Genomic DNA, 61453 nt, shown 5'->3' on the forward strand with positions numbered 1-61453 from the left:
GTATAACTGTGTACTTATCATATCTCAGCTTTGGGATGAGATAGGCTGAAAATAATCACACCCCTGTGTAAGCCAGGGCCTCTTTAATCAACAACGTGAGTTTGGAAGAAATCTGAGTCGGTCAAAAATTTCGTCTGAAAAACACAAAGGGGTACCCCTTAGTATTTTTTTGGGTGAAAAATGTGACCTCTTCAGATCTTCTTCAAACCCACACAGTGTGTAAGGCAGGTCCTGTTAAAGACAGTGGTGTGGTTATTTTCGCTCTACCACTTGCCCAACTGAGATATGGGGACCTCTTCTAGTTCATAAAATGTGTAACTGTATAATTATCATATCTCAGCTTTGGGATGAGATAGGCTGACATAAATCAAACCCCTGTGTATGCCAGGTCCTCCTTAATCAACAACGTGAATTTGGAAGAAATCTGAGTCGGTCAAGAATTTCATCTGAAAAAACACAAAGGGGTACCCCTTAGTATTTTTTTGGGTGAAAAATGTGACCCACTCAGATCTTCTTCAAACCCACACAGTGTGTAAGGCAGGTCCTGTTAAAGACAGTGGTGTGGTTATTTTCGCTCTACCACTTGCCCAACTGAGATATGGGGACCTCTTCTAGTTCATAAAATGTATAACTGTGTAATTATCATATCTCAGCTTTGGGATGAGATAGGCTGACATAAATCAAACCCCTGTGTATGCCAGGGCCTCCTTAATCAACAACGTGATTTTGGAAGAAATCTGAGTCGGTCAAGAATTTCATCTGAAAAAACACAAAGGGGTACCCCTTAGTAATTTTTTGGGTGAAACATGTGACCCACTCAGATCTTCATCAAACTCACACAGTGTGTCTTGGAGGTCCTGACAAAAACAGTGGCATGGTTATTTTTGCTCCACCACTTTCCAAAGCTGAGATATGGGTACCCCATCTAGTCCATAAAATGTATAATTGTATAATTATGATATCTCAGGTTTGGGATGAGATAGGCTGAAAATAATCACACCCCTGTGTAAGCCAGGGCCTCCTTAATCAACAACATGAATTTGGAAGAAATCTGAGTCGGTCAAAAATTTTGTCTGACAAAACACAATGGGGCTACCCCTTAGTATTTTTTTGGGTGAAAAATGTGACCCACTCAGATCTTCTTCAAACCCACACAGTGTGTAAGGCAGGTCCTGTTAAAGACAGTGGTGTGGTTATTTTCGCTCTACCACTTGCCCAACTGAGATATGGGGACCTCTTCTAGTTCATAAAATGTATAACTGTATAATTATCATATCTCAGCCTTGGGATGAGATAGGCTGAAAACAATCACACCCCTGTGTAAGCCAGGGCCTCCGTAATCATCAACGTGAATTTGGAAGAAATCTGAGTCGGTCAAAAATTTCGTCTGAAAAACACAAAGGGGTACCCCTTAGTATTTTTTTGGGTGAAAAATGTGATCCACTCAGATCTTCATCAAACTCACACAATGTGCCTTGGAGGTCCTGACAAAAACAGTGGTGTGGTTATTTTCGCTCCACCACTTTCCAAAGCTGAGATATGGGTACCCCATCTAGTCCATAAAATGTATAACTGTATAATTATGATATCTCAGGTTTGGGATGAGATAGGCTGAAAATAATCACACCCCTGTATAAGCCAGGGCCTCCTTAATCAACAACGTGAGTTTGGAAGAAATCTGAGTCGGTCAAAAATTTCGTCTGAAAAACACAAAGGGGTACCCCTTAGTATTTTTTTGGGTGAAAAATGTGACCTCTTCAGATCTTCTTCAAACCCACACAGTGTGTAAGGCAGGTCCTGTTAAAGACAGTGGTGTGGTTATTTTCACTCTACCACTTGCCTAATTGAGATATGGGGACCTCTTCTAGTTCATAAAATGTGTAACTGTATAATTATCATATCTCAGCTTTGGGATGAGATAGGCTGACATAAATCAAACCCCTGTGTATGCCAGGTCCTCCTTAATCAACAACGTGAATTTGGAAGAAATCTGAGTCGGTCAAGAATTTCATCTGAAAAAACACAAAGGGGTACCCCTTAGTATTTTTTTGGGTGAAACATGTGACCCACTCAGATGTTCATCAAACTCACACAGTGTGTCTTGGAGGTCCTGACAAAAACAGTGGCATGGTTATTTTTGCTCCACCACTTTCCAAAGCTGAGATATGGGGACCTCTTCTAGTCCATAAAATGTATAACTGTACAATTATCATATCTCAGCCTTGGGATGAGATAGGCTGAAAACAATCACACTCCTGTGTAAGCCAGGGCCTCCGTAATCATCAACGTGAATTTGGAAGAAATCTGAGTCGGTCAAAAATTTCGTCTGAAAAACACAAAGGGGTACCCCTTAGTATTTTTTTGGGTGAAAAATGTGACCCACTCAGATCTTCATCAAACTCACACAATGTGCCTTGGAGGTCCTGACAAAAACAGTGGTGTGGTTATTTTCGCTCCACCACTTTCCAAAGCTGAGATATGGGTACCCCATCTAGTCCATAAAATGTATAACTGTGTAATTATCATATCTCAGCTTTGGGATGAGATAGGCTGACATAAATCAAACCCCTGTGTATGCCAGGGCCTCCTTAATCAACAACGTGAATTTGGAAGAAATCTGAGTCGGTCAAGAATTTCATCTGAAAAAACACAAAGGGGTACCCATTAGTATTTTTTTGGGTGAAACATGTGACCCACTCAGATCTTCATCAAACTCACACAGTGTGTCTTGGAGGTCCTGACAAAAACAGTGGCATGGTTATTTTTGCTCCACCACTTTCCAAAGCTGAGATATGGGTACTCCATCTAGTCCATAAAATGTATAACTGTATAATTATGATATCTCAGGTTTGGGATGAGATAGGCTGAAAACAATCACACTCCTGTGTAAGCCAGGGCCTCCGTAATCAACAACGTGAATTTGGAAGAAATCTGAGTCGGTCAAGAATTTCATCTGAAAAAACACAAAGGGGTACCCATTAGTATTTTTTTGGGTGAAACATGTGACCCACTCAGATCTTCATCAAACTCACACAGTGTGTCTTGGAGGTCCTGACAAAAACAGTGGCATGGTTATTTTTGCTCCACCACTTTCCAAAGCTGAGATATGCGGACCTCTTCTAGTCCATAAAATGTATAACTGTGTACTTATCATATCTCAGCTTTGGGATGAGATAGGCTGAAAATAATCACACCCCTGTGTAAGCCAGGGCCTCTTTAATCAACAACGTGAGTTTGGAAGAAATCTGAGTCGGTCAAAAATTTCGTCTGAAAAACACAAAGGGGTACCCCTTAGTATTTTTTTGGGTGAAAAATGTGACCTCTTCAGATCTTCTTCAAACCCACACAGTGTGTAAGGCAGGTCCTGTTAAAGACAGTGGTGTGGTTATTTTCACTCTACCACTTGCCCAACTGAGATATGGGGACCTCTTCTAGTTCATAAAATGTGTAACTGTATAATTATCATATCTCAGCTTTGGGATGAGATAGGCTGACATAAATCAAACCCCTGTGTATGCCAGGTCCTCCTTAATCAACAACGTGAATTTGGAAGAAATCTGAGTCGGTCAAGAATTTCATCTGAAATAACACAAAGGGGTACCCCTTAGTATTTTTTTGGGTGAAAAATGTGACCCACTCAGATCTTCTTCAAACCCACACAGTGTGTAAGGCAGGTCCTGTTAAAGACAGTGGTGTGGTTATTTTCGCTCTACCACTTGCCGAACTGAGATATGGGGACCTCTTCTAGTTCATAAAATGTATAACTGTGTAATTATCATATCTCAGCTTTGGGATGAGATAGGCTGACATAAATCAAACCCCTGTGTATGCCAGGGCCTCCTTAATCAACAACGTGATTTTGGAAGAAATCTGAGTCGGTCAAGAATTTCATCTGAAAAAACACAAAGGGGTACCCCTTAGTAATTTTTTGGGTGAAACATGTGACCCACTCAGATCTTCATCAAACTCACACAGTGTGTCTTGGAGGTCCTGACAAAAACAGTGGCATGGTTATTTTTGCTCCACCACTTTCCAAAGCTGAGATATGGGTACCCCATCTAGTCCATAAAATGTATAACTGTATAATTATGATATCTCAGGTTTGGGATGAGATAGGCTGAAAATAATCACACCCCTGTGTAAGCCAGGGCCTCCTTAATCAACAACATGAATTTGGAAGAAATCTGAGTCGGTCAAAAATTTTGTCTGACAAAACACAATGGGGCTACCCCTTAGTATTTTTTTGGGTGAAAAATGTGATCCACTCAGATCTTCATCAAACTCACACAATGTGCCTTGGAGGTCCTGACAAAAACAGTGGTGTGGTTATTTTCGCTCCACCACTTTCCAAAGCTGAGATATGGGTACCCCATCTAGTCCATAAAATGTATAACTGTATAATTATGATATCTCAGGTTTGGGATGAGATAGGCTGAAAATAATCACACCCCTGTATAAGCCAGGGCCTCCTTAATCAACAAAGTGAGTTTGGAAGAAATCTGAGTCGGTCAAAAATTTCGTCTGAAAAACACAAAGGGGTACCCCTTAGTATTTTTTTGGGTGAAAAATGTGACCTCTTCAGATCTTCTTCAAACCCACACAGTGTGTAAGGCAGGTCCTGTTAAAGACAGTGGTGTGGTTATTTTCACTCTACCACTTGCCTAATTGAGATATGGGGACCTCTTCTAGTTCATAAAATGTGTAACTGTATAATTATCATATCTCAGCTTTGGGATGAGATAGGCTGACATAAATCAAACCCCTGTGTATGCCAGGTCCTCCTTAATCAACAACGTGAATTTGGAAGAAATCTGAGTCGGTCAAGAATTTCATCTGAAAAAACACAAAGGGGTACCCCTTAGTATTTTTTTGGGTGAAACATGTGACCCACTCAGATGTTCATCAAACTCACACAGTGTGTCTTGGAGGTCCTGACAAAAACAGTGGCATGGTTATTTTTGCTCCACCACTTTCCAAAGCTGAGATATGGGGACCTCTTCTAGTCCATAAAATGTATAACTGTACAATTATCATATCTCAGCCTTGGGATGAGATAGGCTGAAAACAATCACACTCCTGTGTAAGCCAGGGCCTCCGTAATCATCAACGTGAATTTGGAAGAAATCTGAGTCGGTCAAAAATTTCGTCTGAAAAACACAAAGGGGTACCCCTTAGTATTTTTTTGGGTGAAAAATGTGACCCACTCAGATCTTCATCAAACTCACACAATGTGCCTTGGAGGTCCTGACAAAAACAATGGTGTGGTTATTTTCGCTCCACCACTTTCCAAAGCTGAGATATGGGTACCCCATCTAGTCCATAAAATGTATAACTGTGTAATTATCATATCTCAGCTTTGGGATGAGATAGGCTGACATAAATCAAACCCCTGTGTATGCCAGGGCCTCCTTAATCAACAACGTGAATTTGGAAGAAATCTGAGTCGGTCAAGAATTTCATCTGAAAAAACACAAAGGGGTACCCATTAGTATTTTTTTGGGTGAAACATGTGACCCACTCAGATCTTCATCAAACTCACACAGTGTGTCTTGGAGGTCCTGACAAAAACAGTGGCATGGTTATTTTTGCTCCACCACTTTCCAAAGCTGAGATATGGGTACTCCATCTAGTCCATAAAATGTATAACTGTATAATTATGATATCTCAGGTTTGGGATGAGATAGGCTGAAAACAATCACACTCCTGTGTAAGCCAGGGCCTCCGTAATCAACAACGTGAATTTGGAAGAAATCTGAGTCGGTCAAGAATTTCATCTGAAAAAACACAAAGGGGTACCCATTAGTATTTTTTTGGGTGAAACATGTGACCCACTCAGATCTTCATCAAACTCACACAGTGTGTCTTGGAGGTCCTGACAAAAACAGTGGCATGGTTATTTTTGCTCCACCACTTTCCAAAGCTGAGATATGCGGACCTCTTCTAGTCCATAAAATGTATAACTGTGTACTTATCATATCTCAGCTTTGGGATGAGATAGGCTGAAAATAATCACACCCCTGTGTAAGCCAGGGCCTCTTTAATCAACAACGTGAGTTTGGAAGAAATCTGAGTCGGTCAAAAATTTCGTCTGAAAAACACAAAGGGGTACCCCTTAGTATTTTTTTGGGTGAAAAATGTGACCTCTTCAGATCTTCTTCAAACCCACACAGTGTGTAAGGCAGGTCCTGTTAAAGACAGTGGTGTGGTTATTTTCACTCTACCACTTTCCCAACTGAGATATGGGGACCTCTTCTAGTTCATAAAATGTGTAACTGTATAATTATCATATCTCAGCTTTGGGATGAGATAGGCTGACATAAATCAAACCCCTGTGTATGCCAGGTCCTCCTTAATCAACAACGTGAATTTGGAAGAAATCTGAGTCGGTCAAGAATTTCATCTGAAATAACACAAAGGGGTACCCCTTAGTATTTTTTTGGGTGAAAAATGTGACCCACTCAGATCTTCTTCAAACCCACACAGTGTGTAAGGCAGGTCCTGTTAAAGACAGTGGTGTGGTTATTTTCGCTCTACCACTTGCCCAACTGAGATATGGGGACCTCTTCTAGTTCATAAAATGTATAACTGTGTAATTATCATATCTCAGCTTTGGGATGAGATAGGCTGACATAAATCAAACCCCTGTGTATGCCAGGGCCTCCTTAATCAACAACGTGATTTTGGAAGAAATCTGAGTCGGTCAAGAATTTCATCTGAAAAAACACAAAGGGGTACCCCTTAGTAATTTTTTGGGTGAAACATGTGACCCACTCAGATCTTCATCAAACTCACACAGTGTGTCTTGGAGGTCCTGACAAAAACAGTGGCATGGTTATTTTTGCTCCACCACTTTCCAAAGCTGAGATATGGGTACCCCATCTAGTCCATAAAATGTATAACTGTATAATTATGATATCTCAGGTTTGGGATGAGATAGGCTGAAAATAATCACACCCCTGTGTAAGCCAGGGCCTCCTTAATCAACAACATGAATTTGGAAGAAATCTGAGTCGGTCAAAAATTTTGTCTGACAAAACACAATGGGGCTACCCCTTAGTATTTTTTTGGGTGAAAAATGTGACCCACTCAGATCTTCTTCAAACCCACACAGTGTGTAAGGCAGGTCCTGTTAAAGACAGTGGTGTGGTTATTTTCGCTCTACCACTTGCCCAACTGAGATATGGGGACCTCTTCTAGTTCATAAAATGTATAACTGTATAATTATCATATCTCAGCCTTGGGATGAGATAGGCTGAAAACAATCACACCCCTGTGTAAGCCAGGGCCTCCGTAATCATCAACGTGAATTTGGAAGAAATCTGAGTCGGTCAAAAATTTCGTCTGAAAAACACAAAGGGGTACCCCTTAGTATTTTTTTGGGTGAAAAATGTGACCCACTCAGATCTTCATCAAACTCACACAATGTGCCTTGGAGGTCCTGACAAAAACAGTGGTGTGGTTATTTTCGCTCCACCACTTTCCAAAGCTGAGATATGGGTACCCCATCTAGTCCATAAAATGTATAACTGTATAATTATGATATCTCAGGTTTGGGATGAGATAGGCTGAAAATAATCACACCCCTGTGTAAGCCAGGGCCTCCTTAATCAACAACATGAATTTAGAAGAAATCTGAGTCGGTCAAAAATTTTGTCTGACAAAACACAATGGGGCTACCCCTTAGTATTTTTTTGGGTGAAAAATGTGACCCACTCAGATCTTCTTCAAACCCACACAGTGTGTAAGGCAGGTCCTGCTAAAGACAGTGGTGTGGTTATTTTCGCTCTACCACTTGCCCAACTGAGATATGGGGACCTCTTCTAGTTCATAAAATGTATAACTGTGTAATTATCATATCTCAGCTTTGGGATGAGATAGGCTGACATAAATCAAACCCCTGTGTATGCCAGGGCCTCCTTAATCAACAACGTGAATTTGGAAGAAATCTGAGTCGGTCAAGAATTTCATCTGAAAAAACACAAAGGGGTACCCATTAGTATTTTTTTGGGTGAAACATGTGACCCACTCAGATCTTCATCAAACTCACACAGTGTGTCTTGGAGGTCCTGACAAAAACAGTGGCATGGTTATTTTTGCTCCACCCCTTTCCAAAGCTGAGATATGCGGACCTCTTCTAGTCCATAAAATGTATAACTGTGTAATTATCATATCTCAGCTTTGGGATGAGATAGGCTGAAAATAATCACACCCCTGTATAAGCCAGGGCCTCCTTAATCAACAACGTGAGTTTGGAAGAAATCTGAGTCGGTCAAAAATTTCGTCTGAAAAACACAAAGGGGTACCCCTTAGTATTTTTTTGGGTGAAAAATGTGACCTCTTCAGATCTTCTTCAAACCCACACAGTGTGTAAGGCAGGTCCTGTTAAAGACAGTGGTGTGGTTATTTTCGCTCTACCACTTGCCTAATTGAGATATGGGGACCTCTTCTAGTTCATAAAATGTGTAACTGTATAATTATCATATCTCAGCTTTGGGATGAGATAGGCTGACATAAATCAAACCCCTGTGTATGCCAGGTCCTCCTTAATCAACAACGTGAATTTGGAAGAAATCTGAGTCGGTCAAGAATTTCATCTGAAAAAACACAAAGGGGTACCCCTTAGTATTTTTTTGGGTGAAAAATGTGACCCACTCAGATCTTCATCAAACTCACACAATGTGCCTTGGAGGTCCTGACAAAAACAGTGGTGTGGTTATTTTCGCTCCACCACTTTCCAAAGCTGAGATATGGGTACCCCATCTAGTCCATAAAATGTATAACTGTGTAATTATCATATCTCAGCTTTGGGATGAGATAGGCTGACATAAATCAAACCCCTGTGTATGCCAGGGCCTCCTTAATCAACAACGTGAATTTGGAAGAAATCTGAGTCGGTCAAGAATTTCATCTGAAAAAACACAAAGGGGTACCCATTAGTATTTTTTTGGGTGAAACATGTGACCCACTCAGATCTTCATCAAACTCACACAGTGTGTCTTGGAGGTCCTGACAAAAACAGTGGCATGGTTATTTTTGCTCCACCACTTTCCAAAGCTGAGATATGGGTACTCCATCTAGTCCATAAAATGTATAACTGTATAATTATGATATCTCAGGTTTGGGATGAGATAGGCTGAAAACAATCACACCCCTGTGTAAGCCAGGGCCTCCTTAATCAACAACATGAATTTGGAAGAAATCTGAGTCGGTCAAGAATTTCATCTGAAAAAACACAAAGGGGTACCCCTTAGTATTTTTTTGGGTGAAACATGTGACCCACTCCGATCTTCATCAAACTCACACAGTGTGTCTTGGAGGTCCTGACAAAAACAGTGGCATGGTTATTTTTGCTCCACCACTTTCCAAAGCTGAGATATGGGGACCTCTTCTAGTCCATAAAATGTATAACTGTACAATTATCATATCTCAGCCTTGGGATGAGATAGGCTGAAAACAATCACACTCCTGTGTAAGCCAGGGCCTCCGTAATCATCAACGTGAATTTGGAAGAAATCTGAGTCGGTCAAAAATTTCGTCTGAAAAACACAAAGGGGTACCCCTTAGTATTTTTTTGGGTGAAAAATGTGACCCACTCAGATCTTCATCAAACTCACACAATGTGCCTTGGAGGTCCTGACAAAAACAGTGGTGTGGTTATTTTCGCTCCACCACTTTCCAAAGCTGAGATATAGGTACCCCATCTAGTCCATAAAATGTATAACTGTATAATTATGATATCTCAGGTTTGGGATGAGATAGGCTGAAAATAATCACACCCCTGTGTAAGCCAGGGCCTCCTTAATCAACAACATGAATTTGGAAGAAATCTGAGTCGGTCAAAAATTTTGTCTGACAAAACACAATGGGGCTACCCCTTAGTATTTTTTTGGGTGAAAAATGTGACCCACTCAGATCTTCTTCAAACCCACACAGTGTGTAAGGCAGGTCCTGCTAAAGACAGTGGTGTGGTTATTTTCGCTCTACCACTTGCCCAACTGAGATATGGGGACCTCTTCTAGTTCATAAAATGTATAACTGTGTAATTATCATATCTCAGCTTTGGGATGAGATAGGCTGACATAAATCAAACCCCTGTGTATGCCAGGGCCTCCTTAATCAACAACGTGAATTTGGAAGAAATCTGAGTCGGTCAAGAATTTCATCTGAAAAAACACAAAGGGGTACCCATTAGTATTTTTTTGGGTGAAACATGTGACCCACTCAGATCTTCATCAAACTCACACAGTGTGTCTTGGAGGTCCTGACAAAAACAGTGGCATGGTTATTTTTGCTCCACCCCTTTCCAAAGCTGAGATATGCGGACCTCTTCTAGTCCATAAAATGTATAACTGTGTAATTATCATATCTCAGCTTTGGGATGAGATAGGCTGAAAATAATCACACCCCTGTATAAGCCAGGGCCTCCTTAATCAACAACGTGAGTTTGGAAGAAATCTGAGTCGGTCAAAAATTTCGTCTGAAAAACACAAAGGGGTACCCCTTAGTATTTTTTTGGGTGAAAAATGTGACCTCTTCAGATCTTCTTCAAACCCACACAGTGTGTAAGGCAGGTCCTGTTAAAGACAGTGGTGTGGTTATTTTCGCTCTACCACTTGCCTAATTGAGATATGGGGACCTCTTCTAGTTCATAAAATGTGTAACTGTATAATTATCATATCTCAGCTTTGGGATGAGATAGGCTGACATAAATCAAACCCCTGTGTATGCCAGGTCCTCCTTAATCAACAACGTGAATTTGGAAGAAATCTGAGTCGGTCAAGAATTTCATCTGAAAAAACACAAAGGGGTACCCCTTAGTATTTTTTTGGGTGAAAAATGTGACCCACTCAGATCTTCATCAAACTCACACAATGTGCCTTGGAGGTTCTGACAAAAACAGTGGTGTGGTTATTTTCGCTCCACCACTTTCCAAAGCTGAGATATGGGTACCCCATCTAGTCCATAAAATGTATAACTGTGTAATTATCATATCTCAGCTTTGGGATGAGATAGGCTGACATAAATCAAACCCCTGTGTATGCCAGGGCCTCCTTAATCAACAACGTGAATTTGGAAGAAATCTGAGTCGGTCAAGAATTTCATCTGAAAAAACACAAAGGGGTACCCATTAGTATTTTTTTGGGTGAAACATGTGACCCACTCAGATCTTCATCAAACTCACACAGTGTGTCTTGGAGGTCCTGACAAAAACAGTGGCATGGTTATTTTTGCTCCACCACTTTCCAAAGCTGAGATATGGGTACTCCATCTAGTCCATAAAATGTATAACTGTATAATTATGATATCTCAGGTTTGGGATGAGATAGGCTGAAAACAATCACACCCCTGTGTAAGCCAGGGCCTCCTTAATCAACAACATGAATTTGGAAGAAATCTGAGTCGGTCAAGAATTTCATCTGAAAAAACACAAAGGGGTACCCCTTAGTATTTTTTTGGGTGAAACATGTGACCCACTCAGATCTTCATCAAACTCACACAGTGTGTCTTGGAGGTCCTGACAAAAACAGTGGCATGGTTATTTTTGCTCCACCACTTTCCAAAGCTGAGATATGGGGACCTCTTCTAGTCCATAAAATGTATAACTGTACAATTATCATATCTCAGCCTTGGGATGAGATAGGCTGAAAACAATCACACTCCTGTGTAAGCCAGGGCCTCCGTAATCATCAACGTGAATTTGGAAGAAATCTGAGTCGGTCAAAAATTTCGTCTGAAAAACACAAAGGGGTACCCCTTAGTATTTTTTTGGGTGAAAAATGTGACCCACTCAGATCTTCATCAAACTCACACAATGTGCCTTGGAGGTCCTGACAAAAACAGTGGTGTGGTTATTTTCGCTCCACCACTTTCCAAAGCTGAGATATGGGTACCCCATCTAGTCCATAAAATGTATAACTGTATAATTATGATATCTCAGGTTTGGGATGAGATAGGCTGAAAATAATCACACCCCTGTGTAAGCCAGGGCCTCCTTAATCAACAACATGAATTTGGAAGAAATCTGAGTCGGTCAAAAATTTCGTCTGAAAAACACAAAGGGGTACCCCTTAGTATTTTTTTGGGTGAAAAATGTGACCCACTCAGATCTTCATCAAACTCACACAATGTGCCTTGGAGGTCCTGACAAAAACAGTGGTGTGGTTATTTTCGCTCTACCACTTGCCCAACTGAGATATGGGGACCTCTTCTAGTTCATAAAATGTATAACTGTGTAATTATCATAACTCAAATTTGGGATGAGATAGGCTGACATAAATCAAACCCCTGTTTATGCCAGGGCCTCCTTAATCAACAACGTGAATTTGGAAGAAATCTGAGTCGGTCAAGAATTTCATCTGAAAAAACACAAAGGGGTACCCATTAGTATTTTTTTGGGTGAAACATGTGACCCACTCAGATCTTCATCAAACTCACACAGTGTGTCTTGGAGGTCCTGACAAAAACAGTGGCATGGTTATTTTTGCTCCACCACTTTCCAAAGCTGAGATATGGGGACCTCTTCTAGTCCATAAAATGTATAACTGTATAATTATCATATCTCAGCCTTGGGATGAGATAGGCTGAAAACAATCACACCCCTGTGTAAGCCAGGGCCTCCGTAATCATCAACGTGAATTTGGAAGAAATCTGAGTCGGTCAAAAATTTCGTCTGAAAAACACAAAGGGGTACCCCTTAGTATTTTATTGGGTGAAAAATGTGACCCACTCAGATCTTCATCAAACTCACACAGTGTGTCTTGGAGGTCCTGACAAAAACAGTGGCATGGTTATTTTTGCTCCACCACTTTCCAAAGCTGAGATATGGGGACCTCTTCTAGTCCATAAAATGTATAACTGTATAATTATCATATCTCAGCCTTGGGATGAGATAGGCTGAAAACAATCACACCCCTGTGTAAGCCAGGGCCTCTGTAATCATCAACATGAATTTGGAAGAAATCTGAGTCGGTCAAAAATTTCGTCTGAAAAAAACAAAGGGGTACCCCTTAGTATTTTTTTGGGTGAAAAATGTGACCCACTCAGATCTTCATCAAACTCACACAATGTGCCTTGGAGGTCCTGACAAAAACAGTGGTGTGGTTATTTTCGCTCTACCACCTGCCCAACTGAGATATGGGGACCTCTTCTAGTTCATAAAATGTATAACTGTGTAATTATCATAACTCAAATTTGGGATGAGATAGGCTGACATAAATCAAACCCCTGTGTATGCCAGGGCCTCCTTAATCAACAACGTGAATTTGGAAGAAATCTGAGTCGGTCAAGAATTTCATCTGAAAAAACACAAAGGGGTACCCATTAGTATTTTTTTGGGTGAAACATGTGACCCACTCAGATCTTCATCAAACTCACACAGTGTGTCTTGGAGGTCCTGACAAAAACAGTGGCATGGTTATTTTTGCTCCACCACTTTCCAAAGCTGAGATATGGGGACCTCTTCTAGTCCATAAAATGTATAACTGTATAATTATCATATCTCAGGCTTGGGATGAGATAGGCTGAAAACAATCACACCCCTGTGTAAGCCAGGGCCTCCGTAATCATCAACGTGAATTTGGAAGAAATCTGAGTCGGTCAAAAATTTCGTCTGAAAAACACAAAGGGGTACCCCTTAGTATTTTTTTGGGTGAAAAATGTGACCCACTCAGATCTTCATCAAACTCACACAATGTGCCTTGGAGGTCCTGACAAAAACAGTGGTGTGGTTATTTTCGCTCCACCACTTTCCAAAGCTGAGATATGGGTACCCCATCTAGTCCATAAAATGTATAACTGTGTAATTATCATATCTCAGCTTTGGGATGAGATAGGCTGACATAAATCAAACCCCTGTGTATGCCAGGGCCTCCTTAATCAACAACGTGAATTTGGAAGAAATCTGAGTCGGTCAAGAATTTCATCTGAAAAAACACAAAGGGGTACCCATTAGTATTTTTTTTGGGTGAAACATGTGACCCACTCAGATCTTCATCAAACTCAAACAGTGTGTCTTGGAGGTCCTGACAAAAACAGTGGCATGGTTATTTTTGCTCCACCACTTTCCAAAGCTGAGATATGCGGACCTCTTCTAGTCCATAAAATGTATAACTGTGTAATTATCATATCTCAGCTCTGGGATGAGATAGGCTGAAAATAATCACACCCCTGTGTAAGCCAGGGCCTCCTTAATCAACAACGTGAGTTTGGAAGAAATCTGAGTCGGTCAAAAATTTCGTCTGAAAAACACAAAGGGGTACCCCTTAGTATTTTTTTGGGTGAAAAATGTGACCTCTTCAGATCTTCTTCAAACCCACACAGTGTGTAAGGCAGGTCCTGTTAAAGACAGTGGTGTGGTTATTTTTGCTCTACCACTTGCCCATCTGAGATATGGGGACCTCTTCTAGTTCATAAAATGTGTAACTGTATAATTATCATATCTCAGCTTTGGGATGAGATAGGCTGACATAAATCAAACCCCTGTGTATGCCAGGTCCTCCTTAATCAACAACGTGAATTTGGAAGAAATCTGAGTCGGTCAAGAATTTCATCTGAAAAAACACAAAGGGCTACCCCTTAGTATTTTTTTGGGTGAAACATGTGACCCACTCAGATCTTCATCAAACTCACACAGTGTGTCTTGGAGGTCCTGACAAAAACAGTGGCATGGTTATTTTTGCTCCACCACTTTCCAAAGCTGAGATATGGGTACTCCATCTAGTCCATAAAATGTATAACTGTATAATTATGATATCTCAGGTTTGGGATGAGATAGGCTGAAAATAATCACACCCCTGTGTAAGCCAGGGCCTCCTTAATCAACAACATGAATTTGGAAGAAATCTGAGTCGGTCAAAAATTTTGTCTGACAAAACACAATGGGACTACCCCTTAGTATTTTTTTGGGTGAAAAATGTGACCCACTCAGATCTTCTTCAAACCCACACAGTGTGTAAGGCAGGTCATGTTAAAGACAGTGGTGTGGTTATTTTCGCTCTACCACTTGCCCAACTGAGATATGGGGACCTCTTCTAGTTCATAAAATGTATAACTGTGTAATTATCATATCTCAAAATTGGGATGAGATAGGCTGACATAAATCAAACCCCTGTGTATGCCAGGGCCTCCTTAATCAACAACGTGAATTTGGAAGAAATCTGAGTCGGTCAAGAATTTCATCTGAAAAAACACAAAGGGGTACCCTTTAGTATTTTTTTGGGTGAAACATGTGACCCACTCAGATCTTCATCAAACTCACACAGTGTGTCTTGGAGGTCCTGAAAAAAACAGTGGCATGGTTATTTTTGCTCCACCACTTTCCAAAGCTGAGATATGCGGACCTCTTCTAGTCCATAAAATGTATAACTGTATAATTATCATATCTCAGCTTTGGGATGAGATAGGCTGAAAATAATCACACCCCTGTGTAAGCCAGGGCCTCCTTAATCAACAACGTGAGTTTGGAAGAAATCTGAGTCGGTCAAAAATTTCGTCTGAAAAACACAAAGGGGTGACCCTTAGTATTTTTTTGGGTGAAAAATGTGACCTCTTCAGATCTTCTTCAAACCCACACAGTGTGTAAGGCAGGTCCTGTTAAAGACAGTGGTGTGGTTATTTTCGCTCTACCACTTGCCCAACTGAGATATGGGGACCTCTTCTAGTTCATAAAATGTGTAACTGTATAATTATCATATCTCAGCTTTGGGATGAGATAGGCTGACATAAATCAAACCCCTGTGTATGCCAGGTCCTCCTTAATCAACAACGTGAATTTGGAAGAAATCTGAGTCGGTCAAAAATTTCGTCTGAAAAACACAAAGGGGTACCCCTTAGTATTTTTTTGGGTGAAACATGTGACCCACTCAGATCTTCATCAAACTCACACAGTGTGTCTTGGAGGTCCTGACAAAAACAGTGGCATGGTTATTTTTGCTCCACCACTTTCCAAAGCTGAGATATGCGGACCTCTTCTAGTCCATAAAATGTATAACTGTATAATTATCATATCTCAGCCTTGGGATGAGATAGGCTGAAAACAATCACACCCCTGTGTAAGCCAGGGCCTCTGTAATCATCAACGTGAATTTGGAAGAAATCTGAGTCGGTCAAAAATTTCGTCTGAAAAACACAAAGGTGTACCCTTTAGTATTTTTTTGGGTGAAAAATGTGACCCACTCAGATCTTCATCAAACTCACACAATGTGCCTTGGAGGTCCTGACAAAAACAGTGGTGTGGTTATTTTCGCTCCACCACTTTCCAAAGCTGAGATATGGGTACCCCATCTAGTCCATAAAATGTATAACTGTGTAATTATCATATCTCAGCTTTGGGATGAGATAGGCTGACATAAATCAAACCCCTGTGTATGCCAGGGCCTCCTTAATCAACAACGTGAATTTGGAAGAAATCTGAGTCGGTCAAGAATTTCATCTGAAAAAACACAAAGGGGTACCCATTAGTATTTTTTTGGGTGAAACATGTGACCCACTCAGATCTTCATCAAACTCACACAGTGTGTCTTGGAGGTCCTGACAAAAACAGTGGCATGGTTATTTTTGCTCCACCACTTTCCAAAGCTGAGATATGGGTACTCCATCTAGTCCATAAAATGTATAACTGTATAATTATGATATCTCAGGTTTGGGATGAGATAGGCTGAAAATAATCACACCCCTGTGTAAGCCAGGGCCTCCTTAATCAACAACATGAATTTGGAAGAAATCTGAGTCGGTCAAAAATTTTGTCTGACAAAACACAATGGGACTACCCCTTAGTATTTTTTTGGGTGAAAAATGTGACCCACTCAGATCTTCTTCAAACCCACACAGTGTGTAAGGCAGGTCATGTTAAAGACAGTGGTGTGGTTATTTTCGCTCTACCACTTGCCCAACTGAGATATGGGGACCTCTTCTAGTTCATAAAATGTATAACTGTGTAATTATCATATCTCAAAATTGGGATGAGATAGGCTGACATAAATCAAACCCCTGTGTATGCCAGGGCCTCCTTAATCAACAACGTGAATTTGGAAGAAATCTGAGTCGGTCAAGAATTTCATCTGAAAAAACACAAAGGGGTACCCTTTAGTATTTTTTTGGGTGAAGCATGTGACCCACTCAGATCTTCATCAAACTCACACAGTGTGTCTTGGAGGTCCTGAAAAAAACAGTGGCATGGTTATTTTTGCTCCACCACTTTCCAAAGCTGAGATATGCGGACCTCTTCTAGTCCATAAAATGTATAACTGTATAATTATCATATCTCAGGTTTGGGATGAGATAGGCTGAAAATAATCACACCCCTGTGTAAGCCAGGGCCTCCTTAATCAACAACGTGAGTTTGGAAGAAATCTGAGTCGGTCAAAAATTTCGTCTGAAAAACACAAAGGGGTGACCCTTAGTATTTTTTTGGGTGAAAAATGTGACCTCTCCAGATCTTCTTCAAACCCACACAGTGTGTAAGGCAGGTCCTGTTAAAGACAGTGGTGTGGTTATTTTCGCTCTACCACTTGCCCAACTGAGATATGGGGACCTCTTCTAGTTCATAAAATGTGTAACTGTATAATTATCATATCTCAGCTTTGGGATGAGATAGGCTGACATAAATCAAACCCCTGTGTATGCCAGGTCCTCCTTAATCAACAACGTGAATTTGGAAGAAATCTGAGTCGGTCAAAAATTTCGTCTGAAAAACACAAAGGGGTACCCCTTAGTATTTTTTTGGGTGAAAAATGTGACCCACTCAGATCTTCATCAAACTCACACAATGTGCCTTGGAGGTCCTGACAAAAACAGTGGTGTGGTTATTTTCGCTCCACCACTTTCCAAAGCTGAGATATGGGTACCCCATCTAGTCCATAAAATGTATAACTGTGTAATTATCATATCTCAGCTTTGGGATGAGATAGGCTGACATAAATCAAACCCCTTTGTATGCCAGGGCCTCCTTAATCAACAACGTGAATTTGGAAGAAATCTGAGTCGGTCAAGAATTTCATCTGAAAAAACACAAAGGGGTACCCATTAGTATTTTTTTGGGTGAAACATGTGACCCACTCAGATCTTCATCAAACTCACACAGTGTGTCTTGGAGGTCCTGACAAAAACAGTGGCATGGTTATTTTTGCTCCACCACTTTCCAAAGCTGAGATATGGGTACTCCATCTAGTCCATAAAATGTATAACTGTATAATTATGATATCTCAGGTTTGGGATGAGATAGGCTGAAAATAATCACACCCCTGTGTAAGCCAGGGCCTCCTTAATCAACAACATGAATTTGGAAGAAATCTGAGTCGGTCAAAAATTTTGTCTGACAAAACACAATGGGGCTACCCCTTAGTATTTTTTTGGGTGAAAAATGTGACCCACTCAGATCTTCTTCAAACCCACACAGTGTGTAAGGCAGGTCCTGTTAAAGACAGTGGTGTGGTTATTTTCGCGCTACCACTTGCCCAACTGAGATATGGGGACCTCTTCTAGTTCATAAAATGTATAACTGTGTAATTATCATATCTCAGCTTTGGGATGAGATAGGCTGACATAAGTCAAACCCCTGTGTATGCCAGGGCCTCCTTAATCAACAACGTGAATTTGGAAGAAATCTGAGTCGGTCAAGAATTTCATCTGAAAAAACACAAAGGGGTACCCTTTAGTATTTTTTTGGGTGAAACATGTGACCCACTCAGATCTTCATCAAACTCACACAGTGTGTCTTGGAGGTCCTGACAAAAACAGTGGCATGGTTATTTTTGCTCCACCACTTTCCAAAGCTGAGATATGCGGACCTCTTCTAGTCCATAAAATGTATAACTGTGTAATTATCATATCTCAGCTTTGGGATGAGATAGGCTGAAAATAATCACACCCCTGTGTATGCCAGGGCCTCCTTAATCAACAACGTGAATTTGGAAGAAATCTGAGTCGGTCAAGAATTTCATCTGAAAAAACACAAAGGGGTACCCTTTAGTATTTTTTTGGGTGAAAAATGTGACCCACTCAGATCTTCATCAAACTCACACAATGTGCCTTGGAGGTCCTGACAAAAACAGTGGTGTGGTTATTTTCGCTCTACCACTTGCCCAACTGAGATATGGGGACCTCTTCTAGTTCATAAAATGTATAACTGTGTAATTATCATATCTCAAATTTGGGATGAGATAGGCTGACATAAATCAAACCCCTGTGTATGCCAGGGCCTCCTTAATCAACAACGTGAATTTGGAAGAAATCTTAGTCGGTCAAGAATTTCATCTGAAAAAACACAAAGGGGTACCCATTAGTATTTTTTTGGGTGAAACATGTGACCCACTCAGATCTTCATCAAACTCACACAGTGTGTATTGGAGATCCTGACAAAAACAGTGGCATGGTTATTTTTGCTCCACCACTTTCCAAAGCTGAGATATGCGGACCTCTTCTAGTCCATAAAATGTATAACTGTGTACTTATCATATCTCAGCTTTGGGATGAGATAGGCTGAAAATAATCACACCCCTGTGTAAGCCAGGGCCTCCTTAATCAACAACGTGAGTTTGGAAGAAATCTGAGTCGGTCAAAAATTTCGTCTGAAAAACACAAAGGGGTACCCCTTAGTATTTTTTTGGGTGAAAAATGTGACCTCTTCAGATCTTCTTCAAACCCACACAGTGTGTAAGGCAGGTCCTGTTAAAGACAGTGGTGTGGTTATTTTCGCTCTACCACTTGCCCAACTGAGATATGGGGACCTCTTCTAGTTCATAAAATGTGTAACTGTATAATTATCATATCTCAGCTTTGGGATGAGATAGGCTGACATAAATCAAACCCCTGTGTATGCCAGGTCCTCCTTAATCAACAACGTGAATTTGGAAGAAATCTGAGTCGGTCAAGAATTTCATCTGAAAAAACACAAAGGGGTACCCCTTAGTATTTTTTTGGGTGAAAAATGTGACCCACTCAGATCTTCTTCAAACCCACACAGTGTGTAAGGCAGGTCCTGTTAAAGACAGTGGTGTGGTTATTTTCGCTCTACCACTTGCCCAACTGAGATATGGGGACCTCTTCTAGTTCATAAAATGTATAACTGTGTAATTATCATATCTCAGCTTTGGGATGAGATAGGCTGACATAAATCAAACCCCTGTGTATGCCAGGGCCTCCTTAATCAACAACGTGATTTTGGAAGAAATCTGAGTCGGTCAAGAATTTCATCTGAAAAAACACAAAGGGGTACCCCTTAGTATTTTTTTGGGTGAAACATGTGACCCACTCAGATCTTCATCAAACTCACACAGTGTGTCTTGGCAGGTCCTGTTAAAAACAGTGGCATGGTTATTTTCGCTCCACCACTTTCCAAAGCTGAGATATGGGGACCTCTTCTAGTCCATAAAATGTATAACTGTATAATTATCATATCTCAGCCTTGGGATGAGATAGGCTGAAAACAATCACACCCCTGTGTAAGCCAGGGCCTCCTTAATCAACAACATGAATTTGGAAGAAATCTGAGTCGGTCAAAAATTTTGTCTGACAAAACACAATGGGGCTACCCCTTAGTATATTTTTGGGTGAAAAATGTGACCCACTCAGATCTTCTTCAAACCCACACAGTGTGTAAGGCAGGTCCTGTTAAAGACAGTGGTGTGGTTATTTTCGCTCTACCACTTGCCCAACTGAGATATGGGGACCTCTTCTAGTTCATAAAATGTATAACTGTGTAATTATCATATCTCAGCTTTGGGATGAGATAGGCTGACATAAATCAAACCCCTGTGTATGCCAGGGCCTCCTTAATCAACAACGTGAATTTGGAAGAAATCTGAGTCGGTCAAGAATTTCATCTGAAAAAACACAAAGGGGTACCCCTTAGTATTTTTTTGGGTGAAACATGTGACCCACTCAGATCTTCATCAAACTCACACAGTGTGTCTTGGCAGGTCCTGTTAAAAACAGTGGCATGGTTATTTTTGCTCCACCACTTTCCAAAGCTGAGATATGGGGACCTCTTCTAGTCCATAAAATGTATAACTGTATAATTATCATATCTCAGCCTTGGGATGAGATAGGCTGAAAACAATCACACCCCTGTGTAAGCCAGGGCCTCCGTAATCATCAACGTGAATTTGGAAGAAATCTGAGTCGGTCAAAAATTTCGTCTGAAAAACACAAAGGGGTACCCCTTAGTATTTTTTTGGGTGAAAAATGTGACCCACTCAGATCTTCATCAAACTCACACAGTGTGTCTTGGAGGTCCTGACAAAAACAGTGGCATGGTTATTTTTGCTCCACCACTTTCCAAAGCTGAGATATGCGGACCTCTTCTAGTCCATAAAATGTATAACTGTGTACTTATCATATCTCAGCTTTGGGATGAGATAGGCTGAAAATAATCACACCCCTGTGTAAGCCAGGGCCTCCTTAATCAACAACGTGAGTTTGGAAGAAATCTGAGTCGGTCAAGAATTTCATCTGAAAAAACACAAAGGGGTACCCCTTAGTAATTTTTTGGGTGAAACATGTGACCCACTCAGATCTTCATCAAACTCACACAGTGTGTCTTGGAGGTCCTGACAAAAACAGTGGCATGGTTATTTTTGCTCCACCACTTTCCAAACCTGAGAAATGGGTACCCCATCTAGTCCATAAAATGTATAACTGTATAATTATGATATCTCAGCTTTGGGATGAGAAAGGCTGAAAATAATCACACCCCTGTGTAAGCCAGGGCCTCCTTAATCAACAACATGAATTTGGAAGAAATCTGAGTCGGTCAAAAATTTTTTCTGACAAAACACAATGGGGCTACCCCTTAGTATTTTTTTGGGTGAAAAATGTGACCCACTCAGATCTTCTTCAAACCCACACAGTGTGTAAGGCAGGTCCTGTTAAAGACAGTGGTGTGGTTATTTTCGCTCTAACACTTGCCCAACTGAGATATGGGGACCTCTTCTAGTTCATAAAATGTATAACTGTGTAATTATCATATCTCAGCTTTGGGATGAGATAGGCTGACATAAATCAAACCCCTGTGTATGCCAGGGCCTCCTTAATCAACAACGTGATTTTGGAAGAAATCTGAGTCGGTCAAGAATTTCATCTGAAAAAACACAAAGGGGTACCCCTTAGTAATTTTTTGGGTGAAACATGTGACCCACTCAGATCTTCATCAAACTCACACAGTGTGTCTTGGAGGTCCTGACAAAAACAGTGGCATGGTTATTTTTGCTCCACCACTTTCCAAAGCTGAGATATGGGTACCCCATCTAGTCCATAAAATGTTTAACTGTATAATTATGATATCTCAGGTTTGGGATGAGATAGGCTGAAAATAATCACACCCCTGTGTAAGCCAGGGCCTCCTTAATCAACAACATGAATTTGGAAGAAATCTGAGTCGGTCAAAAATTTTTTCTGACAAAACACAATGGGGCTACCCCTTAGTATTTTTTTGGGTGAAAAATGTGACCCACTCAGATCTTCTTCAAACCCACACAGTGTGTAAGGCAGGTCCTGTTAAAGACAGTGGTGTGGTTATTTTCGCTCTACCACTTGCCCAACTGAGATATGGGGACCTCTTCTAGTTCATAAAATGTATAACTGTGTAATTATCATATCTCAGCTTTGGGATGAGATAGGCTGACATAAATCAAACCCCTGTGTATGCCAGGGCCTCCTTAATCAACAACGTGAATTTGGAAGAAATCTGAGTCGGTCAAGAATTTCATCTGAAAAAACACAAAGGGGTACCCTTTAGTATTTTTTTGGGTGAAACATGTGACCCACTCAGATCTTCATCAAACTCACACAGTGTGTCTTGGAGGTCCTGACAAAAACAGTGGCATGGTTATTTTTGCTCCACCCCTTTCCAAAGCTGAGATATGCGGACCTCTTCTAGTCCATAAAATGTATAACTGTGTAATTATCATATCTCAGCTTTGGGATGAGATAGGCTGAAAACAATCACACCCCTGTGTAAGCCAGGGCCTCCGTAATCATCAACGTGAATTTGGAAGAAATCTGAGTCGGTCAAAAATTTCGTCTGAAAAACACAAAGGGGTACCCCTTAGTATTTTTTTGTGTGAAAAATGTGACCCACTCAGATCTTCATCAAACTCACACAATGTGCCTTGGAGGTCCTGACAAAAACAGTGGTGTGGTTATTTTCGCTCCACCACTTTCCAAAGCTGAGATATGGGTACCCCATCTAGTCCATAAAATGTATAACTGTATAATTATGATATCTCAGGTTTGGGATGAGATAGGCTGAAAATAATCACACCCCTGTGTAAGCCAGGGCCTCCTTAATCAACAACATGAATTTGGAAGAAATCTGAGTCGGTCAAAAATTTTGTCTGACAAAACACAATGGGGCCACCCCTTAGTATTTTTTTGGGTGAAAAATGTGACCCACTCAGGTCTTCTTCAAACCCACACAGTGTGTAAGGCAGGTCCTGCTAAAGACAGTGGTGTGGTTATTTTCGCTCTACCACTTGCCCAACTGAGATATGGGGACCTCTTCTAGTTCATAAAATGTATAACTGTGTAATTATCATATCTCAGCTTTGGGATGAGATAGGCTGACATAAATCAAACCCCTGTGTATGCCAGGGCCTCCTTAATCAACAACGTGAATTTGGAAGAAATCTGAGTTGGTCAAGAATTTCATCTGAAAAAACACAAAGGGGTACCCTTTAGTATTTTTTTGGGTGAAACATGTGACCCACTCAGATCTTCATCAAACTCACACAGTGTGTCTTGGAGGTCCTGACAAAAACAGTGGCATGGTTATTTTTGCTCCACCCCTTTCCAAAGCTGAGATATGCGGACCTCTTCTAGTCCATAAAATGTATAACTGTGTAATTATCATATCTCAGCTTTGGGATGAGATAGGCTGAAAATAATCACACCCCCGTGTAAGCCAGGGCCTCCTTAATCAACAACGTGAGTTTGGAAGAAATCTGAGTCGGTCAAAAATTTCGTCTGAAAAACACAAAGGGGTACCCCTTAGTATTTTTTTGGGTGAAAAATGTGACCTCTTCAGATCTTCTTCAAACCCACACAGTGTGTAAGGCAGGTCCTGTTAAAGACAGTGGTGTGGTTATTTTCGCTCTACCACTTGCCTAACTGAGATATGGGGACCTCTTCTAGTTCATAAAATGTGTAACTGTATAATTATCATATCTCAGCTTTGGGATGAGATAGGCTGACATAAATCAAACCCCTGTGTATGCCAGGTCCTCCTTAATCAACAACGTGAATTTGGAAGAAATCTGAGTCGGTCAAGAATTTCATCTGAAAAAACACAAAGGGGTACCCCTTAGTATTTTTTTGGGTGAAACATGTGACCCACTCAGATCTTCATCAAACTCACACAGTGTGTCTTGGAGGTCCTGACAAAAACAGTGGCATGGTTATTTTTGCTCCACCACTTTCCAAAGCTGAGATATGGGGACCTCTTCTAGTCCATAAAATGTATAAATGTATAATTATCATATCTCAGCCTTGGGATGAGAAAGGCTGAAAACAATCACACCCCTGTGTAAGCCAGGGCCTCCGTAATCATCAACGTGAATTTGGAAGAAATCTGAGTCGGTCAAAAATTTCGTCTGAAAAACACAAAGGGGTACCCCTTAGTATTTTTTGGGTGTAAAATATGACCCACACAGATCTTCATCAAACTCACACAATGTGTCTTGGAGGTCCTGACAAAAACAGTGGTGTGGTTATTTTCGCTCCACCACTTTCCAAAGCTGAGATATGGGGACCTCTTCTAGTCCATAAAATGTATAACTGTATAATTATAATATCTCAGCTTTGGGATGAGATAGGCTGAAAATAATCACACCCCGGTGTAAGCCAGGGCCTCCTTGATCAACAACATGAATTTGGAAGAAATCTGAGTCGGTCAAGAAATTCATCTGAAAAAACACAAAGGGGTACCCCTTAGTATTTTTTCGGGTGAAACATATGACCTCTTCAGATCTTCTTCAAACCCACACAGCGTGTAAGGCAGGTCCTGTTAAAGACAGTGGTGTGGTTATTTTCGCTCTACCACTTGCCAAACTGAGATATGGGGACCTCTTCTAGTCCATTACATGTATAACTGCATATATCAAGATGGGATTCCTATTTCCAGTGAAGCTAACTAAACACATGAGTAGAGGGGTATGATCAGAAAAGCCTGCTCAGTCCAATGTATCCTACATTGAATTTGTATTTGGCCAGGGGGTCTCAGTTCTAATAAATTAAAGAAGATATAATGGGTGAGACATAGGGATGTAAGAGGAAGCCTCACCATTGCAATATATTCAACAAAAATAAACCTATTGAAAGAAAATCCCAGTCACGTCTGTTCTCATATATCAGCTTTGGGATGAGATAGGCTGAAAATAATCACACCCCTGTGTAAGCCAGGGCCTCCTTAATCAACAATGTGAATTTGGAGGAAATATGAGTTGGTCAAAAATTTAGTCTGAAAAAATACAATTCCTTAGTATTGTTTAGGTGAAAAATGTGACCCACTCAGATTTTCATCAAACTCACAGAGTGTGTCTTGGAAGTCCTGACAAAAACAGTGGTGTGGTTATTTTCACTCCACCACTTCCCAAAACTGAGATATGGGGACCTCTTCTAGTCCATAAAATGTATAACTGTATAATTATTATATCTCAGCTTTGGGATGCGATAGGCTGAAAATAATCACACCCCTGTGTAAGCCAGGGCCTCCTTAATTAATCAACAACGTGAATTTGGAAGAAATCTGAGTCGGTCAAAAATTTAGTCTGAAAAATCACAAAGGGCATTGTTTTGGTGAAATATGTGACCTCTTCAGATCTTCCATGATTCATGTTAGTCCACTTGTTGCAACAGCTCTCCAAGGTGTGATCACTCCTTTTTACCTGCGTACTAAGAGCAGCTTTCATCTGATGCAGGTGTTTTTGTTTTTAATGAAAATTTGCAGGGTGATTCCATAATTTTTTCCTCAGAATTGAGTGATTCCATAATTTATTCCCTGTGCTTGTTCTAAAAATCTAACTGTTACTGGCCCCCACAATTATTTTTCTTGATTTCTTTTAGTTTTTCTTAAAGTCAGAAAGTTGGTATTTGAAATGCCTTCAGTTTTTAGTCAGATCTGTGATCTGTTTTTTTTTCTACAAAATTAAACTGAAGGAGAAATCCTCAGAGACTGGTGATTCTATCATTTTTGCCAGGGGTTGTATCTTCACGTCTAGACTAAAGACCTTCTGTTCTCCTCTGCATTTGAGTAGCACTGCTCTTAGATTGAATTATAAATGTAGATTTTCTAATTTTATTTCTAGTACCATTTTAATAACTGTCATTTTTTATTACTCTTTTTTATTGTTTTAAATTTTACTGAATAGCTTTTAATAATTTTTTTATATTCTGTTTTAATTCAATTTTATACTAATTGTTTTTATTTTCTTTTACTTTTTAAACTCTACTGTAAACTTTCTGTATCGTGCTGTAAAGCACTTTGAATTGCTAATACGTACGAAAGGTGCTCTATAAATAAACTTGCCTTGCCTTCAGTCCCAAACAACAACAACAACAACACGCCAATACACCATGAGTAAGAACCGCTTAACTTCACCCCGCCTTTTCTTTTTTATTTACTTATTCCTGCTTTATTTTGTTCTGTGAGTGATTTGGTATAAAACTGATTAAAAAGATAAGGCAGACACAGGAAAAACAACAAAAAACAGAAAGTGTAGAGCAGGCAAGAAACAGAAAACACAGCCCCACAAAAACCTGATAAACTGATATGATGCTTGAGGAAAAAAGTGTGATTCTAAGATGATACAGAGAGCACAGTCCATGTCCACAATCCACAGTTCATTCTGAGTGTATTCTAGCTGTATGGTTCTTACACACAGCACCTCCCCAGTGACAGTAAATATGTGAGAGTTGTTGATGTTTTCTGAGCTCTTACCTGTGAGGAATCACCAACATCAGGAGAGTGAAGATCCCTTTCATTTCGCCACAAGTTTCACAAAATCCTTCAGGAACATGCAGCTAAACCTGAGCTGTAATGTGAACTGAATCTGTTGTGTATCACAGAACACAGCTCCTCTTCCTCCCTCACTTTACTGCACTTTCACTGTCATGCTTATTTTCTCACAAACACAGGCAGCATTGTACCAGGACACTCCCATCACAGGAGAAAAACTGCTTCAGAAATGTCTCACTGAGATTTAGATTTTGTTTGTTTGTTTGTTTGTTTTTATTTCATTCTTTATTTTCTGTATTGATGTAAAACAAAAATGCAGCTGTTTAATGTACTCCTCAGAGTCAACAGTAAAAGAGTGGTCAGAGTCTGATATAAAGATTGTTGAGAATATGTCTAAATGATTTTGGCCCGGGTGCAGGAGTTCTGACGACCTATTGGTATTTTTTATTTATTTTTTTATCAGTGGCACTGTGCATGCTCAGACATGCTATTTTTTAATGTTTTCATGTGTTTTTTACTCTAATTCTCTTTTCCTCAGGTGCATTGTAAAATCATATCGTACTGTTGTTATTTACTTGAATGTTTCAAAACATGGTGAATCAAGTAAAATTATATGTATAAAACATATTTTCTAACACTGTAAAAACTTTACCCTCAGGCATTTTCTGTTGTGGTGATTTAAGCTTTATAGGCTTTATGGTAGTACATTACAACAAAGTAACAATCACAGCCCGCTGATACATGGACTAACAGCAACGTGGGAGATCGACAAATTTATCCAATCTTCGGAGGAGAATAATGACTGTATCTTGATGGTGTCTGAAGTGTAAATTCTCTGTAAGTGTTTATTCACTGTTTAAATTCCTACAGAAACTCATGTGTAACTCGAGCTGTTTAGTTTTGTAGCACTTTCCCTCTGCGTTTACTTTCATGCAGGTAGCGCTCTCCTGAATTTAGAGTCAGTTCCACCTTAAGTAACGTAACTGTAAAAGCAAAAATAAGTCAGTGTTACCCCCCTATGGAGCAGGGATAGAGCAACATCCTCATCTCGGTTGGTGCTTTCAGCGTTTGAAGTCTCTCTGTTGTCTAAAAACCTCCAGATGGCGTTTCTCTGCTGTGAGCAGAGAGAGAGAAAGCCTAGCACTGGATCCAGACACTTTGATTTTTTACCCGTTTACAAACACTGGGGCTTCGTAAACACTTTAAATTATAGCCCGCTAATTACTGGGTAAGTACAGAGAAAGTAAGCCAATAAGTAAGATTAAAAAAGTACTGAGTAAGTAAAGGGTATGATAATAGATTAAAGTTGTTGTTGTTATTGTTTTAAATAAAACAAGATTGTATATAATCAGTGTTCATCCTCAAATGAAACATTCCTGATGATTCTCATGGCTGAGTTTCATTCCAAAAATGCTGTTCCCTTTGAAATAATTCTGGAAACAACAAGTGTTTTTTAAAAGAAGGAAACATTTTTATTTCTCTAACAAATACATTTTAATTATAATAGAGCATGAATGTTTCTGTATGTTAATGTATTTTGGATCAAAGAAACTTTGTTGTTAAATTAAAAAAAAAAATTAATGAAAAAAATGTCCATAAAAGAACAGTCAGAGACGTTAATTCTGTGTTCAGACAGGGTGTAAACTGTAGAGAAAGAGCGGGAGCTGACGGAGCAACGTGAAGGAGCTGAAGGTGAATGAAGGAGGTTCAGGCCGTTTCTGCTCTGAACCAGTCTGTGATTTCTCTCTGGTTTTCTGAGATCCATTTCATGTTGGCTTTAGTTTTCTTGATGGTCTGATCCAGAGCGGAGCTCGCTGATCCAAACCCCACCGCCGCGTTCTCCTCCTTAAACCGCAGCAGCTTTACAACACAGAGCACACACACACACACACACACACACACACACACACACACACACACACACACACACACACACTTTAGTCTCATTGTAAAACCCCACAGCAGTGTTCTCCCCCTAGTTTTCTCAGTTTTTACTCAGTGCTCTTATTTCTCTGCGCTCATTGTGTCTGTTTTGCTGCATTTAACCTCGTCTTTGCACTCTCACATAAACGTGGGTTCAGCGCTGTGATTGGACAGACTCAGACGAGGAGGCGGGGCCATTCTAAAGTCTCCGTATTTGACGTCAGAAGTGGAGCAGAATCAGAACGCTTCATTTTATCCCGTGTTTTCAGACTTAGGCTGCGCACAGGGAACTGACTGCGTGGGTTTTGTTTCACAGTGTGTTGGTTGGTGGGCTCCAGATTCACACAGTAATGGGAACATGTAGTGAACAGGGGACAATGGTGGTGCAGCCCAGGCTCTGGCAGGACTTGGAGGCACAGATCTGATCTGATCCTTCATCATAAACAGCTGATCAACCAAATAATGTATTTGAAACTGCAGATGTTAATCCAGCTGTGCTCTGGGTGGTGTCACCTGTCTCAGCTGCACTGGCCACTGGAACAGGGGAGAAACAATGTACATTTTTTTTTACAGGATCAAATCACACACCTGATCGAGCTGCTGCTGAGTGGAGAATGTCTGTGTGACGCCGCTTATCAGCTAAGAGAAAGAAAACGACCCAACACCGTACCTAGGAAACACACACACACACACACACACACACTGAGACATTGCTCTTGAAGCATTTCATAATTCTGACTCTCAGCGTCCTTTCCCAGATCGGGTTTAGTAAGTTAAACAAGTCCTAGCTCAGACATTTGATGAGCAGTGTGTGCAGAGGGTCAGTCACAGCGTAACACTGTGAACACCCAGCACACATCAGTCAGGAACTTACTCAGTGGTATTTCCACTCGACTGTGACGAAGTCCCGCGCCAAATCCCGTCCCTCTCTGTTTCCAGCGATCTGAACGATGACAGAGGTGGCGTCTTGTTTCCGGATCTTCGTCGAGTCCAGGGTGTATCTGATGTACCTGATGTACCTGATCTGATGTAACAAAACATCCAGATGAATGTGTGTGTGTTGTCCATCAATTTCTAACCTCTAGAGGTTTGTCTAACCTCTGGCATATTAAAATTACTTTAACATTGCATAACCAAGCTGGAGGCCTGGACATCAGGGGAGCTGTACCAAACCCAGCCAAACAGGCCATTCCCATATGGAGAGCCCCCTCCATGGACAATAAACTGGTTCATTTAGACGTCAGAACAGAATTCCATATGTTTCCTCTGTGCTCACCTGCTTATATGTCCTTTATCTTTGGTGCAGGCCAGAGCTGACATCAGTTTATCTGCCTCACTAGCGATGCTGGCAGTCTGGAGCATCTCCCAGGCGAAGTCCCACTCTTTAGCGCCCCCTGCAGAAACAGCGCTGCAGTACTCTCAGGTTTGGGTGAATTCTAAAAGCCAGAGACAGTTCAGACAGTGAGTCTGGGCCTCTCTCCTGTTCCTACAAACAAATTCAGGACATGTTTGATATCTAAACACACTATTTCAGCCACTTCTAGTAAAAATGACTGCACTGATCATGACAAACTGGACCAGAAGTGGCTCAAACTGTGACCTATGGATCTGTAGTGTACGCAGTTCCTAATGAGCTGTCTGCTGCCACTTTTCCACTGCAGGGTTCCTACTCTACTCACCTTTCCGCTCCTCCACCAGGTGAATCAGGTCCTGGTTCTGGAAGCGGATTCTTGTTTAGTGGCTGTTCTCTCGTGGTTCAGAGCAAGTCGAGTAGGGACTAAACCGTGGCGTGTAAACCTTGCAGAGCACTGATTGTCCAGAGAGAGTCGTCACTCTACACCACGCACCGCAGACGACCAGCACCAACTCTCCATCTGTAAAATCTCCAGCTGCAGCAGAGATCACGTTTGTTTTTATCCGACTCACGATGGCAGCTCCTAAAATTACGCCGTGGTTTTGAAGAGGTTCAAACGCTCCTTGGATCGGTGGCTGACGAAAGAATCCAGCGAGAGCTGGACGCTGCAACAAGGAAGAAACAAACTCTACTGATCTGTCTCAACTGATGACAGAGCTGTGTTCAGTCCCAAACAACAACAACAACACGCCAATACACAATGAGTAGGCTTAGTGGACTATTCTCAGTCCAGCAGTGACACTGAGGGATTTAAAAACTCCAGCAGCACTGCTGTGTCTGATCCACTCTACACCAGCACAACACACACTAACACACCACCACCACGTCAGTGTCACTGCAGCGCTGAGAATAATCCACCACCACCACATCACACCGGCTCTGTGGGGGTCCTGAGTGCTGAGAAACAGGGGGGAAGGGGGGTAACAAAGTATGCAGAGCAGAACTAGAGTGCTCCTGTGTGGTCAGTGCACTCTTTACGTGGTACGTACTGATCCATGTGTCCATCTGGAACTTTGGTCCAGTTCATGGTGATGTTCTGGTAGCGTTCGAAAAGTGGTGTGACTTGCTTCCTCAGATAAATCTGCAACCAAGAGTCACTGATTAATAAACACAAACAAGACTTGAGTTCTGGAGTCTGACCACAACCTTATGACCATCACTGTGTGGCCCACAGCTCTTTACCCTGACCATTACACCAACAAGTTCAACAGGGGGCGCTGCAATCAGATATAAATGCACACTCAGATACAATCCTGATATTTAAGTGTGCTCCCTGTAGCTCTCAATGTTTTGACAAATCTAAAATAACGTTGACCAGATTTTCTTCTGTTCCCGTTCTTCACCTGAATGCTGTTGTAGAGCGCCGTTTGGTCAAACATCAGGTAGAAATAGTCCAGCTTGTCCAGAGCAGAATTCCAGGGCACGTAGTCTCTCTCCTTCCAGAGGAACCTGGTTGTGTTTAGAGCCAAACTGATGGGAATCATCTTGGCCCTGTAAAGATCCAGAGATTAAACAGGTGAAGCTACATCTATCCACTAAGCTATCTGTAAAAACAACAGAGATGAACAGAACAAGCTGTTTTTGTTTTGATAGGTAAATTAGCTTCTCATTTTTTATGAGTCATGCTTTTTGTTGTTTTGACTCGTGAAGCTCGTACTCTCTAACTTTTATAATAAAAATAAATGGAGAACTAATGCATTAACCGTGGATGGTGAGTTATTATTGGTCTGAATGTTGAGTGAAACTATAACTGTATTAACTGTATTAGCAGTGCACATTTTCTTCTGCCACAGCAACCTGAAATGAGTAACTCTTCATGAATGTTAGTATTTATTCACAATAACTGCTCATTTATCAGGACAGAACCATCACTCTGTCCAAGACTGGACCACAGTCTCCAGTTTAGTGATGATTTTGTAGGTCACAAATTCTTCATAAATCCTTGCTTGGCTCAGTTTGTTTCTGCTCATGATTGAGATGCAACTGATTGTGAACTTAGAGTTCATCGTGAGGACAGTTTGCGATGCATTACAAATGTGGCCATAACCAGTGAGGACTATTTTAAATAACAATAACCAACGTTTTAAAAGTGTACTATCCTTTGAACACTGCAGCTGTCCTTCACATGATGATGAATGGACCAATAGAAATGCTTCAAAATTATACATTACATTGAAAGTTAAAGGGTTATTTTCATTGTCTTTGGAAGTTTTTCTCATGAAATGTTTTTAATTGGATAGTAACGATATTCACATTATTTTTAAGGTGTTCACCTGGCCAGATTAAAGGTGTCGTCCAGGATCAGAGCTCTGTTAATGATGGGAACAACCTGAAAAACATTTATCTCCAGCAGCACTGCCGTGTCTGATACACTCTACACCAGCACAACAAACACTTACACACCACCACCACGTCAGTGTCACTGCAGCGCAGGGTCCTGACCATTGAAGAACAGTTACAATAGCCTTAGGACAGTTATGTAGACTTGTGAAATTTATTAATGAAAGAACCTCACCTTTAGGCTTTCTAGGAAGACAGACTCAGTCAGGAAGTCTGAAAGCATCCTCAACACTGACGCCCCCTACAGACAGACACATTATATCAGGCCCTACACCATTGTGTGTTTAGATTTCTGCGTCAGTGTGTCTGCAGTTACATCACTAAACCACTAGGGCTCTCCAATATCTTCCTCCGCCCTATGTAGTGCACAATGTAGGTGATAAATTAGAGCTTTTGCACTTAGAAAATGCATTGTATGTGCGATAAAACATTTGTACTTCAAGCTTCAGCTCTGCTTTTCTAACACTGTGTAGTAGTATTAGCCCCTTTTTAATCATTCTATGACTAACCCAATGTTAGGGGACATCTTTCTCTGTGAGTTTGCTGCTGTCTGCCGTCTCTGTCATGTGGAGAAGAGCAGCCGATATTAACAGAGGAAGTCCAGAAATATCACCAGATATCACTCATTTGTCCGACTGTGGACCAGTCTCAGTTGCTGTAGTCTTTGTCACCACAGTTGCCCTAATGTAAGTGGTTTCATGAGAACTGCACATTGCTTATGGTTTAGATTCGACACTGAAGCATAAATTGCCCTTTAAGTCCCCAGTCTAAAACACACTGAGGGCTACTTCAGTCAGAGACACAGTGCTGCTGCTCCACTGTCAGTGCTGTAAACTGCATCTGAACCAAACATGACCCACATCTTAAAAATGCTCATTCAGGCACATGTCACAAAACAGATCCGGACCCTTGACTTGACGTTACCCACAAAATGGCCTCTGGCGACATGTGGACCGCATCTGGTGTGGAGCAGCATGAAGATTTAGTCTGTGTCTGAAACAGAAGGTGTCTCTTTAGTCAGTGCCTTTAGAAGGCAGCGTTTAGACGTGAAGACACCGTAACGGAGTCACATTTAAGAGCCGTGGTCTGATTAAACGCCACAATAATTAGAAACTTGCTTGTCACTGGGAACAGATGCTCTACCAACTGAGCAAACTCTGTTTTATTCCCACCTTTGGAGAGTAGAGTGTAGGTCTTTTTGGGAGTGCACGTTCAGGTTCCACAGGGTGTGAGGTGTTCCCTCGTTTAAGGGCAAGGTCGCCCTGTTACTCCAGGTTGGAGTTGCCCCTCGCCAAATGTGTCTTTTTGGTCTCATCAGTGACTCCTGTCTTGTTTCAGAGGTCTCTGGACTCTAATCCTGTGTCACTTTGCGGAAGGTTATCTACTAAACACTAAATATAAATGATATCTGAGGATTATAAAGAAAAGATACTCTAGGCATGCCCCCTCACCGTGCTGTAGGAGATGGCATCAAACACTTCACTGATCTGCCCCGTTCTCAGAATGTCCTCTTCTTTAGATGACAGGGGGCGGGACGAGGCGTCTACAGCAAAGACTCTATGATCCTCCAGCACTGACAGGTCTCTCTGTGGTAAAGGAAGAAACACACGAGTGATCCCTGGTTGCCTTTTACCGTGCCTGTGCACAATTGTCCCCACTCCCCCTGCTGGCCTGTGCTCACACTGCATTTAATGTTCACGTCTTCAGACTGTGTCTGTGTCTGAAATGGCTCCCTCTGAATCCTAAAGTATAATTTGAGCATGATTTTGAGGGCACCACAATCTCCCACAATGCACTTGTAACTTTGTAACTAGTAAACGTCATGGACCAGGAAGCACCGAGTTTCTCTGTTACTGAGGACAGTGGAAGAGGAACTAAATGGTGCCTCATTATATAGAACAATACCAACGAGGGATTATTAGGGAGCCATTTCCATCACGGGATGTGACTTTTATTTTGAATAAAGTCGGCTCCTCACGCAGCACAGTGGAGTTCAGGACTGTTCTTTGTGGCTTATTTGGATTCATGTTGTCAGCAGTGGCTCAACACTCACACACCTTTTAATAGATTTATTGATTATGCAGCTTTGGGATTTCCCATTAATCACACTGCACCTATGGGGCTGAGCGTGGTGTGTAATTGTTCAGTGGGGACTGGGGTTTTCTCTGTTTAGCTGAACTCATGGTAAAATTGTAAATTTTACTGAAACATGGGGAAAGTCGCTCTGAGCTTCACCTTCAACAGAGAGCACTGACTTCATGAAGTTACTGTTTCTACTACCTCTTACATCAATGAACAATGTTCACTCACACTAAAGGGATGTAGCATTAAGTTTGTGTGTGCGTGTGTTTGTGTGTGTGTGTGTGTGTTAGTTACCAGATTCCATGTGGGTTCAGCATAATCTGCCCCGAGGTAAGACACATATGTCGCAAATCCTTCATTCAGCCAAACCTCATTCCACCATTTCAGAGTCATGAGGTTTCCAAACCACTGATAAAACAAATCAGAGTGAGACCAGAGAGAGGAAGACAACGAGACCAGAGACGCTCAGGCCAGAGAGAGTGAGACCAGGGACAGTGAGACAAGGGAGAGTCAGGCCAGTGAGAGTCAGGCCAGAGAGAGTGAGACCAGGGAGAGTCAGGCCAGAGAGAGTGAGACCAGGGAGGGTCAGGCCATGGAGAGTGAGACAAGGGAGAGTCAGGCCATGTAGTGTGAGACCAGGGAGAGTCAGGCCAGAGAGAGTGAGACCAGGGAGAGTCAGGCCAGAGACAGTGAGACAAGGTAGAGTCGAGCCATGGAGAGTAAGACCAGGGAGAGTGAGACCAGGGAGAGTCAGGCCAGAGAAAGTGAGACCAGAGACGCTCAGGCCAGAGAGAGTCAGGCCATGGAGAGTGAGACAAGGGAGAGTCAGGCCAGAGAGAGTGAGACCAGGGAGAGTCAGGCCATGGAGAGTGAGACAAGTGAGAGTCAGGCCAGAGAGAGGGAGACCAGGGAGAGTCAGGCCAGAGACCGTGAGACAAGGGAGAGTCGGGCCATGGAGAGTGAGACCAGGGAGAGTCAGGCCAGAGAGAGTGAGACCAGGGAGAGTCAAGCCAGAGATTGAGGCCAGGGAAAGTCAGGCCAGGGAGAGTGAGACCAGAGAGAGTGAGACCAGGGAGAGTCAGGCCAGAGAGAGTAAGACACCAAAGGAGGTCAGAGCAGTCACAACATAATCAGTCTCACCAGTGAGACCAGAAAGTCAGAATCAGTCTCACCAGTGAGACCAGAGAGTCAGAATCAGTCTCACCAGTGAGACCCGAGAGTCAGAATCAGTCTCAGCAGTGAGACCCGAGAGTCAGAATCTGTCTTACCAGTGAGACCAGACAGTCAGAATCAGTAGAGAGACCAGAGACACTCAGATCGCAGACAGTGAGACCAGGCAGACTGAGACATTTGGTCTGTCCCAAAACTTGAGCTGTCTTGATAGGCACTGACACCGTAGACAGCAGTTCTAAGTAGACAGAGCTCTAACGGTCTTCTCTCCTCATGAGGCAGATTGCTGAGAGGCTGTAGTTGGAGAGCGATTGTGTCACGGCTTGTTATCGCCCTCCGCACACAACCGGGGTTTTTTTGACCAGATTTAGAGAGAGGGTAAGGGACTTGATAATAATCCTCAAAGAACTTCAGGACTGGACCGGTGAGGTTGAGGGCGTAGTCACAGTGTCCGTCAGCAACCGCTTTCATCCGAGCCCAAATACGAATCTGCACAGAGAACACACTCAGGACACTCCGTGTAAAGGATTATATTTCATTGGGTTATAACTGCATCCAGAAATAAAGCCTAATCATAAGGTGGTTAACCCAATGTAAACAGAACTAAATCAAGAATGTAATTAGAATTAGAATGTAAATGCAGTACTGATCGACTGTATACATTTCCAGCCAAAAGTCTGGACCCATCTGACTGAATTTAATTCACTCATTATCTGTCTTATCCAGTTCAGGGCAGCGGTGGGTCCAGAGCCTCCCTGGAATCACTGGGAACAAGGCAGGAACACACCCTGGAGGGGGCGCCAGTCATTCACAGGGCGCCACACACACACACATTCACACCTACGGACACTTTTGAGTCTCCAATCCACCTACCAACGTGTGTTTTTGGAGCATAGGAGGAAACCGGAGCACCTGGAGAAAACCCACGCCGACACAGAGAGAACACACCACACTCCTCACAGACAGTCACCCGGAGGAAACACACGCAGACACGTGTTTTGCTACGTTGGTAGGTGGATTGGCGACTCAAGAGTGTCCATAGGTGTGAGTGTGTGAGTGAATGTATGTGAGTGAATGATTCCAGGTAGGCTCTGGACCCACCGTGACCCTGAACTGGATAAGCGGTTAAAGATAATGAATGAATGAATGAATGCCCAGCCCTAAGCACAGGTGTCAAAAACATGCAGAAGACTACGTCAAACTCTTTCAGAGGTGTCCTCTGTGCGCGTTTTGATTGACTGACCTGAGGATGTTGGTCTGATCCGACTTCTCTAACACGCGCACCACTAACATTCACAGAACGGATCAGCTGCTGGCCGTCTTCAATGTCCTCCACCCGTGAGTCCAGCATCAGTGTGATGAGGCCGTGCATCAGGTCCTTCAGCACGCCCATCAACGCCTCCCGCGCCAGACTCTCCATGGAGAATAACTGAGGAGAGAGAGAGTAGCGTGTGCTTTTTTAACAACCAGATTTGATTGTTCGCCCTTGGAAAAGCCACTGAAACCATTAATTTTAAAATGAGAAAAATCAGTTTACAGCAACGTATCAGTCAAATGTGAAACTAGAACTTGAGATGGATGATCATTGGCCTTGAACAGCTTTACAAAAGCACTCACTGCCCTCGTACTGATTAACAATCAAATCTATAAGGAGTGAAGTAGTCTAAAAACTGGCAAGCAAGACTTTTCATCTTGTAATGAGGTCAGAAACCACCTTCTCTGACAAGAAATGCTTTGACTGCCTTGAGAAAGGGAGGGGTGGCAGCTACCAAAACAATGGCTATCATGCTAATCAGTCAGTAAATGTTTACATCATTCTCTAAAAATGTATATTTTTTGTCTTCTGAGCAACTTATGAAAGGCGCAAGGCCTTCACCATGTGCACACGGACAGCCGATATAACTCACTACAGAGACACGAGGCTGAGAGAAACATACTGAGAGCATGTTGCCGATGATGCAGCTGTACAGCTTGAAGATGTCCTTTTTGTCCAGCCGGTCATCGGCCATCTGTGTGTTGTAGATCAGTCTGAGCTGCATGAAGGTGGCGATAAGGAACTGGTCGATGTGACCCGACATGGCTTCGGCTTTGTCCTCCTGTCGCAACACCTCATCGATCTGCGGAGACGATACAACATCATGGGAAATTTAAGTCTATGGGATCGCACTGTATAGAACTAAGGAGAGAACTGTGTGGTCTACAGTAGAATAATTGAAGTCTGTTTTATGAAGCGGGGAAAAAGCAGTGCCGGATCATCAGATTCAGGAAGCTGACCTGTGTTAAAGCCTGGATACTGGTGTTGATGTCACCGCTGGCCACTTGCGAGATGACAAAGGTGATAGTGGACGCTGTGCTGTTGTGGAAGTCCTCGAAATGAGGGGAGACCGAGCGAATCCTAGAGAAGAGAAAAAGAAACAAGATTAAGACGTGATAATGCTTGGTCCATCTAAAATGTACGATCTTATAATTGTATAATCAATCAATCCCCACCATTTGCCAAATGTTTGTTTGATTTAACACTAAACTTCAAAACTCCTATCCAGACTAATCCCCAGTTTGTCTAACCGTGGAAGTCTGAACTTTCTCACTTGGGTTCAGGGATGGAGACAGGCTCCAACAGCTCGTCCAGTTTGTGCTGCACGAGGTCAGGGAACTCGCTGACCCGCGTGTGGTCGTTCTCGATCATGTCCAGGTCCAGTTGAAACTCCTTGGGGATGGAGGGGGCCATGTGCTCGGAGTGAGCGTTCTGAGACCGGGCTTGACTGGAGGGGAAAGGACAGAAAGCTTCACTTTCACGCAGAACAAACAGCTTTGAACCATCAAAACACACAGGGAACAGGTGGATGTGCGGGAGGACAAACACCCAAAGGCCCTTGTACACTTGTCCAACAGTGTCCACTGACTCCAAAAATGGGTTTTCCCTACACCTCTGTAGGTTACGGCACAGTCAGCTCGACTACACGTCTGGATTTAATCATTTTTTTAATTTAATATAAAGAAAAAACTTAGAAGAATTTGAGGAAAAAGTTATTTGTTAATGGTCTTCGATAATGTGCTTTTTTTACTGACAGTTCTCTCTGGTTGTTTCTCACCAATCTGTCGGCTGCGGTTACGCTGCCAGCTCTCTCATTTGCGCTGCCTGGTTTTTTCTTTGCAGTTCTGACACAAACTTTCCTTGTGAGTGGGTTTCCTCAAGGATGCATCGCCATTGGTTAATGAGTTTGAGTGACAGCTCAGTGGCACTCCAGGTACTCTATAGAATCTAGTATCCTATCTGATATGGACCGTTGGATTGAAGTGTAAAGGACTCCTGGTGCAGCGCTAGTGATAAATGCTAATACAAACAGGAGGACCGTGACAACTTCTGCAATGGTGCCAGCAGCTGAAATGGATGGGGATTTTTTTTTTTTTTTTTTTTTCCTTTTATTAATTCAGACTCTTCTATTTGACTACGTCTCTCCGGGTTGGTGCATGCCTCATGAACAGAAGCTACAGCGATTCGGCAGTTCTTACATCCTATACGTGCGATACATTATTCTATCCAAGAAGAGCAGCGAGAGAGAAAAGGAATCATAAAGGAGAAGAGAGAGAGAGACAGGCTCAGGTTCAAGAGACATGACATGACATGCAATGAAACAAGAGGACAGAACGAGACCTGGAGGGTTCAATACACAGTTTATAACGCAGTCCATCAGCAGAGACAGAACTGTTTGGTGTCAGAACTGATGCATTTGGAAGAGGAGTATAAATGTGTAAATGTGATTTTTCATCCAAATGTTCATTTAAGGTAGACCCGAGCTGATGAGCAAGTAAAGGTTCATATCACACATGAGGCTACCTTAACTAGAGCCCCCAGAAATAAACAAGCTAAACAAATCTGGCCCCATAGATTGGAGAATAGAGGAGAACGACTACCTATAGACATCAGTTAAACAAAAGTAGGGCTTTAATATTATGAAGCTCATTTGCCCTTCCAACTTTCCATTTGATTGCTTCCATAAACTATATTAGCTTCATTCTCTACCTACTCTCATTTTTTGTGTCTATTCCTGCCACTTCCAGAGCGTTCAAACACAGAACGTACTTCAGTTTGTTGGGCATCTCCTCCTGTGCTGGCTTGCGGAGGAAAGTACCATTGGGGTTGGTCGGATGCTCTTTCGGTGCCCTCTCCTGTTTGGTTGAGACGGCAGGCGTCTTTTTAGCTGAGCTCTTGATCCGCTCCTCCAACATGCTCATCTCCTTCTCTGACAGCTGGGGAAAACATTCAAACTCAACTGAATATATTCTAAACATTCAGAGTTAATAGATGAAGCGTCTCTGCATTGATTAAACTCAAAGCTCAGATCTACAGATTTTAACGTAAACAGCGTCCCCATTCACCAGCAGTCTTCCCTCTACAGCAACGCTCTGTGACGTGATTCATATCAGCGCTGAAACTTTTTAGATAAATAACACTCTCATATAATCTGGCAATGTCATTACACAAAGCTGCAGAGTGGTCTTACGTTGCCGATGAGTTTGAAGACCTGGTCTCCACAGACATTGTACGCTGCCACTACTGTGTTGAGTGCGGCGTTGCGCACCGTTGTGTCTCGATCACCGATGTGTATAGCGATGTCTTTCAGAGCTTTGGCTGGCGTTGGCTGACAGACATTCATACCGTAATTCTCAATCAGGCACCCCAACTCTTCAAGACATTCTGCAATGAAAGAGACAATAAGACTGAGTGCAACATTAAAGACACACACAGACAGTTCTTTGTCGTTCTTAATCGGATGGTTATGTGGCGTGTGATTGGATGTGTTTGAATATATATGTTAACACAGAGCTGTCACATGATTAAATTCTTAAAAATAATAAATAAGTACTTTCTCTACTCAATAAAGACTTACTTTTAATATTAGAATTCCTAAATGGTTAAAATAAACAACAAAGCACTGATACTGTTACCAGATCTCTGCTTGGCGTTCTTGGACTTGGCTCCCTCCATTAGGAATGGAAACATTTTACTGGCAGAATAAACGTTACACAGCATGGTCAGAATGGCACGGACATCTTTGCGCACTACATCTTTTGATTCCCCAACCTGCATCAGAGCAACAAGGAAACCGACAGATAGTGTGTTAAAAACAACTGTAAAGAAAAAAGAAAACAGGGTTTTTCAAAGGCAAAATCTCCATTAGCATCTGACCACTGTTCAAGCAGAAGGTGACTCGAGTGACCAACAGACCACACAAATGGGCTATGGGCCTTAAACTGATTGAGATAATCAATAAATAAAAAGGCCCTGTGAAGGACTGGCGCCTCTCCATGGTGGGTTCCTGCCTTGCGCCCACTGATTCCAGGATTCCCCTGAACTGGATAAGCGGTTACATACAAAGAATGGATGATTGTAATGTAGCTCATGTCTTGAATTAACAGAGTTAATTGCCAATCTTTGGCAGAAATATTCAGTGATATATGAATGTCTGGTACGAGTGGGAGAGTGTGGGTGTGAGTGAAACAGCATCCCTCTGGGGCCTCACTAAGGGTCACAGTGTACAGAGTGAGCCACCCATCTTGAACAGTTTCCCCCCTCCCATATACTAATGTGCCACAAACAGGAAGTTAATATCACCAACCATTCCCGTTTTATTAAGGTGTATCCATATAAATGGCCCACTATGTTCTCACACGTACTGACCTGGAGACTTTATAAGAGCACCAGGAGGATAAAGTCCGGGTAATGTCCGAGACAAATGTTGTGGGTGTTTGTGAATTAATACACGAATAGCTGAATACTCTGGCCCCGCCCTAGTGCATGTGTCCCCTCACTGTTGTAAAGATGCACTGACCTTGAGGATTAAGTAGGGGATGAAGGAGGATGCTTCATATTCACTGAGATGGTAGTTCTCCTTGCTCAGCATGGTGAAGAGGAGATTGAGGAACTCCATGGCTTTCATCAGTATACTGGTGTTAGTGTCGAAGAACCGCAGTGTAAACCACTTCAGAATCAAGTCCAGAGAGCCAACCACAGCCTCCGCCTCTGCCTCCATGTGCTGAGAAATTGAGGGAAGCACACGAATGATTAATGCAGTCCATCACTTTAGCATGTGCTTATATATAAGCCCCAGAACAATTTACAGGTATTAAAATTTTGGCACGGTCTAATACCTCAATCATGGCATTGACGGCCTTGACTTGGTGCTGGAAGTCGTAGTGAAAAAGCTCGTCTAGCAGCCACTTTGCCAGGCAGGTAGCCATCTGTGTCTTAAGCTGTTCCACATACTCATCCCGTGGGGTGATGAAGTTCCACTTTAGGATCTATAAAAACACCACAAACCCATTGCAAATACATCCTGTTTCTCCAGGCTCCTTGAAGCAGAAACGCTGACAGTTGTCCACATGTGTAATGATACTTAGGAACAGACTGATCTACAAATCCAGCGTGGCTACAAATGGACTGTAGCTAAAAAAATGTACACTAAGCTAAGAACGGAAACCAAATATTACTCCAATTTATTTTGAGATCCGGACTATTCTAGTTCACCCTGCCAATAACTTTCTGTATCATGTCTCAGCAGAACACAGTTGATCACGTTGTTGTTCTTTAATTTCGTGATCACCGGGGGATTGTGGGAAAATGGTTAATTTCATAATTTTATACTTGCTCTGTATGAGGTCCTTGAGCCTCATCACTGTTTAACACTGGTACATAACCTTAAGGCTTGGAAGGGAAGATTGTTTGGTTTGCTCCCACATATGGTGGGAGAGAGAGACAAAATGGTGACCCTTCTATAGGAACTTCTTCCAATTCACCGAAATCTCTCATGTGACCAGTTCATCTTTTCTCCAGTGAAGATCATTGTACACACAGCAGAAACAAGGCTCGAGAATGTATTTCCCAAAGGGCAACCTACCTTCTCCTCCTTCATCCTCTGCTCCTTGCTGTTGGGCACGAGGATAAAGATGGGGCCCGATTTGTCTTCATCATCTTTAGTGGAAACTGGAGCTTTCTTACCCACCACTCCCTGAAGGAAACACAGTATTTACAAGAATTAGAACCACTTTACTGACCACTGCGCTTGCACACACGGGAATTTGTTCTCCGCATTTAACCCAATCCGTGCAGTGAAACAAACACTCACTCGCACTGACACACCCACAAGTGAACACTAGGGGGCAGTGAGCATGTCATGTCAACTTCTAATGAAAATTATACTAAAATTACAAACCTCTTAGCTATAACAACATATTGGCAATTCTTAAGTAGGCAAATATAAATCTGCACATCTGCAAAATGTATTTCCGGTGTTGTGTGGAACTCTGGGTGATTTCAGAAAGACAGACACAGACGGGTACATGTACCAGAGGCTGATTTTGCCGGGGGAGCGCTCTGAGCAGGTTTAGAAGGAGCAGCTTTGGCAGGTGCAGCAGGTTTGACTGGCATTACTTCCCTGGCTTTCTCAAGCATCCCCACCACCTGTTCCTTTGAGGCCGGCTACAGAGAGATGAAAACATGATGTCAACACGTGTACTTTTTAAAAAAATAAACAATCCATATCAATCTCACACCTCTGGACAGTGTCACACATTCACTTACACACTCACACCTGTGAACAGTTTCACACACTTACCCAGTCACAAACACTCACACCTGTGTACAGTTTCACACACTCACCCAGTCACTCGCACACTCACACCTGTGAGCAGTTTCACACACTTACCCAGTCACAAACACACTCACACCTGTGTACAGTTTCACACACTCACCCAGTCACTCGCACACTCAAACCTGTGAACAGTTTCACACACTTACCCAGTCACAAACACACTCACACCTGTGTACAGTTTCACACACTTACCCAGTCACTCACACACTCACACCTGTGAACAGTTTCACACACTTACCCAGTCACAAACACACTTACACCTGTGTACAGTTTCACACACTTACCCAGTCATTCACACACTCACACCTGTGAACAGTTTCACACACTTACCCAGTCACAAACACACTCACACCTGTGAACAGTTTCACACACTTACCCAGTCACTCGCACACTCACACCTGTGAACAGTTTCACACACTTACCCAGTCACAAACACACTCACACCTGTGTACAGTTTCACACACTCACCCAGTCACTCGCACACTCACACCTGTGTACAGTTTCACACACTTACCCAGTCACAAACACACTCACACCTGTGTACAGTTTCACACACTTACCCAGTCACAAACACACTCACACCTGTGTACAGTTTCACACACTTACCCAGTCACTCACACACTCACACCTGTGAACAGTTTCACACACTTACCCAGTCACAAACACACTCACACCTGTGTACAGTTTCACACACTCACCCAGTCACTCGCACACTCAAACCTGTGGACAATTTCACACACTCACCCAGTCACTCGAACACTCACACCTATGGACAATTTCACACACTCACCCAGTCACTCACACACTCAAACCTGTGGACAATTTCACACAATCACCCAGTCACTCGCACACTCACACCTGTGGACAATTTCACACACTCACCCAGTCACTCGCACACTCACACCTGTGGACAATTTCACACATTCACCAGTCACTCACACACTCACACTTGTGGACAATTTCACACACTCACCAGTCATCACTCACACGCAAAATTTATTTCTGGTGTTGTGTGGAACTGTGGGTGATTTCAGAAAGACAGACACAGACGGGGACATGTACCGGAGGCTGATTTTGCCGGGGGAGCGCTCTGAGCAGGTTTAGAAGGAGCAGCTTTGGCAGGTGCAGCAGGTTTGGCTGGCATTACTTCCCTGGCCTTCTCAAGCATCCCCACCACCTGGTTCTTTGAGGCCGACTATTGAGAGGTGAAAACATGATGTCAACACGTGTACTTTTTAAAAATATAAACAATCCATATCAATCTCACACCTGTGGACAGTGTCACACATTCACACATTCACTTATACACTCACACCTGTGAACAGTTTCACACACTCACCCAGTCACAAACACACTCACACCTGTGGACAGTTTCACACACTAACCCAGTCACTCGCACACTCACACCTGTGGACAATTTCACACACTCACCCAGTCACTCGAACACTCACACCTATGGACAATTTCACACACTCACCCAGTCACTCACACACTCAAACCTGTGGACAATTTCACACAATCACCCAGTCACTCGCACACTCACACCTGTGGACAATTTTACACACTCACCCAGTCACTCGCACACTCACACCTGTGGACAATTTCACACATTCACCAGTCACTCACACACTCACACTTGTGGACAATTTCACACACTCACCAGTCATCACTCACACGCAAAATTTATTTCTGGTGTTGTGTGGAACTGTGGGTGATTTCAGAAAGACAGACACAGACGGGGACATGTACCGGAGGCTGATTTTGCCAGGGGAGCGCTCTGAGCAGGTTTAGAAGGAGCAGCTTTGGCAGGTGCAGCAGGTTTGTCTGGCATTACTTTCCTGGCTTTCTCAAGCATCCCCACCACTGGTCCTTTGAGGCCGGCTACAGAGAGATGAAAACATGATGTCAACACGTGTACTTTTTAAAAATATAAACAATCCATATCAATCTCACACCTACGGACAGTGTCACACATTCACCCAGTCACAAACACACTCACACCTGTGTACAATTTCACACACTCACCAGTATCTCACACACCCACACCTGTGGACAATTTCATACACTCACACCTGTGGACAATTTCACACACTCACACCTGTGGACAGTTTCACACACTCACCCAGTCCATCGCACACTTACACCTGTGGACAATTTCACACACTCACCAGTATCTCACACACTCACACCTGTGGAAAATTTCACACACTCACACCTGTGGACAGTTTCACACACTCACCCAGTCCTTCGCACACTTACACCTGTGGACAATTTCACACACTCACCAGTATCTCACACACTCACACCTGTGGACAATTTCACACAATCACCCAGTCACTCACACATTAACACTTGTGAAAAGTTTCACACACTCACCCAGTCCTTCGCACACTAGCACCTGTGGACAATTTCACACACTCACCAGTATCTCAAACACTCACACATGTGGATAATTTCACACACTCACCCAGTCACTCGCACACCCACACCTGTGAACAATTTCACACACTCACCAGTCACTCACACACTCACACCTGTGGACAGTGTCACACAGTCACCCAGTAACTCATACACTCACACCTGTGGACAGTTTCACACAATCACCCAGTCACTCACAAACTCACACCTGTGGAAAGATTCATACACTCACCAGACACTCACACGCTCACACCTATGGACAATTTCACACACTCACCATTATCTCACACAATCACAACTGTGGACAGTTTCACACACTCACAACTGTGGACAATTTCACACACTCACCAGACACTCGCACACTCACACCTGTGGACATTTTCACACACTTATCCAGTCACTCACACACTCACACCTGTGGACAGTTTTACACACTCACCATTATATCACACACTCATAACTGTGGACAGTTTCACACACTCACCCAGTCACTCAAACACTCACAATTGTGGACAATTTCACACACTCACCAGACACTCGCACATTCACACCTGTGGACAGTTTCACACACTTACCCAGTCACAAACACACTCACACCTGTGTACAGTTTCACACACTCACCCAGTCACTCGCACACACAAACCTGTGAACAGTTTCACACACTTACCCAGTCACAAACACACTCACACCTGTGTACAGTTTCACACACTTACCCAGTCACTCACACACTCACACCTGTGAACAGTTTCACACACTTACCCAGTCACAAACACACTCACACCTGTGTACAGTTTCACACACTTACCCAGTCACTCGCACACTCACACCTGTGAACAGTTTCACACACTTACCCAGTCACAAACACACTCACACCTGTGTACAGTTTCACACTCACCCAGTCACTCGCACACTCAAACCTGTGAACAGTTTCACACACTTACCCAGTCACAAACACACTCACACCTGTGTACAGTTTCACACACTTACCCAGTCATTCACACACTCACACCTGTGAACAGTTTCACACACTTACCCAGTCACAAACACACCCACACCTGTGAACAGTTTCACACACTCACCCAGTCACTCGCACACTCACACCTGTGAACAGTTTCACACACTTACCCAGTCACAAACACACTCACACCTGTGTACAGTTTCACACACTCACCCAGTCACTCGCACACTCACACCTGTGTACAGTTTCACACACTTACCCAGTCACAAACACACTCACACCTGTGTACAGTTTCACACACTTACCCAGTCACAAACACACTCACACCTGTGTACAGTTTCACACACTTACCCAATCACTCACACACTCACACCTGTGAACAGTTTCACACACTTACCCAGTCACAAACACACTCACACCTGTGTACAGTTTCACACACTCACCCAGTCACTCGCACACTCACACCTGTGTACAGTTTCACACACTTACCCAGTCACAAACACAGTCACACCTGTGTACAGTTTCACACACTTACCCAGTCACAAACACACTCACACCTGTGTACAGTTTCACACACTCACCCAGTCACTCGCACACTCAAACCTGTGGACAATTTCACACACTTACCCAGTCACTCGCACACTTACACCCGTGGACAGTTTCACACACTCACCCAGTCCTTCGCACACTTACACCTGTGGACAATTTCACACACTCACACCTGTGGACAGTTTCACACACTCACAACTATGGACAATTTCACACACTCACCAGACACTCGCACACTCACACCTGTGGACATTTTCACACACTTATCCAGTCACTCACACACTCACACCTGTGGACAGTTTTACACACTCACCATTATATCACACACTCATAACTGTGGACAGTTTCACACACTCACCCAGTCACTCAAACACTCACAATTGTGGACAATTTCACACACTCACCAGACACTCGCACATTCACACCTGTGGACATTTTCACACACTTATCCAGTCACTCACACACTCACACCTGTGGACAGTTTCACACACTCACCCAGTCTCTCACATACTCACCCAGTCACTCACACACTCACACCTGTGGACAATTTCACACACTCACCCAGTCACTCACACACTCACACCCGTGTACAATTTCACACACTCACCAGTCACACGCAAACTCACACCTGTTAACAATTTTACACATTCACCCAGTCACTCACACCTGTGGACAGTTTCACACACTCACCCAGTCGCTCTCACACCATTGTGTTCCTCTGCATGTAGTTATTGTACTGTGACACACTGTTTTGTTGTAGATGCACAATCCCATAATCTCGTCTGGATCCATGTTGGATCCATGTTCACGTGAGGTGAAGCCCACTCTGCCCAAATTTCAACTTTACCAAACATATCAGGTTTAAACATATGTTTAAATAATAGTAAACTTCTGTGACCTGCATAAAAAATATTGGTGTTTTCTACAGATGTGTATTAAACCTGTAGATTAGACCTTTATGCAAACCTGCAGTTTACATTTTGATCACACGATGCCATATAAAAACTATAAGATTACAGCAATTACAGCGTTTCTTTTACTCAACATGGATGGATTTGCTTTATAAGACATGCTGAGGTTTAATAGAAAATAAATCCTTTTAAGTGTTTCAGCACAACACACAGAAGGTTTTATGATCTGGGAAAATTGAGCACTAAATTGGGTTTTGTTTCTACAGCAGTTATAAGTTATTTCCTGTTTTTTTTTTTTTTAAGGAAACACTTACCTCTGTTCTGAAGCGGGCCTGACTTATGGGGGGGAGCAGTTCTCTTTATTTGGACCGCTGCAACAACCTCCTCAACAGGAGCTGTTGCATTAGTTCCTCCTCTTTCCTCTTCCGTTCTTTAGCCAGTCTTCTGCATTCCCGTCGGTGCTGCTGGAACGGGTCATTCGGATCGTTCTGCCTGCAGAAGTCTGATAGTCTCCTGTAGGTCATCCTTACAAATTTTGCCAGTCGACCTTTCACCGTCTCGGGCTGCTCTGCGTCCTCCTTTTGCCTCTTTAGCAGCACCTTGTTCACCAGGGTCTTCTTTGCCTTTCTCTCCTTTTCCTCCTGCTCCTCCTTCATCTTCTTCTTTTCCATTTCTTTTCCATTCCGTGGACCACACACTCTCTGTTCCATTTGTTTTCCCTTCTCCATTTTTCTCTTTTCCATCTGTCTACTCTCCTCCTCTTTTTCTCTCTTCTGTAAGGCCCTCTGCTCTTTCTCTCTCTCTTCCCTCAAACGCTCCTCCGCCCTCATCCTTTCATCTCGCTCTTCCTTCAAAGCATCTCTCAGCTTTTCTAACTCCTCTTTTAACTCACTCTCCTCCTCCTCTCTCAGCTCTCGCGCCTTGTCCTGCTCCTCCTGCCGTATCTTTTCCTCTTCCAGTTTATTCCTTCTCTCCTCCTCCTCTTTCTTTCTCTTCTGAAAGGCCCTCTCCTCTTTCTCTCTCTTTTCCCTCAAACTCTCCTCCACCCTCATCCTTTCATCTCGCTCTTCCTTCAAAGCATCTCTCAGCTTTTCTAACTCCTCTTTTAACTCACTCTCCTCCTCCTCTCTCAGCTCTCGCGCCTTGTCCTGCTCCTCCTGCCGTATCTTTTGCTCTTCCAGTTTATTCCTTCTCTCCTCCTCCTCTTTCTTTCTCTTCTGAAAGGCCTTCTCCTCTTTCTCTCTCTTTTCCCTCAAACTCTCCTCTGCCCTCATCCTTTCATCTCGCTCTTCCTTCAAAGCGTCTCTCAGCTTTTCTAACTCCTCTTTTAACTCACTCTCCTCCTCCTCTCTCAGCTCTCGCGCCTTGTCCTGCTCCTCCTGCCGTATCTTTTCCTCTTCCAGTTTATTCCTTCTCTCCTCCTCCTCCTCTTTCTTTCTCTTCTGAAAGGCCCTCTGCTGTTTCTCTCTCTCTTCCCTCAAACTCTCCTCTGCTCTCAGCCTTCTACCTCTCTCTTCTCTCAGAGCTTTTCTCAGATTCTCATTTTTGAGTTTCATCTGGTCTGCCTCTTTCAGAAACTTCTCAGTCACTGTGATCTCTTTCCTCAGTCTCCTTCTCTCCAGCTGGTCGTCTCCATCTGACCTCCATCGTTCTTCACAGCGGAAGTGCGTGAGAACCTCAGCAGTGAACTCCTTCCTCTCGCTGTCCATCTGCAGCAGGTCATGGAATATCTCTTTCTGGGCTTGTTCCTGCCCAGCCAACTTCTGCTTCAACTCCCTAGCCTTCTTATCTCTATTCTGGCGGATGGAGGTGGTCTCATCCTGCAGTCTCCTACACAGGGCCCTCCTTTGCTCCTCGAACCTGCTGCTCATGATGGAGCTGAGATGCTGCTGGCAGTAACTCGGGTTCATATTCAGCAATGACAAAATACAGTTATTCTGCAACAGAAAGCAGTCTATTGTTCTTAGGAGTTCTCCCGTTCAATCACAAAAGATGAATAATAAAACTCCTCATTTTGTATTACTTTTAAAAGAGTGTGTGGTAAGAAACTGTAATATCCGTCCACTCACCTGAAGAGTCTGGTTACAATTACTAGCGTTCCACAGGAGCACCGTTTACACACACGCCTCGTGCTCTGTGACGTCATAGTCATGTCCTTACGTGGTCGAGGGTCTGGGACCTTGGAATCTTCGCTTTTTTTTTTTTTCTTAAGAGGGTGAACCTAGCGAATATTTGATTTAATTAAATGTACTTTGGATTCAATTTTAATGTTAATATCTAATAATATTAAAATGCCTAATTTATTTTTACTAATCCGTATTTTTACTGCAATAAATATAATGTCCACTAAGCAATGGGAATAAAGGGTATTTTTTAAAATTTGCAGCTCACTTTCAGGCAGTCACATAATGACCCGATTAACCATTAAACGACTGAATAATTGCTGAAAGTATAAATAAATGTAGGCGAGAGAGAACCGCATAACCTCAAACTAACAGCAGAGGGCAGCACGACACTGCCTCACAGATGGTCACAGTTAGTGTGTGTGTGTGTGTGTGTGTGTGTGTGTGTGTTTGAGAGGGAATGGGACAGGGACTGATATAGAATTGGTCCTTTTTTACACCAGAGGGCTTCTGAACTCCAAAACTGGGTCCAGCTGGTTCTACAGGTTGGAATCCATCTTTGAGACAGATCCCAGTGTTGCTAAAGACCAGAACATGGCCCTTCAGAATCCGATAACATTGGATTCATGTGTGTGTACTCAGCTTGGCATGTGGGCTGCAGATTCTTTTCAGTTTGTACAAGGACCCCAGCAGACAGGACGCCTGGGAGGAGGTGCAGAAACACCTGCTCAAGTAAGACATCCCTGGTTCAACTATAGACACACACACTCAGACACGCTGTTCCACAATCAGCCCATGTGCCCTCACACACACTCCCCCTTTCCCCAGCTCTTCTTATTACAGAGCGGCCAATACTTTCAGAGTCCACGTTCCTCTGTTCCTCAAGTAAAAAAATCTTTAATATTTGGTCTTGGGAAGAGAATATTTTGTATTTCGTAAATGAAATACATGCTTCTTGTGGTTTTTATTGCATGGTCTTGCAAAATGCCTGCAAAGATGTGATGTTTCACGACCATCGGACCGCACACAGACAGTGATTCAGAGCACAGATGAATACGGTCGGATAAAGGCTTATTAAGGAAAGTGTCTCTCTGCCAAATGAATGCTATTTTAAAGCCTTTGCTGAGCATCTAACAGGTGTTTGAAGATGCTGGTCTCACTGGAATCTCAAGGACCTCTGGATGAAGGATCCTCCACAGGCTGAGAGTTGGGCATAATGCCAGTCCTAACCAAAGCACTTCAGGGAAAAGGTTTGCAGTGGGCAAATATATCAGATTTTGAGGGTTCATTTTGACCCATTGTCTTTTCAGTGAAACTGATTTGCATAATTATTTAAAACAAGGTATTTTACATTTTTCTTAAATATGAATAAATCCATAGTATTTCCACTTGTAATAACATCCACATTGTGATATATTTGCTGACGTTTAAGAAAATCTTAATCGTACTGTTCCTGACCGTGTGACGAGGAGTCGACTCTGTACTGACCACGAGCTCAGCCTGTTTTCTCATTAAATGCTTGCTAAAGCCTGTGTTCAAATTCTGAGCTTATTATCAGTCATGTGTGTTTCTTGTGACACATCATGGTGTTTTACAGGAAGAAAATTCAATATTTTTAATGATATATTGCCACAATTTGATTATTCAGCCCTTAAAGATTAGTGCAGTATCAGTTTCACCTGTGACCTCTTAACATTGAGAGTGTGAGTGTCTCTGTGAAAAGGACAGACTGCACTAAGAGATTATTCCAAATACGTTTAGCTTTAATGAGTAGCGCATTAAGAAACTCTCTCTTAAATAAAGTGTGAGTGGTAGACGTAGAGAACAGAAAGGTGTTGCTCAATGCGGTATTCGCTGCTTTATTATTTTGAATGGAGAAGTGTGGGGCAGGAGTGGCATCTGTGTTGGTGCTGGGTTCACTGAAGGAACTCCAGCACTTCTTTGAATGAAAATCGGGACACTAGAACTTTGCAGATGTGTGGGTACACACAAATAAGGGCACTGGAGCCTTTTAAAGGAGATTTAGCAGGTGATTAGGTCGTAGAGATTGGACTGCGTAGCAGGCACTAGGGCACATGGGATTACACAAATGCAAAAAGATCCTTCTTTTATTGTTGTTTGTCCGGAGGCGTTGTCGTCCTTTTGAGAGTCAGAGGTCTCATGAAGAGGTTTCCTTCATGCTCTGGGTGTGGCATCGAATTCTTGCTGGAATAACTGCAGCCCTGTTTACTATAGTTCTCAATTAGGGACAAAATTAATATAGAACTTGTCTGGAACACGTTTAAGGGGCCCACGATTGTTTAAGATAGCCATGAGTCTGACGCCTGCAGAGGAGCCTGCAGAGTCATTTCAAAAACCCAAGTCATTTTACTCTTTAACCTTGAAAAAGGCTAAAAGAGAAAACGCCCCAAGTGTCTGGAGCCTTGAAGTGAAGAGTCGAGCAGCGGAGAAAGGGGGAAGAAGGGGGAAGAAGGGGAGAGCATTCGGCGCCACTGGCTTTTAACCAGAGTTTAGAAGACCCACCTTTAATACTGATTGGATAAGATTGGAGCCTCTCTTGCTCCTGATTGGCTGGTTACTGTACCTTGGTAGTGACATCACACACAATTTATGACCCATGACAAGACAAAGGCTTGAAGACCATCTCCTTTGAATGAATCTCCAAGATTTTGAATCATACTTTTGCAATATAAAAGATTAGATATTAACACAAAGTAATATCATTAAGACAACCGTCCATCCATCCATCCATTATCTGTAACCGCTTATCCAATTTAGGGTCGCGGGGGGTCCAGAGCCTACCTGGAATCATCGGGCGCAAGGCAGGAATACACACTGGAGGGGACGCCAGTCCTTCACAGGGCAACACAGACACACACACATTCACTCACACACTCACACCTACGGACACTTTTGAGTCGCCAATCCACCTGCAACGTGTGTTTTTGGACTGTGGGAGGAAACCGGAGCACCCGGAGGAAACCCACGCGGACACGGGGAGAACACACCAACTCCTCACAGACAGTCACCCAGAGCTGGAATCGAACCCACAACCTCCAGGCCCCTGGAGCTGTGTGACTGCGACACTACCTGCTGTAAGACAACCGTGTTCTACATAATTATTAACCAACTACACACACAGTATGTGGCTACCTTGATTCTATATAAATTAATATAAACAAAAATTACTTTAAACACGTGTAAATTAATCCCACCCATTTTGATTTTCCAAATGGAATTTATTTTTAAACAGTTGTGACATATGTAACTTCAAATTGTTCTAAACCAATGGGAATTAAGGTTTGTGATTAATTGGTTTAATAATCTTTCAAAATGTGTGAGAAAACATTGTGAGTTTCAATCAAGATTGAGTCTGTGTGTTTCTCTGCATTCTTTTCTTGAACCTGTGGATCCTTAAGTCATAAAAAAGGTCCCTGGAGAGGGGTTTACGAGTCGCTCTGGAGGTTTATCTCACCTTCCATCTGCTTGTGTGGAGATGTCTCTGAAACTAGCTAAAGTTTGGGTATTAAAAAAAAAACTCTCAGAAAGTCACAATTTCTTATTAGGAATTAATACACATTCATCATATCACACTACAAAATCATGTTCAAAGGCAGAAAAAGCACCCGGGGCAACAGGTGAGTCATCACTGAGCCCAGATCATTTCCTCCTGCCTCCAGGTGCGTCTGTGTAATCTGAGTGTGGTTAGTGTCTACCTCTTCCATAGAGTCTTCTCAAAAGTTACAGCAAAAACTCATAAGAATGATTAGCAGATGTCAGGTCTAATCCACTTCATTATACATTACACTGCTAATGAATTACAGAGTTAAGAGCAGAGATGAGGGTGTAATCACACTCATGATGACAAATTGAGAGTTAGGAGGAATCATGAGAAATGTAATGATAATCTTGTGTATAATGGTTATATTGATTATTTTTATTCAGTTATGGCCCCACTGTATGTTCATGTACTGTCCCTTTAAAACCACGCTACCACGCTGTAGTCATGTGATTCTGCCCCCTATCTGCCACATGGAAGCGAACTAAATGCTGAGACCGACCGAGCGACTTGAACAGCGTCTGTGGTTTGGAAAAATGAGAGGAATAAGCAACATTAGACAAAAATAACCCATATTAAACACTGAAGTATATTTACAACACAAGCCTCATCACTGAACTCTGAGCGTCAAAAAATACAAAAACAAAATAATTGTTCATTAATCGTGGTAAAATGTACAATTAATCGTGATATTGATTTGCGCTCATATCGCCCAGCACTAGTGGAGGCTTCCTACTTTTTTCATTATTGTCAACTGGTCCCCATGAATATTTGATTGCATTCAGCCACAACAGCAAAGTGAAGGTGTTGAATGATTAGTCCTTGAAGGTACCCTGAAGGTGCTCTAGTATGCAGTTCCCCTTCTCTGAAGCCCAAATCTGGGGGGTTTATGCTCCCCTAGCTGACTGGCATTGAGAATTGTGAGCTTAGGCTGTTCCACATAGATATTTTTGCAAGCTGTGTGAGAGCACAAATGAACTGCATGTAGAAGGAGTCTGTTCTTGTGTGAAATCCTGTGCTTCTGTGTACTCTGTCCTCAGTTCAAGGCTCATGCAACTCGGTACTACCCTCTCCTGTGTGAGATCATGTAGTTTAACCTGATCCCAGAGTTCAGAGCCGTGCTGAGAAAGTTCTTCCTACGAACCGGGATGGTGTTCCACATTGCTCAGACATTGGAGCAAGAGCAGGAGCTGAGCTCAGATCCATCAAGCTCTCAGAACCCACAGAAAATGGCCTGAAAATGATCCACTCTCTGGGCCCAAATAATCTGTTCGGAGGGAGACAGGATTAGAATCCTAAACCAGGGATCTTCAAAGGCCCAAGAGAAGCCCAGAAAAATATGGGACTGTAGCAACCACCCAGAAGAACATGTTCAAGGCAATGGTACTGTCCAGCCACCTCTACCAGGGTCCACACTAGGCATTGATCCTGATCCTGGGAAAGGAACCACAACCCTTTAACTACTAGACAAAAAAATAAATAACAATAAAAAAACAACCAGGGCTTTGAACACTCAAATCATCTACAGGATCATAAAGGCAATTATAATGACAACTATTCAATTCATCTACGTCTGAGAGTATCCTCAAGTTTGAATATATTTTTAAAAAATCCCAGTGTTTCTTGCTTCGTCTCAACATTAATCTAAATGTAGTCTGACCAATGAAAAGGTTTAAACATCAAGTGAACAATCAGTAATTAGTTCAACGACGAGTACATTCCTTTACGCAATGATTCTAATGCCCTTATTTTTTTGCACTGCTAATGGCTAACATTAGCATTAATAGCTCCTTGGATTAAATTAGATGTACAGGGGAAAAAGCAGCTTTGTAAATTAATCTCATAACACTAGATTTAATTTTGGAATCACTTTTGTTGGTTTGTCTCTGAATCTGCTGCACTTGTTTTTCCTTTTCAAATGCACTGGAGATTTTTACTTTTGTGATCATTTATTTAACTATGCCATCTCTCCCAGCTTGTCTGAGATTTCTAATTGATAGCAGCTATATATACACTATTATATATATATATAGTTGGATTATTCCAATTGACCCTTGACCCCTACAGCCCTCCCACTTGACCTTTGACCCCTTAACAGCCCCCATTGAGCCCTACTGTATTACTGATGTGGTACCAGGACCCAAAAGTAATGTTTTCCCTTAACCCCTAACCCCTAACTCAGTTCCAGCTCGGTTAGGGGAAAATATCCCGCCGTTCCACCTTAAGGAGGACATGGTCCTCTCATAGGACATCTATGGCAGAACTTTCCGGAACACTGATATTTAACTGGCACTCTCACACAGACACTCAGGCAATACACATAGAGCCTAATGCGTAGAAATAACAGCATATCCCACTGACTTAAAGGCTAAGCAGCAGCTCTATGAAAGTGTCAAACAAATAAATACAGTGGAATTTGAGTTCCTAACTTGTGTTTATTGATAGTCAGAAAACATGTTATTTCTTAATAATTCAAGGAATAAAGTTTAGAAGACCGTTGGTCCACCCCCCCCCCCCCACGATTGCAACTGGTCCAATATGCAGCTGCAAGGCTTTTGACCGGTACTAAGAAAAGGAGAGAATTACCCCTGTGTTCGCATCGTTGCACTGGCTACCAGTGAAATACAGAGTTGAATTTAAAATCTTACTCTTTGTCTTTAAAGCTCTCCATGGCCTGGCTCCAAAATATATTTCGGATCTTCTTTGCTTTCGATCTACCCCACGTGCCCTACGTTCCTCTGACAAATTGCTTTTAGACACCCCTCGCTCTCGGTTGAAGTTCAAAGGAGATTGGGCATTTGCTGTAGCCGCTCCAAGACTTTGGAACAGTCTCCCACTCTTTATAAAGCAATCCCGTACAATAGTAACTTTTAAGTCCAGTTTGAAAACCTATTTATTTTCTCTGGCTTTGGATCCTTTTGAATTATTTTAGCCATTTGTTTCTGCCTTGGTTTATGTCGTCTTGCCATCAGTATTTTCTCCACAAGGTTTTATTGTTAGATTCTTTTACTTGTTTTAATTCTCTTATATGTATGTTTAATAATTTTATCTGGTTTGATTGTTAGTTGATTTTTATTGTGCAGCTCTTTGGCTGACATTCACTATCTTTTAAATATGCTATATAAACAAACTTGACTTGATATAAAGATTGTTGAGAATATGTCTAAATGATTCTGGCCCCGGTGCAGGAGTTCTGACATGTTGCACAACTTATTGGTATTTTTTATTTACTTTTTTTATCAGTGGCACTGTGCATGCTCGGACATGCTATTTTTTAATGTTTTCATGTGTTTTTTACTCTAATTCTCTTTTCCTCAGGTGCATTGTAAAACCATATTGTATTGTTGTTATTTACTTGAATGTTTCAAAACATGGTGTATCAAATAAAATTATATGTATAAAACATATTTTCTAACACTGTAAAAACTTTACCCTCAGGCATTTTCTGTTGTTGTGATTTAAGCTTTATAGGCTTTATGGTAGTACATTACAACAAAGTAACAATCACAGCCCACTGATACATGGACTAACAGCAACGTGGCAGACCGACCCGTTTATACAATCTTTTTTTGTCTTAGAGGAGAATAATGACTGTATCTTGTTGGTGTCTGAAGTGTAAATTCTCTGTAAGTGTTTATTCACTGTTTGAATTCCCACAGGAACTCAAGTGTAACTTGAGCTGTTTAGTTTTGTAGCACTTTCCCTCTGCGTTTACTTTCATGCAGTTAGCGCTCTCCTGAATTTAGAGTCAGTTCCAGCTTAAGTAATGTAACTGTAACAGCAAAAATACCCCCCTATGGAGCAGGAATAGAGAAACATCCTCATCTCGGTTGGTGATTTACAACGTTTGGAGTCTCTCCGTTGTCTAAAACCTCCAGATGGCGTTTCTCTGTTGTGAGCAGAGAGAGAGAAAGCCTAGCACCGATCCAGACACTTTGTTTTTTTACCCATTTACAGACACTGGGGCTTCGTAAACACTTTAAATTATAGCCCGCTAATTACTGGGTAAGTACAGAGAAAGTAAGCCGATAAGTAAGATTAAAAAAGTACTGAGTAAGTAAAGGGTATGATAATAGATTAAAGTTGTTGTTGTTATAAATAAAACAACATCGTATATAATCAGTGTTCATCCTCAAATGAAACATTCCTGATGATTCTCATGGCTGAGATTTATTCCAAAAATGTTGTTCCCTTTGAAATAATTCTGGAAACAACAAGTGTTTGAAAAGAAGGAAACATTTTTATTTCTCTAACAAATACATTTGAATTATAATAGAGCATGAATGTTTCTGTATGTTAATGTGTTTTGGATCAAAGAAACTGTGTTTTTAATATATTTTGGAACAAAAATCATAGAACAATGAAGCGTAGATCTGTTTCTATACATGAATTATATATTTACATTGTTTTCTAAAATGTTCTCCATGATTTGTGTAGGAAAAAAATGGGACGTCTCTCAAAAATTGATGAAAAATGGAAAACCTTTATTACAGCAAGCAGTAGCAAGATACAAAGATGTACCATGGATTCAGCGGAGCTGGACTGAACATTGAGTAATAGAAAAACACAGCTTATGTAGTTTGACAATACGGTCTTCCCCTAAGCTCCTCCTGAAGGATGTGATGTCAGCTGTGTCTGAATACAGTCCGTGTGTAAATACTACTCAAGTTCTAACTCAGTGGAAATTGAGTTCTGTCACCTTCATGTTTAGACTAGTTCCCTTTGTCTGTGGTGGTTGTTGATTACTCAGTAATAAATTTTAAAAATCACATGTAAGGATGTTGTTTGTGGACTTTAGTTCAGTATTTAATACAATCATTCCACAAAACCTGGTCGAAAAACTGGGCGATCTGGGCCTAGGCAGTTCACTATGCTTGCGGATATTGGACGTCCTGAGCAACAGACCCCAGTACGTCAGGATGGGAGACTCTCATCTTGAACACAGGCACCCCACAGGGATATGTCCTCAGCCCCCTCCTCTACTCACTCTTCACATATGACTGCTCCCCCATTCACACCTCCAACAACATCATCAAGTTTGCAGATGACACAACAGTTGTAGGACTGATTACGAACAACGAGTCAGCCTACAGGGAGGAGGTCTGGCACTTGACAGAAAGGTGTAAGAACAACAACCTGAAATTGAACCCAAATAAAACCAAGGAGATGGTCATGGATTTCAGAAGGTCCCCCCGCACCGAGACCATGGCCCTATTCATCAATGGAGTGGAGGTTGAGAGAGTGGAGCACTTCAAGTTCCTGGGAGTACACGTCTCTGCTGACCTCACATGGGCCTTCAACACCCAACACCTAGTGCGGAAGGCACAACAGAGGCTCTACTTCCTCAGGAAGCTGAAGCACTCCCACATCCCTCAACACTTGCTGGTGAACTTTTACAAAGCCACCATCGAGAGCATCCTGACATACTGCTGCACAGTCTGGTTCACCAGTTGCACAGCACAGGACAGGAGAGACCTGCAGCGAGTGGTGAGAGGGGTGGAAAAAATCACAGGAACTTCACTACCCCCCCTCAGCGACATCTACAACAGCCGACTCCAGAAAAAGGCTACCAGCATTTCAATGGACATCACTCACCCTGGACACACTCCCCTCCCCTCCCCTCCAAAAAGAGATTCAGGCAATCAAAGACAAACAGGTTGAAACACAGCTTCACCCCCCCCCCCCCCCCCCCCCCCCCGCTACTTTAACCAACCCATCCTGATTGATAATCAGTAGTATCAACGGACAACCACCCATTCTAATGGACAAGCAATTGCACACAGCACTTTTAAATTAAGCCTGTATATATCTTCTGTGTTAATGCTCTGACCAATCTGCTATTTTGCACATAGATTTTATATTTTAACTGCTGCCTGAGAGAGGATACTAAAACTGTATTTCACTGTTTTAACACTGTTCTGAACATTGTATTCTCAGCGACAATAAAGCTATTCTATTCTATTCTATATTGATTAGGTATTCTGGTCCCACAGTGAGAGCTGTTGTGGCTCTTCCTGCATTTTCATATGCTAAATATGTCAAATGATCAACCTATCTCTAGGAAGACACACTGGTTTGGAACATTTATTATGATATTAATATTGTTGATTGCAGCAAGGTAAGTAGATTTGTGTTCTCTAGCAATATGTCCCTCTTTATCACATGAAAAGCACACCTTGATCACATTAGGATTGTAGAGTGGTAGTCTCTCCTGAGTCATTCTAGCTACCTGCCTTTCATTAATCTGGAAAACATTTTTCCGAGCTGTATTCTGATTGGAAGCTTTATGATTAATAGCTGCTATGAAAGTGGATTTCCTGGTATCAGCATTGCTATTGTAAAATTGAATCATTTTAGTAATGATTTCATCATATGTAGACGTATGTGTTACATGCATTGCTAGGGCAGCACGGGTAAAACTGTCGCTCTGGGCAATCAGAGCGGACTTAAATCTCTGATCCTGTGTCGTAATGTCACTAATACCACTATAGGTTACAAAAGCATCCATGAGTCTCTCTGAGAAAGCAACAGGGTGCTTTGCTTTTTGCATGGTCACCCCTGTGATCTTTTCCTAGTTGATGACTCTTGCTCCTTTGCTTGTTTTCTTTCTGCCTTGTTAGCCTTTTTATTTTTAACTTTATTTGGCAGAGCTCGGCCTAGAGTAGAGGGAAGACACATAATCAAGACGACACAAGCATCTGCATCTGTTAACCTATGAATGTCAGCGTGCTGTTCCAATTTGTCTAAGCAATTTAAAGGATCGTGTTTTACTGGATCAAATTATCCCACATTTTTGATTAATGATTCCAGTTCAGTGGGACTCAGACAGTACTCGGACAGTAGTAGTTGTGACAGCACTACTTTCTTCCTCTCCGGGGCGAACCGTGGTGGAAGAATGCAGTGGTGCCATAGGAAACCTTATAGTATGATTAGAGTAGTGATCATGGCTGTCTTGTGGAAGAGAAGCTTCCTTCCAATTTGGGTTTGTTTCATACGTGCTCTGAAAATGTGTTTGATTTGTGATTTGATCCAAAGGTGTTTTGGAATCTATTGTTCCCTCATTATCTAGTCCTTCAGCCAATGGGGCAGACATATTTTTTAACATAAACTGACATGCTGATCTAGTCTGCTGTAGATCGCTTGATAGCCTTTCCACAGATGATACAAGTCTGTTATTGTCCATCTTATAATTAGAGATTTCTTGTTTTAGTCTGACTATTTCCTCCGTCAGAATTGTCTCCCCTGCTTGGTAATTTTTCATGGACATTATGTTTTCACTAATTTGAGCGTGAAGCACTGTTTTCCATCTCAAGTGCATCTCTCTGTGTCTCTGCTTCCTTTAACCTTTTCCTGGTTAGTTTATATGAGGCAAAGATGGCATGAAGAGCATTTGCAATTTTCTTTTTC

General features: G+C 42.3%; 1 protein-coding gene and 1 pseudogene across 1 annotated transcript; both read right to left on the minus strand.

Annotated features, from left to right (window-relative positions):
- Nucleotides 1-28472: 28472 nt before the first annotated feature.
- Nucleotides 28473-35123, minus strand: LOC136673986 (aminopeptidase N-like; the record flags this gene model as incomplete). Its single annotated transcript, XM_066649811.1, has 10 exons — nucleotides 28473-28807; nucleotides 29459-29540; nucleotides 29745-29894; nucleotides 30147-30306; nucleotides 30550-30889; nucleotides 31274-31365; nucleotides 31628-31775; nucleotides 32800-32865; nucleotides 34076-34210; nucleotides 35001-35123. Coding segments are annotated over 4 exons (444 nt in total), but the record flags the coding sequence as incomplete, so codon positions are not given.
- A 1007-nt stretch (nucleotides 35124-36130) lies between these two features.
- Nucleotides 36131-48245, minus strand: LOC136673317 (cytoskeleton-associated protein 5-like; annotated as a pseudogene).
- Nucleotides 48246-61453: the final 13208 nt, after the last annotated feature.

This window comes from Hoplias malabaricus, chromosome 17 (genome assembly GCF_029633855.1).
Source record: "Hoplias malabaricus isolate fHopMal1 chromosome 17, fHopMal1.hap1, whole genome shotgun sequence".
NCBI classification, from domain to species: domain Eukaryota; kingdom Metazoa; phylum Chordata; class Actinopteri; order Characiformes; family Erythrinidae; genus Hoplias; species Hoplias malabaricus.